The sequence below is a fragment of the Sus scrofa genome, chromosome 7, assembly GCF_000003025.6.
Source record: "Sus scrofa isolate TJ Tabasco breed Duroc chromosome 7, Sscrofa11.1, whole genome shotgun sequence".
In the NCBI taxonomy this organism is placed as follows: Eukaryota; Metazoa; Chordata; class Mammalia; order Artiodactyla; family Suidae; genus Sus; species Sus scrofa.
The window spans coordinates 20975420-21045423 of record NC_010449.5 but is presented as its reverse complement, the minus strand read 5'-3'; the positions used below and the strand labels follow the sequence as shown (position 1 = coordinate 21045423).

General features: G+C 42.5%; 4 protein-coding genes, 1 long non-coding RNA gene and 14 other non-coding genes across 19 annotated transcripts; 6 read left to right on the top strand and 13 right to left on the bottom strand.

The window, feature by feature from the left end:
* LOC100156148 (olfactory receptor 2M3-like) lies at positions 6686-7710 on the top strand. Its single transcript, XM_001928289.3, has one exon. It carries the CDS (start codon positions 6772-6774, stop codon positions 7708-7710), a length of 939 nt encoding a protein of 312 aa, XP_001928324.2. The 5' UTR covers positions 6686-6771.
* TRNAN-GUU lies at positions 13578-13651 on the top strand. The gene has a single exon. It is a non-coding gene; the product is annotated as a tRNA-Asn (tRNA).
* ABT1 (activator of basal transcription 1) lies at positions 17609-20783 on the bottom strand. The gene is made up of 3 exons (XM_001926306.7): positions 20497-20783; positions 19611-19816; positions 17609-19454 (listed from the first exon to the last, which is right to left on the bottom strand). The coding sequence occupies exons 1-3, from the start codon at positions 20726-20728 to the stop codon at positions 19074-19076; spliced, it is 819 nt and encodes a 272-aa protein (XP_001926341.2). The 5' UTR covers positions 20729-20783; the 3' UTR covers positions 17609-19073.
* On the top strand, positions 20867-23121 carry LOC102162475. Its single transcript, XR_002346131.1, has 2 exons — positions 20867-20996; positions 22320-23121. It is a non-coding gene; the product is annotated as an uncharacterized LOC102162475 (long non-coding RNA).
* On the bottom strand, positions 23374-23462 carry TRNAY-GUA. The gene is given in 2 exon segments: positions 23374-23409; positions 23426-23462. It is a non-coding gene; the product is annotated as a tRNA-Tyr (tRNA).
* On the bottom strand, positions 23838-23927 carry TRNAY-GUA. Its single transcript is given in 2 exon segments — positions 23838-23873; positions 23891-23927. It is a non-coding gene; the product is annotated as a tRNA-Tyr (tRNA).
* Positions 25867-25939, top strand: TRNAA-AGC. Its single transcript has one exon. It is a non-coding gene; the product is annotated as a tRNA-Ala (tRNA).
* TRNAY-GUA lies at positions 27891-27978 on the bottom strand. The gene is given in 2 exon segments: positions 27891-27926; positions 27942-27978. It is a non-coding gene; the product is annotated as a tRNA-Tyr (tRNA).
* Positions 30237-30309, bottom strand: TRNAK-CUU. Its single transcript has one exon. It is a non-coding gene; the product is annotated as a tRNA-Lys (tRNA).
* Positions 31514-31585, bottom strand: TRNAP-AGG. Its single transcript has one exon. It is a non-coding gene; the product is annotated as a tRNA-Pro (tRNA).
* On the bottom strand, positions 32685-32758 carry TRNAI-AAU. The gene has a single exon. It is a non-coding gene; the product is annotated as a tRNA-Ile (tRNA).
* TRNAA-CGC lies at positions 33319-33390 on the bottom strand. The gene has a single exon. It is a non-coding gene; the product is annotated as a tRNA-Ala (tRNA).
* Positions 34180-34252, top strand: TRNAK-UUU. Its single transcript has one exon. It is a non-coding gene; the product is annotated as a tRNA-Lys (tRNA).
* Positions 42286-46511, bottom strand: HMGN4 (high mobility group nucleosomal binding domain 4). The gene is made up of 2 exons (XM_001928253.7): positions 46327-46511; positions 42286-44037 (listed from the first exon to the last, which is right to left on the bottom strand). Exon 2 carries the CDS (start codon positions 43957-43959, stop codon positions 43687-43689), a length of 273 nt encoding a protein of 90 aa, XP_001928288.3. The 5' UTR covers positions 43960-44037; positions 46327-46511; the 3' UTR covers positions 42286-43686.
* Positions 46720-46792, bottom strand: TRNAV-CAC. Its single transcript has one exon. It is a non-coding gene; the product is annotated as a tRNA-Val (tRNA).
* On the bottom strand, positions 47360-47432 carry TRNAR-ACG. Its single transcript has one exon. It is a non-coding gene; the product is annotated as a tRNA-Arg (tRNA).
* On the top strand, positions 50887-50960 carry TRNAT-AGU. Its single transcript has one exon. It is a non-coding gene; the product is annotated as a tRNA-Thr (tRNA).
* TRNAL-CAG lies at positions 55860-55942 on the bottom strand. The gene has a single exon. It is a non-coding gene; the product is annotated as a tRNA-Leu (tRNA).
* BTN1A1 (butyrophilin subfamily 1 member A1) lies at positions 60124-67484 on the bottom strand. The gene is made up of 7 exons (XM_021099851.1): positions 67351-67484; positions 66759-67106; positions 64305-64586; positions 63072-63221; positions 62564-62584; positions 62435-62461; positions 60124-62028 (listed from the first exon to the last, which is right to left on the bottom strand). Exons 1-7 carry the CDS (start codon positions 67427-67429, stop codon positions 61355-61357), a joined length of 1581 nt encoding a protein of 526 aa, XP_020955510.1. The 5' UTR covers positions 67430-67484; the 3' UTR covers positions 60124-61354.

Below are 70004 nucleotides of genomic sequence, written 5' to 3'. Positions count from 1 at the left end.
CAAGAGAACCTACTGGGAAGATTTTTTTTAAATAGCAATGCATGGCCTCTTCCCAAGACATTCGGATTCACTGAGTCTCAGAATCGTCTGGTCCTAGAAAACATTTCTGAATCTCATCAAGAGATTCTAATAAGAATCTAAGTTTGAGAACCACTGGAATAGAGACATGAGAAATTATGAAGACTTTTTAAAGCCAGACATTAGCCAGGTGAGTTTTTTGAGTAACCCATGTTATTAATGATGAAAGAAACTGCCTGGTATAAAAAGAAAAAAACAAAGCTTATGCTATAAACATAAGGAACAACAACAACCTTGATGACCTTGGAAAAAATTGGAAGATGACTTCACCAAAGTAATTAAAGGCAAGGGACTTAAATCCTTGTGGACTAAGAAATTTAACTAGGAAAAAGACTCTAGGAATTTAAGCCTTTTTCTTTACTCAGTCAGTGCTATTGCATCTTCCCAGGAAAGACCAGAAGGTAAGACTGGAGAAAGACGTTTCCATTTCAAAATCGCTGGCACTGCTTGGTTGCAATGAGGCAGAAACGGATGAAAACCTACACTATTGTAGATATTTCCAAAGCAGTAGATATAGTTTCATCTTAACTAGGCCAATATTAATTCATTCCATGTATAAAACTTGAGTAACACTTGTCTTGATAGGGTCATGACTTCTTTTTTAATGGCTATTATGTGATTATAAGGCATTACTAGGATTTGATTGTTGTGTAATGCACTGTCTGTTAAAATGCATCAGAGAATTTCTTCATGGACCTAATCTATTGGTTCAAGACCAGTTGTTTTTTTTTCCCCTAGGAAGCACATATCCAACTCTGTGTAAAGCCCAGTGCTGCTCATTTCAAACGGTAATTTCTAAATGCAAGAACTTACGTTTTAGTGGCCTAAACTCTAATTCAGAGAGTAATTCATTAGGCAAATTAAGATGAAAATAAAGATGGATTTAATAGATGTTTTATAGATTGAATTCTGTCCCCCAGGAGTTATAGTTTGGGGAGTTCTCAATGTAGTGCAGTGGAAACAAATCCGACTAGTATCCAAGAAGATGCCCTTTTGATCCTGGCCTGGCTCAGTGGGTCGGGGATCCAGCATTGCCATGAGCTGTGGTATAGGTCGCAGATGCAGCTCAGATCCAAAGTTGCTATGGCTGTGGCGCAGGACAGCAGCTACAGCTCTGATTCCACCCCCACCCTGGGACCCTCCGTATGCCGCACCTGCAGATCTAAAAATAGAAGCAAAGAATAAAAAAGAGTTGCATGTTGAAGTACCATACCTCAGAATGTGACTTTATTTGCAGATGCAGTCTTTACAGAGGTGATCAAGTTAAAAAGCAGTCACTAGGGTGACTGATGATCCAAATGAGTAGTGTCTGTATCAAAAGAAGACATTTTGAGACCAAGACAAGACTGTCGTGTGAAGATGAAGGAACACATCTTCTACAAGATGAAGGGTGATCTTCTACAAACCAGCAGTTACCAAAGACTGCCAGCAACCCCCAGAAGTTAGGTGGAAGGCGTGAAGCTGAGACTTCCTTGCAGCCCTCAGAAGGAACTAGCCTTGCTGACACCTTGTTCTGACACATTTATGCTTCAGAAATGGGGGACAATAAGTTTGATTGTTTAGTTCACCAATTTTTTTGGTAGTTTGCTATGGCAGTCTAGCAACCAGTACAGTAGTATTTAATGTCAAAAGTGTGATGATAATAACAGTGATTATGATGGTTGAAGTTTGAATTTTCTCAGTTTGTATTTTGCATTAAGCTTTATTTCGAGTGATTTATAAAAGTTATCTTTTGTAATCCTGAGCGATAGATATTAGTCTCACTATAGAAAATTTTTTTCAAAAAGAGGAGGCCAGAGTTCCCCTTGCGGCTCAGTGATAATGAACCCAACTAGTATCCAGGAGGACATGACCTTGCATCCATGCAATCCCTGACCTTGCCAAGTGGGTTAAGGAGCCCGAGTTGCCATGAGCTTCAGTATAGGTTGCAGACACCACTCAGATCTCTTTACTTGGGCAGTGGCTTAGGCAGGCAGCTGCTGCTCTGATTCAACCCCAGCCTGGGAACTTCCAGATGCCACAGGTGCAGCCCTGAAAGAAGAAAAAAAGAGAGAGAGGAGACCTGATAAAAGCACTGTTGCCAGTACAGTAATGGTTCAAGCCCACATACTTCTGATCTCAGAAATCGATTTCTCTGTTCAGCACTCTGCACCGTTTTGAAGAAGAGTAGTTGAAGAGACCACATGCCTGAGTTTAGTGGATGGGGAGCATATTACTTATTGAAATGAAAGAGAGTTCAGGAGGATGTCGAATTTATTCCAGGGCTGGAATGAGGAAATGAACTGAAAATGCTGGGGTGGCTTGGAGGACGAGAACGAAGCATATTTTTCATGAAGGAAGTAAGCGGAGGCCTCACCTAAGGAAACATGGATGAAAGAGTAGAATTGTCGGGGTTTGTGCTGAAAATCATGAGGAGAAACCTCCTGACATGGTGGATGTGATTTCTGGTGCAGTATCATGAACCCAATATACATAGTTGCTATTTTCTCTTCTGACTAGTTGGAACCCGCAGAGGCTTTTGAGAAGCAGAGTTTCAAAACTCAGTGGTATTACAAGAGAGTCATTAGAGAGTGTTGCATCCAGGGGATAGGAAGTGATGGATTTACTCTACTGGAAATGTAATGCTGTTTCTGGGAAAGCAGAGGAAGTTTTCAGAAGGAGTGTGTCTTTCCAATAGATACTGGCCTTTCTCTACATGGGATACCATGAGAAGGGCCTCTTGGAAGGCAAAAAAAAAAAAAAAAAGGGTTCCATCAGCACATCTCAAGCATTACCATCATCCAAATCACCTGAAGACTTGTTGAAACATAGTCCTGGGTCCATCCAGTCCCAGAGTTTCTGATTCAGTCGGTCTGGAGTGGTGTCTGGGAATATGCCCTTCCGGCACGTTGTCAGGTGATGTTGATGCTGCTTGGTTGGGGAGCTCCCACTGTGAGAACCAGTGCACTAAATGGATCCTTGCTAAGCATCAGAGGTGATGTTGGGGTGATGTGAAAATCCACCTGTCCTGTGGCAGGCTTGCTATGTGCTCTGCAGGACGGGAGTATTACTGGGTGGTAACTAAGAGAAGGATCATTAGGAGGAACTATGGCATCCACATATGAATTGACCTCTTTGAGTCCTGATTATGTCCAGATTTGTATCTGTCCTCTCCATATGGTCGCTCCTCAATTTCTCATTCCTCTCAAATGTCTCTTTTTGCTCAAAATTTAGTTGAGTTCAGTCATCTTCCTCAGCACAGTTTTTCTTTTGTTCCTCCTTTTTCCAGTTTTCAATAATCCTTAATGTAAGTAGGTATAAATGTAAACTCAAAATGTAAATCCTGTTCAGTAGGTAATTAAATAAGTATAGCCATATAGGACTTTAGGGTGCACTGTTTGTAACAAACAATGACACTGAGGTCTTTCATTTAGGGGAGCACTCAGCTGTGAATTTTCTTTTGTTAGAAAGAAAGTAAGATACATGAGATAGAGCTAACACAATTTAAGGTTTTAGGTGTGGTATAGTATTTAGTCCTTTATATTGATTTTAGTATAACTAGAGACAGCCCAAGATGTTTTGGATATTATTAAACCACAATGTTTTTGTCAGTAATATTCTGCAAGATATAGTTTACATGGGTGATGATACTGAGGCTTTTAAATCAGTTATTTCTTTAAACTCTCTAACAAATTTAAAAGATACATTTCTGATCACAAAGTCTTATCATTGTAAGATATGAAGAAACACAGGGATATTCTCCCTCTCTGTCTCTCTTTCGCTCTCTCTCTCTCACACACTCACACGTATATTTTCTGAATTCAATCCTCCTTGGGAGAGTCTATTCAACAACACCCTTGTAGGATACTGAAAAGTGATGCCAACTGCCTTTTTGCCTTATTTCAATGTTTTCATACTGTTACTTCACATGTATTAAGAATAGTAAATATGCTGGCTTGAGCGAGGTACAAATTTCTCATGGTAAGTAGAATACATCCTTGAACACTTTGAATGTTAGGTTGAAGTTTCTGGAGTTTGTGAAGCAGAATAATGGCCACTAATATATCTGTATGTACGAGAAGGATAAGCTAGACATTTAAGGATCTTCAGAAATAAGGGTGAGGTAGTTTGTAGAATAACTATCAACATTTAAGGATTAAGATTGTGGACTTTGGATATAAGAACAGAGACATTTGTGTGAGTGAGAGTGTTAGTTTGAACAAAAAAATTGTATGATGGATTTGACTAAGTCTTTGGGGATAAAAAGGAGTGAAGAATTCAAAACTGAGGTCTGAAGTTCCCGCTGTGGCATAACAGGATCGGTGGCAACTCTGGAGTTCTGGGATGCAGTTTGGCATGGGGGTTAAGGATATGGCATTGCCACAGCTGTAGGTGGCAACTGAGGCTTAGATCTGATCCCTGCCCTGGGAACTCTGTATGCTGTGGGACGGCCAGAAAAGAAAAAATGAACAAACAAAATCAAAATTGAGGTGCATTAAGTATAAAATACTATAGTAAAACTGAAGTGTTATCTGGCTAAGTGTAAATACACCATTACATAATAATTATGGTGGCTCTGATCTAAAACCTAGTGTATTCCAGAAAAAGCAAAAGGCTAAATATGGATTTGAGCAGTGTTCTAAATCAGTCATATTTAAGTGGGCTAGACCAAAGCACTTTATAGCCCTCATACGCTCCTCCTACAAATCACACACACACACACACACACACACACACACACACACGAATGCTAATTTTGTCACAACTTTTCGATGGAAGGGCAGTCTAGAGTGGAATGCCATCTTCAGAGAGGGAAAAATGAGAGTAGGAGATAACAGGACAGACACAGTTTGCAAACAACCCATACCTACAGGGCAATGATGGGTCTCCCGCCACAGTTCCACACCAAAGCTGAAGAAGCAAACAGCCTCTGGATGACAGGATGCATAGATCTCTCTCCCAGCTGAGGGATGGGAGCGAGCTCAGTCCCAATTCTGGCTGGACTCAAAATTTCTAAAATGCTGAATGCCCTCTCTGAGAACCAAAAATGCACAATGACGAAGAAAGAACTGTGAGATCCTTGCAGTGGACTTAACCGTCAGTGAAATCCTCCTCTGGCTGGGGATGAAAAGACAGAGATGTGAGAGAAGGATGTTTAAAAATGTGCTACCTCTTTGCCAGGAAAATGTCTTGGGAGGGAGCCAAACTGTGGAAGCCATAGATAGTGAAGCCAGGACCAGTGAACCTTGACTTTAACAGCATCTGGCAGTCAGAGCAGGACACCTGTCCAGGCTTTAACCGTGGTTGGGAGGAGGCAGTGGTAGGCAGCATAGGAGAACACCCCTTCTTTAATGACAGAATCCATCATGTCATGCGGGTGGCTGGGTTCCTGACGGTTCGACAATATAAAAAGCTGTCTCTGTTTTGTTTCTGTCTGACCCTTTAGAAAGCAATTCCGTTTTCCCTAACCACAAGCTGACCTTGGCTCACACTTACCGCTGATAGAGATATACCAAGACATTTGTTTGTTTGTTGTTCACTTGTTTGAGTGTTTGTTTGTTTTGCCCCAGTTGATGATGATTTAGGGAATTTGGCAGAGTCACTTTGGGTGACCATGAAAAGAAATCTCAAGACACTGGCCTTCTCAAACTGAAACAGAAAGGTAATTTTGATTTCTACTTACTCACACTTAAACGACCTATTCATGATGTAGAAATTAGTTGCACTTATCTACCGACTATTCTGAACTGGAAGTTCATCATCTATGTGATTGTATAACCATTCATCCTGGTTGCTCTCCCAGTCGGGTGCACAGATAAAAGTATATTTACATGAGTGCTAATATCTCTTGGAAATAGCAGATGAGGAGATGTAGTTATTATATTTTACCATATAGGCAATGACATTCAACATGCTCTAGTCCTCTGTTACAGAGTTTGTTACATTCTGACACATGAGAACTGTACGGATAAGTGTATCTAGTGTAGGTTATATGGTTCTTGAGGAGCCAAATGCTCTGTCTGATGCTGTGGATTGCACTGGACATGTTGTTTCATAAGCACAACAACTCAATTTAAACGTTATTTCTGAGAAGCTTCCTGGTGGTGTAGCAGGTTAAAGATCCTGAGTTGCTGCATCTGTGGGGCAGGTTGCCGCTGTGGTGTGGGTTTTATCCCAGGCCAGGTAACTTCCACATGCCATAGGGTGTGGCCAAAAATAAAATGAAAAGCAAAGTTCCCTTTCTGGCTCAAAGGTAGTGAACCTGACCAGTATCCATGAGGGCAAGGGTTCAACCCCTGGCCCTGCTCAGTGGTTCAGGGGTCTGGCATTGCTGTGGCTGTGGTGTGGTGGAGGCTAGCAGTGTAGATCCAATTGGACCCCCAGCCCGGGAACTACCATTTGCCACTGGTGTGGCCCTACAAAACAATGAATGAATGAATGAATGAATAAGCTATTTCGGGCTTGTAAAGGAAGAAAACTGAAGCACAGAGAAGTATCTGGTCAGAGGACATGCAGGTGGGTAGAGGCAGAGCTTGAGTGTGGTTAATGCCATCTGCTTGCAGAGTCTCTGCTCATCCTGTTCCAGTCCTGACCATATCGTGAATGTTGCTTTACCAGAGTAGCACACACAGAGGAGTAGATACTGAGTAAGTGACTACACAAAGAGCTGACATTTATAACTTCTTATGGCTCTAGAGGAAGAAAATATTCATCATGGAATGGGAGAATCAGACGGCTAGCTCTGACTTCATCTTGATGGGGATTTTTAGCCACACGCCCACTCACATCTTTCTCTTCTCTCTGGTGCTGGGCATCTTCACAGTGGCTCTCTTGGCAAACACTGTCATGGTTCTCCTCATCTGCCTGGACCGCCGGCTCCACACCCCCATGTACTTCCTCCTCAGCCAACTCTCCCTCATGGACCTCATGCTCATCTGCACCACGGTGCCCAAAATGGCCTGCAACTACCTGTCTGGCAGGAAGTCCATTTCTGTAGCAGGATGTGAAGCCCAGATATTCTTCTATGTGTCCCTCCTTGGGGCTGAGTGCTTCCTATTGGCTGTCATGGCCTATGACCGCTATGCTGCCATCTGCTACCCTCTTCAGTACCCCCAGCTCATGAACTGGAACGTTTGTGGGCTCCTGGCTGCCTCTTCATGGATCCTTGGGGTCTTTGATGGGATTGTCGACATAGCTGCTACTCTGTCCTTCTCCTACTGTGGCTCCCGAGAAATACCTCAATTCTTCTGTGATCTCCCAGCACTCCTACGTCTCTCGTGCACGGATACTTCCACCTTTGAAACCCTCGTTTTTATTTGTTGTGTGGTAATGCTCCTCTTCCCTTTGTCGCTCATCATCATCTCCTACACACGGGTCATCATAACTGTCATTCGCATGAGTTCTGGGGAGGGTCGGCACAAGGCGTTCACCACCTGTAGTTCCCACCTTGTCGTCGTGGGGATGTATTATGGAGCAGCTATGTTCATATATATGAGGCCCACGTCCAATCGGTCCCCAGCCCAGGACACGATGGTGTCGACCTTCTACACCATTCTCACTCCCATGCTGAATCCCCTTATATACAGCCTCCGCAACAAGGACGTGGCCAAAGCATTCAGTAGGGTGCTGGGGAAGGAGAAATCTAGAGAATAAGTGTGATAATGGTTTACAGGGATCTTTTTCCCCCCCATAACTACTCTCTCTGGTGCACATTTATTTATGGAAAACAAAAACTCACCTGATTTAACATCGAGTACACACATATATTTTAATATGTACATATTAGTATCTATATATTATGTATATATAAAAAACAAGCAAATAGCCCTCCCATATCTTCCCTACTGAAATGTTCTCAAGTGTCTGCTGGGGTTCTTCTCACCTGCCTCAGAAAGCTAAATAAATCTAACTTTATTTAACTCTAGGTGTATTCCTGTTGGCATTTGGCAGGTGCACTTTTGCATTGGGTGTATTATCCTATTAGAAGACTTATGAAACTACTGAAAAAAATTATAATATAGAATATAGTTGGGCCTAGGTCTAGGCTGTGAGTCCGCCAACTTGAAACCAAAAGCACAGATTCATAAAAGTTAAAAAATGGTAAATTTATGCCCCTTCCTGGCAACTACTGATCTTTCTACTCTCTCTGTAGTCTTGCCTTTTCCCAAATGTTATATATATTGAATCATCGAGAAGCCTTTTAAGATTGACGTCTTACATTTAGTAGTGTGCATTTAAGATTTCTCTATGTCTTTTCATGACTTGATAGCTCCTTTCCTTTTAGCCCTGAATAATATTCCACTGATGGTTGTGCCACAGTTTGTCATTCCATTCACCTAATGAAGGACATTTTGGTTGCTTCCAAATTGTGACAGTTATGAATAAAGGTGCTACAAACATCTATGTGTGCAGGGTTTTGTGTGAACACATGTTTATAAGTCACTTGGATAAATACTAAAGGGCAAGATGACTGCATCATATGTTCACACTGTTTACCTTTATAAAAAATGAACAAATTACCTTCCAAGTGGCTGTACAATTTTGCATTCCCGTATGCAAAGAATGAAAATCCTTATCGCTTCATATTCTTGTCAGCATTTGGTATTGTCAATGTTTCAGATTTTAGTCATTCTAATAGGTATGAAGTGGTATCTCATTATCGTTTTAATTTTCAGTTTCCTAATGACAAACGAGATGGATGTCTTTCTATAAGCTAATTTTCCATCTACATATCCTCTGGTGAGGTGTCTATTTAGATCTTTGACCCTTTTAAAAATTGGGCTGTCAGAGAGTTCCCGTTGTGCTGCAGCAGAAACAAATCTGACCAGTATCCATGAGGATGTGTGTTTGATCCCTGGCATCACTCAGCGGGCAGGGATCTGGCGTTGCTGTGAGCTGTGGTATAGGTCACAAATGCATCTCAGATCCCGCGTGGCTGTGGCTGTGGCTGTGGCTGTGGTGTAGGTTGGCAGCTGTACCTCTGATTCAACCCCTAGCCTGGGAACCTCCCTATGCCTCGGGGCAGCCCTAAAAAGCAAAAAAAAAAAAAAAAAAAAAAAAATTGAGCTGTTAGGATTTTCCTTTGGTGACATCAGCATCACAGTGACATATAACATTTCTCCTCCTTTTCTGTCCCTCTTTTTTTTTTTTGAAACTACCAATGCATTGTAATATATAAGTTTTTTTAATTGCTTTTTATTTTGACATTCATGTTCATATAAAATCATCAGAAATAATACAGAGACATCTTGGTTTCTCACAGTGATAAGTAATATCTTGTAAAACTAGAGTACAATAATACAACCAGAATATTGACATTGATACAGTCAAGATATAAAGCATCTTCAAAACCACAAAGATCCCTCATGTGGCCTTTGATCAACCCACCTTACCACCTCATCTTTACCTACGGAAAACACTAAACTATTCTCTATTTATATAATTTTGTTATTTTAAGAATGCCATATATGTGGAATCATACAGTTTTCTGTAACATTTTGGGATTGGCTTTTTCCACCTAGAGTAATTATTTCAATATTTTTGATTATCAAGTGGATTATTATTTTTCTGCTTGTGTTCTTAAAATTTATTTTTCTAAAGGCAAGAAAATGTAGATGAACTTATCAACTTCCATTGTTTATTAATTGGAATAGTTATAATTTGTTTTTTAATAAATTGGTTGACAGTGTCTCATCATTGCTTGGCATTTATTCTTATGCAGTATCATTATGACTGCTGAACTTTATTTTTTTAGCCATCATTTTCTACTTTTCTTAAAAACAGATGACCCTGACTCGCAGACTTTGAAAAACTTATGGTCTCCAAAAGAGACAGTTTGGGGGGTGGGGGGTTGCGCTGGGGTTATGGGATGGAAATCCTATAAAATTGGATTGTGATAATCATTGTACAAGTACAAATGTAATAAATTCATTGAGTAATAAAAAATAAATTTAAAAATTTTTTTAAAAGAAAATAAAAAGAAAAAAACAGATGACCAAAATCTGTGGAATTTGTTGTCATTGCTGAGAAGTATCACAGGGCTTAATAAGGCAAAACTCACCCCAATGAACTTAGCATTCAAGAACAGAGGATCACTTTTTGAAAAATAACCTTGACTAAAGGAAAAAGTCATATAAAGCTTATAGAGTGAGATGAAGAGCAGAGTCAAGTTGATTATCTTTTTAATTGCTCTTATCTCAGGGTTCATTTTGAAATGTGTGCTTGACCTGTGAAGATGCCGTATCTGCTTATGATGTCTGTAGAGACAAAGCATCATATACCCACTGGTCCAGCACAAAGAACCAGGAATGTGAGAAAGAATTACATACTTAGGTGGTCCAATCCCGAAATAAAGCAAGATTTGGCAATGACATAGGATAGACACCCTTTCCTTAAGGCTGTAATTGAGATTAATAAATTAGAAGATATGAATAGATTAAATATCCAAATGAATAAAAAGGAGTAAAGGATGTGCAATGGCTTTGAATGCTGCCCAGTGAGAGCTACCAGGACTAATGGTAATGGCCTGAAGAATGCTTAAAAGACTTGTCAAACAGATGGAAAGGCCACCTGACACTCTGTGTAGTTAAGTATTTGTCTTACCTAAAATGTCACCCATGAGCGTTCTGAAGTCCAAAGCTGCTCCTTACTCAGGGATTCCTATAGTACAAAATAGTAACATATGAACCACGGATAAGTACGTTATTATAAGGCAGCTGGGTCTCTGTCTGATACGATGAAAATATGAGCATAGCTCACAAAGAGCATGGAATTCCCAAAGAGACCAAATCCACTTTGAAAGAGAACAGCATCCCCAGGATGCCACCCATTGAGCTCCTGCTGACATTTCACAGGCTGCAGAAGTTCAGGATGAACTTCTGTAACCTGTTTTTAAAAATTCCTTACTTTAGCAAACCATTTTTAAAAAACTGTTTTTAAAAATTCCTGTGATCTCAGGAGGCATTAAATTGGTAGAGAAAAGAGAGATGTCGGTATACAAAGAATAAAAGTGCTTGCATTATATGTAGATTTTATTCACTTTTTCATTCTCACTCATGAGTTCTGATACTTTCTGACATAACTGCCTCCAATGCTCAATAGTGCTTTCTATTCTTGACCACCATTCTTACTGCCTTAATTAATTTTTATTGCCTCTTTTTTCAAATCTTAAATTTTCATTTTGCTGACCCAAGAGACAAAGCTCCCACTTGCTGTGACTTTTGGCTCTGGTTTAGTTTGTATCTAACACATAAGTTACATCTATATCTTTTGAACTCCCTGAGTATGTATATTTGCTACAGTCTCCTTAGGCAACTGTCATGAGCTCAACTGGGAGATTCAGGATCCTGGATTCAGACGATCTCTCTGGAGAGTCTCTCATCCATGGAAAATAAGGATTGTACTTGTACTAGCTAACACACACTTAACAGCAGTGATCAGAATGCTGTCAAAAGACAAGGAAGTGCACCAAATGTGGCTACCTTGTTGGTTAGACTTGAGTGAGATTTTTTTCTGTTAAATTTTTGTACTTTTCAAAAACTTCATGAATCCACAATGGAGTTTGATGATGAAAACTACATGCGGTTATTGTAACATGCTCTAGGTGGTGGAAGTGGGAAACATTGTCTCTCGTTGGGAAATCTCTGGTGTAAAATTAAAATAGGAGTTAAATGCCCAATGTGTTTGCCAGGTTTCCAGGGTTTTTGGTGAAACCCAGCTTTGTATTTCTCCATCAGTTCGCAGTCTCTGTGTTTAAAAAAATGGTTTCAGTGAACTTGAGCTCTATAGAAAATTTTAGAAATTGAATTTCTCCCCAGATGATATATATGCTGTAAAGAAAAAAAAAAATACCAGAAACCAGAAGGTTAGAAACAAGAACCTGGAAAGCTGGGCTTAGACTTTGGGGGTTGGGGGAAGTGGGGCATGGTTTCCTGGCTGAGGTTAGTACCTCAGGAACTCCTAGCATATGATCTTAGGGAGCTGGGACTCAGCTGAGGAAGGGGACCCATCTCAGATGATGCCAGTACCTCTGAGGATGCAATAAACCTGGATCTGCAGGTATGTTTTAAAATCTAGAGAATGGAACAATGTGTTGTCAATGGAACAGTGCAGAGCAGAAAGCTTTTGCCATTAAAAAAAAAAAAAAAAAGTATCAGAGTACGGTCTCCTAGCGCCATCTAGTGACAGAATTTAAGGGAAACCAACCAGCAAAGAAGAAAGGTGTTTTGCAGAGTCCCAACCCAAACATGCCAAAGTGCAATACACAACTAGAATGTATGAGATAAATACACATTTTTATACTGAATTTGTGTGCTTATGTGAGTTTTCCTACTCTAAGTTACCCTGCTGCAAAGATTTTAAAGTGTTATTTCCAACCTTTATTTTATGGGCAACGTATTTTTACATATTTTTGGGAATAAAATGAATGGATGTTTTCTAACTATTCTTTTTTTCCCTTGGGCACCTATATTTGCCTCAGCTACTGAAGCACTTAGTGATTTCCTGCTCCCTCCCTCCTATAACCTTGAAACCAACAAAACTGCTTTTAGACCATGATCTTCAGTGTTTCTTCACACATAATTTATCATGCTCTTCTTTGCACATTCTATTTTCTCTATAGAGAAATGATAGAGAGATGGAGATACAGATGTGAAAGTGAGGGAGGTAGGACGAGATGAGATTTAGTATAAATGTTCTGCTTCTCTGGAGAACTCTGACTGACACAACCATTGATTTTTTTAGTCTTTTTACACAGCAGTAGCTATATGAAGAAACTATAGGGTAGAAGTTATGTCTAAAGGCCTGACTGCATCCGAGTTAAAACTTTTTGGTCAGACTGCCACTGTGGCTGATGCTGTGTGCTTCCTGTGACTTCATCAGGAAACACATAATGTTAATTTGCCCCATTATTAATGATGCTACATTTGATCCCTAGGGTAAGTAGAGATGTGGGTCTCTTTGTAAACATTTTAGTCTTTGCAATTAGCAAGTGACTCTGTGATGCTACTTTGGTAGCATAGAAATGTCCTGCTTCCTAGGAGGTACCCTTTTATCCGATAGTTAGGATCCACTGAGGAAACTTGCAACAAATTCCCTAAATGATTTCCGCCTCTTCAGTTGCTCCTGCTGGTATCCTTACCATTTAATGTATAAGGAATCCTTCCAGGCGGTTCTATATCAAGTGAATTATTAGCCAAAATCTCTCTCATTGAACAGAGAATAAATTCTGTCCAGATGGCTTTCCTTAGATTATGCTCACACTTAATAGGATAAACAGTCAACGGGTCGCGTTCCTCACCCAATCAACACTCTGATTTTCCTCTCTAAGAATCATATCTGTATTATTAAGACCTTTATTTTTAAAACACATCATTAATGTAGGAACAATAAAAATCAAGACCTGAGGGAAGTTTTTTTCAGTGGATACAGCCCACGAAATTGCATTTACAGAATGTATTACACAATTTAGACTGAAAAAGGAAAAACTAATATTGTTGGAAAACAATCATTCTAGTACTTCCGTCTCTGTGGCGCAATCGGTTAGCGCGTTCGGCTGTTAACCGAAAGGTTGGTGGTTCAAGCCCACCCAGGGACGGCTTGGGTTTTCTGGTACTTAGGAAACTCTTCAGGAGCTTCCCAGATTTGTGTCTGACAATATCAATTTCTGATAATTTTGACAAATTAAATGAAAATCTAACAGGTCTCTTCGCGTCGTCTTTGGAATGCGGTTCATCGAACAAGCCATCAGATAGGAGTGCAGTCCCTTCATTTAGGACATATCTTCTCATTTTCTTTCCAGACTCCATCTCCTTCCCCTGTGTTAATCCATCCGGTAGAGTCCACTCGCCGAGAGCAGCCGCGGACCACTTGGCCAAGGCCCTGCAAAGCTTGTTCTTCACACGGAGCTGGGGTCGCCTCTGTCAGAATCGACTGCTTGGGTCAGACCTTGGACCGCGAAGGAGGGTGGTGGAGGCTCCATGGGGATAGCTAGTTTACAGTGACTTTGGTATTTTCCTAAATCATCCAAGTTTCCTCGCGTAATAAAATGATGGCCTTAGACTTTTCATAAAAGGTATTTTGACATTCCCTACCAAAATTACTCCGCAATTCCACTTCTGGAAATGTATATACTACTGTATTTCTGCAACCAAAATGGACCCATGTCGAGGTTATTCATTGCAATATTTAAAAGAAAAATAATGACTTAGCAGAAGCTAAGGGTCCATCCATAAGGGCCTGGTTAATCATCAATGATACATCACTCAATGGAATTGGAGGCAAAGGTGAAAAACAAAAAGGGCTTTCAAGTACTAATCTGTAGCGGATGGAGTGAGAACTCGCTGGAGTGCACTGACCTGGGAAGCACTGGGCAACCACAGTCCACCTGCTACCAGAACTGCTGAAAGTGGCTGGGGGTGTGCCATGTGGCTGCAGGGGCGTCGCCAGGTTTATGTGGCCTTTCCCCTCTGTTAGCCTTCTCCCTACTGTGTTGCCTCTGGACCAAATTTACCTGCAAGCCAACTGGCAAGGGGTCCCAAAAATGCCCTGTTTACAGAAAATTGGAAAAGGAGTTGAGAGCAAACAACCATCGCAAAAGCCAAGTAAAGCACATTGTTCCTTGAAAAGGGCTCGGGGAGGCTTGTTTTCTTTCTACTTTCTATTCCTTTAGGTGAGTAAAATTCTATTTTAGGGCACTTTCACACTAAATTAATTGAAAGACATAGCTCTGGACTCCTTGTCTTATTCTTTATTCCCACGGTAAGGAGTGCTTCATTTTAAAGTTCTGCCCTGAATGTTCAAATGGTGCTGGAGTAAAATGTATGCCAAGAAACACAAGACATTTTTCATTAGGTTGTGTATTCTCTCTCTCTCCATGTATATATTAAATAATCTTGGAGTTTCTTGGTGGCTCAGTGGGTTAAAAATCCTGTGTTGTCACAGCAGTGGCTCAGGTCACTGCTGTGGCCCATCCTCCTGAGTGTCTTCAGCCTGAGAGTAGGTAGGCAGCTTAGTACAAGTCTCAGGAGTATTCAGGATGGTTTTTTTTTTTTTTTTTTTTTTTTAAATTAGAGCCTAGAAAAGCACAGTTTAACCCATTTCTTTCCACTTCATTCCTCTGGTTGAATAGTTACTCAGTGTCTCAGTTTTGTGTGGACGTGAGTGTGGTGGATTTAATTTACTAAAAAGGAATAAAATTACCACCTTTGCTGTGAATCAGTGGCAGGTCTACCCCTTAAAGGTTTGGAAATCTAATATAGATCTTCCTCTACTGAGGATATGGTTACATCCGATAAACCCATCTCAGTTGAGAACATCTGTATTTAGAAAATGCATTAAATACACCAAACTTACTGAACAGCATAGCTTAACTTAGCCTATCCTAAATGTGTTCAGAACACTTACATCAGCCTACAGTTGGGCAAAATCATCTAATAAAAAGCCTATTTCATAATAAACTGTTGACTATCTCATATAATTTATTGAATACTGTAGTGAAAGTGAAAAACACCCTTCTGGTTAAGCGGCTGCCCAGCACCAGGAAGGAGTGACACCACAGGGAAAAGATCAAAATTCAGAATTGGAACTAGTTTCCACTGAATGTACCATCCAAAAGTTGAAAAATTTTAAGTATAACAATTGTAAGTCAGGGAACAACTGCAACTGGACCTCAAGCACTCTGCTGAGACATTAACTCTCTTGGGGCAACAGGGCACATCCTTGAAGCTTACACAAAAGGTTTTCACCTTCAAGGGGACAGCAAGACAGTAGTAACAACAGCAAGACAACTTCTAGAGATATGAAGAATCATGGAAAAGCAAACCAAGGCAGAGTACTCTGTGACTTTTGGATGTTTTTAGGAATAACTCACACACTTGGACACACCCTGTTCAAGCCCTCTTACTCTTTTAAGTAGGATCCCCTTCCTCCTTTTACTGATTTACTCTATTTCTGGCAAATGTAGGGTCTCAGCTTCTCAGTGTGGAACTAAATTGACTCACAAAATTCATTGCACCAATAGATTCATAACTTAGACTAATTGTGTAGGGAATAGTTGGAGTTAAATCACCCAGTTTGTAGCTTTTGGTATTAATCTATTCATATGTGCAGTACCTCTTCACTCTGAGATTCATAAAATGAGCACTTATCATATTCACCTGGGGAAAATAACCTGGAAAGATGTTGGAAAAAATATGACGTGGCAAATTGTGTGGTATCTGGAAATGTAGGGATAATATGATTTTACATGGTTATTAAACAAGTTAAATCATATGGGAAAAAAACTGGTTCCTGTTGTGGCTCAGCAGTAATGAACCCGACCAGTATCCATGAGGACTTGGGTTCGATCCCTGGCCCTGCTCAGTGGATTAAGGATCCAGTGTTGCTGTGAGCTGTGGTGTAGGTCAGCAGCTGCAGCTCTGATTTGACCCCTAGCCTAGGAACTTCCATATGCCGCAGGTGTGGTCCTAAAAAGATACAAACACAAAGTGCTGTTCCAATGGGTACAAAATTGTAAGTATACAAAAGGCATTTTCCTGCCTTCAAAGGGCTTAGAATTGAGGGAAGCAAGATTTCAGTTCACCCATCTTCATTTCTCACCCCACCTGTGACTTACCCAGTTTACATGGCTGCAGGGATGAGCTCTTTGTGCATAACTGTTTATTTAAACTTAAGCTGGAAATGTTGATCTTGAATATACCAATAACTAATGATATCAACCAGCTTGGGAGTACAATTTCATTCATTCAAGGAATTATTAAGCCTCTTATGTGTTTTACTTTCGAAGCTGTTAGCAGCTTAAGGGGAAGAAGTTTCTTCAGCTTGGCATTCTCTTTATCTAGCAAAGATGAGAGTGGGCATTCAGAACTTTGAATAAATGAATATGACAGCTTGTCAAATTCTGAAACTGGATCTTCCTGGTTCACCTGGAAGACATCACAACAATCCACATGGAACAAACTCACAAGAAATGAACACAGAAACAAGAATATCAAATTCCTAGGATGAAGAGTTCCCTGGTGGCTCTGCAGGTTAAGGATCTAGCATTGTCACTGCTGTGGCAGAAGTTCAATCCCTGGCCTGGGAACTTCCATATGCCACGAATGCAGACCAAAAAAAAAAAAAAAAAAAAAAAAAAAAATTCCGGAGTTCCCATCGTGGCGCAGTGGTTAACGAATCCGACTAGGAACCATGAGGTTGCGGGTTCGGTCCCTGCCCTTGCTCAGTGGGTTAACGATCCGGCGTTGCCGTGAGCTGTGGTGTAGGTTGCAGACGCGGCTCGGATCCCGTGTTGCTGTGGCTCTGGCGTAGGCCGGTGGCTACGGCTCCGATTCAACCCCTAGCCTGGGAACCTCCATATGCCGCGGGAGCGGCCCAAGAAATAGCAACAACAACAACAAAAGACAAAAGACAAAAGACAAAAAAAAAAAAAAAAAAACTGTATCACAAAAAAAAAAAATTCCTAAAATGAGGGTTTAACATTACACAGATGTGTTTGTGCACTGGGTATGAAAGGCATATAGATTATGAGAAATTTACACCAAGCAAACCATAATTTTTTTAAATTGTATGGTCATCTTTATTCTCCTGAATATATTACACCTGTCAAATTGAGATCTTAACATGGCTAAGTTATTTTAGAGCCAAAGTGGATGAATCCACTTCATCCAAAGACCATACGGATAATTATATTGATGACAGTGAAGAAAAAAAAACACAGCACAAGCAAAACTCAAATTATTTATTCTCACTCTAACATTTTCTATAAACTTAAAAGCCTGAATACTGACCAGAGTTTTAATCTATTATGAGGCTGTTTGCAGACTTTTCTTAGTTGGTCATGACACCTCAGTTTTCAGTTCCTCTTAGTGGCTTACAGGGATTCTTTGTCACCTCCAGAGCTGCTCTGCATGATTGTCACCCCTCTCTTGCCTAAGCAGAGGCACCATGTACAAGCGCAACAGATGGGCATCATTTGTGCACAACTACCTCTTAGGCATTCCCTGTCTTTACAATGGTTTGAACCCAACACTCCATCTAGAGTTTTGTTTATAATGTTAAGAGTTCACTAGGCCCTTACAGACTTCTGTTCACCTTTCAGGAATGATCTGAAAAACATGGTGAAAACTGACCTATCTCAGAAGAATGATCAGAAATCAACAACACATTGAGAGCACTGTCTAACTTCCCAGAAAAAGCCAACCATTCCCTCCCATGGCCCCACTCTACCCCTTATGCACATCTACCATGGTATCTGTAGTACTTCTGTATACTTATTTCTTAAACACCTGTCTTTTTTTAGTAGAAGGGCCATGTGTTATTACCCACTGTCACTCTATATCCTCACACAGTGATTTAGTAAATGCTGAAATCAATAAGGATTAACAACATGGCCTACGAAAGTGATTATATAGAAAAGGTTGGGGAGCAGGGGAGACTCTTAGACCAGGACATGGCGTGAAGGTGAGTGACCAGTACACAGAAAGAAGGTGGAACTTATCCAATGACCATCCCCACCCCCTATAAACTACAAAGGCATATCAAATATATACTTTTTTCTTTTCTATAAATACATTTGGAAGGGGTCACCCACGCCACTCCTACCTCATTAGTCCCTGTCCCTATTAGTCTTTTCTAAATAAAAAGGATATCATTGCTACCCAGTACCTGTGGCTGGTAAACAGCTGTCTAGACCAGCCATTATCACTCTAGCTCAAAGCAAGAGCTCTTTCTGGAGCCAGAAAGTAGGATTTTTAGAGGGCTTCGATGGGCAGGAGGCAGGCAGCTAAGAATCAAACAAGACAAAACAGGCGTCTACAGTAGTTATAATCATGCTAGTAGGAACTAAGTGCCCCAGCCAGGCATGTACAGGAGTTTGGGGAGGCTGACAACACTCCTATGCCTGAGCACGCATCAGAGACTCCTGCTGAGAAACACAATAAAATGTCCACCTGGGTAGTAAATATCATGTAGACAGGATGCAGGGCTGGGCTAAGAGGTGGAAGAAGCCTCTCTGCCCCTCAAGAGTTCCTGACCAGAGAGGAGTCCTCCAAGCTCTCTGAGGGTGCAGGGGCTCCAAAGATCCTGGCAAGAAGCCCTCGATTGGAGCGGGCCTGTTCCTCAGCATTAGCCAGGCGAGCCCGTTCACGTCCTCCTGGCCGAGCTGCTTTCCGGGCTCTCAACTCCTGCTCAGTAGGACGCTGGGCGAAGGCCCAGGAGCCATTCGGGCGGGTAGAGTCCCCATCAGCAGCAAGGAAACGCTGTCCACGCTCCACACTTCGAAGATAGAAGTCAGTCTCACGTTTGGCCTGGGCAACCTCCGCCCTCAGGCGCTGCCTGCGCACCTGGCGCTCAAAGGCAAGATGCTCGCTGAGGTGGGACCAAGTAAAACGGTGCAGGTACTGTGGACAGGAAAACAAGAGAAGATCTGGGTAGGGCAGGTCAGAGATGGAGAAGAGATGGGAGGAACAGGGCCACCGAGAGGTTATAGAGGTCCAAGGGCTGGGGCTGGGAAGGCAGGAGTATGAGCTGTGGGGTAGACAAGCCAATGCCCTCACCTTGAGGTTCCACAGGTCATAACGGAAGGGACTGCGCCTGCGGGAGCCCATGGGCGTGTTGTGCAGACTGGCCGCCACACGCTTGGCTACTCGCTTGTCTCGGAACTCCACCCAGCCCTCGGTGTAGTCCTTGCTGTACTTGGAACGCTTTTTCCCTCCTGTGGTGGAGGCTGCTGCTGCCTTCTTTTTGCGCCTCACGAAGCCGTCTGCGAGCCAAAGGGAGAGCAGTGGTCAAGCAAGCCGACGCAGCACCCACTCAATTGTACCTTCCACTTGCCGAAGTCTCCAAATCTGCCCAAGGGCCAGGATCCCACCCCAAGATCTTTGCTCAGAAAAGGAGAACTGAAAGGTCCACCCTTTCTCCCTTGTCTAATTCAATCCTTTGCTCAGATGTCAACTCCTTAATCAGATCTGCCCTGAACATTCTATATAAAACCAGCATGGCCCTCTAACCCTAATTCCAATTTAGGGTTATAAGAAGTTGCAGACGGCTGACCGTACGTATACCGTCTTTTGACCTGGACCGCGATGGCAAAGGGTTATGTTCAGTTTTGTGGAAAAGCCACTGGGATTTTACTGCAGGCTATACCCATTTAACAAACTGGTAAATTCGTCTCGGGAAAGAGGGATTGGGGAAGCCGAAATTAAAATCTAAAAGTTAGCTATTCGAAAACTAAGGCTCAACTAGTCATACTGCGCTAACCACACCTCAGGCCCACCTCCTAAGGAAAGTGTGGACTACCTATTTACTAAAAAAGCCACACGCGGGGCCCCGGCTCGGTTCGTGCCTGGGATCCGCGCAGCCGAGGCAACAGGACACGCACTGTGTGCTCACCATCTGCAAGCATCACCCTCCACCCCTCATCACCACTGCCTCAGCACTTACCTTCCGGCTGGAAAAACACACGCCCGACCTCGCCGTAGGCGCTAAGAAGGTTCCGTACGTGCAAAGGCCTAAACCGGGGTGGGATGTGGCCCAGGTACACAATACCCGGCACTACCCGTTTCTTGCTGCCGCCAGCCGTTTCTTCAGATTCCTCCTCTGCTTCTGGTTTCTGGTCGTTCCCTTCCACAGGCTCCAACACAGCGGCTTCCTTATTCGACTCCTCTGCCTCCATGCTTGCCGGTAAGTAAAGCAAGACAGCCGTAAGGCGCCGCGCCTCTGACGCGCACCGTTTACGACTTCCTGCGTCGAGGGGGCGGGGTTTGTCCAGGGGTTGACAAATGAAAGAACAGGATTGTTCGGAACGGGCGGTTCCAGGCCTAACGGCGACGGCGGAAGTGGGCCCCGGGTCAGCCGGGAGATTCGAAGCAAGGGAGCAGCATCAGAGGATTAGGAGAGGCGAAATGACTTGACTCCTGAGCTGAAGAGGCAGAACTGGAGAGGTAGACCACCAAGTACAACTTACAGTACAGAACTCCTTGGTGAAATGTAAAAAGATGGGATGAGGAGGGCTCTTCCGGAAATTTTGGAGGACTCTGTGTTCTAGCAAGAACACAACATAGTATTTTACCCAAGGGGCTCAGGTGCGACTCAGGTTGGGGGATGACGCAATTTGTAAAGTTTACTTAAATTTCAGTTTTTTTAATTAATTAATTGAGTTTTGAAATTTTAATTATTTTTCAAAATTTAACTTAGGGATTTGAAGATTTCAAATTGAAGTTTGGAAATGTAACCTAACTTTGGAAATATAAGTTTTGGAAATCTGGCTACATTTTTGAAAATTTCATTTGTGAGCTATTAGTTTAAAAAAATTTATTTTAAAATATTTTTAAATTTGATTTTGTGAAGTTCCCATCGTGGCGCAGTGGTTAACGAAGCCAACTAGGAACCATGAGGTTGCGGGTTTGATCCCTTGCCTTGCTCAGTAGGTTCAGGATCCGGCGTTGTCTTGAGCTGTGGTGTAGGTTGCAGACGCGGCTCGGAGCCCGCGTTGCTGTGGCCCTGGAGTAGGCTGGCGGCGACAGCTCCGATTAGACCCCTAGCCTGGGAACCTCCACATGCCGCGGGTGCGGCCCTAGAAAAGGCAAAAAGACAAAAATAAAATTTGATTTTGTAAGATGTCTAAAAATTTTGAATGCATGACGATTATTTCTTTTAAAAAAAACTTATTTGGTGCCTGTTTTACGTTTGTATTGATACATGATTCATATTTATACTTACGTTACAAATACCTGTCGTCAAATGTGTACATGGTCCTGATTTAGGCCCCCTCCTGGATCACCGAGCTTTATTCTCTCTGGGACTTATTTTCACGGTTTGAGGGCCCAGGGTGGGCCACCCCAAAATGTGCCTGAATGGCATATTGGTTATTTTGAATTAATGTTTACTGAAGACATGGTCAATACAAGGGGAACTCTCTAACACTTCTTTCTGTTTCCCTGAAAGCAGGAAATAAATCTCTCATGTGAAATGTGCACTCCCTGCATTTGGGGGTAGAAGGACACCATTATCACCAAAGAGAGAGAATTCTTGGCTAAGGATGCATAAACCGTACTTTAATTTAGTACCCCAAGTCCAAATTCTACTTGAGCCTTCACTAATTGGGAACCAGCGTTTCTCTATCCTGTCAGTTCCTCATAAATTTATTGTTTCTTTGTCTAAAAAGTGTAAAAGCTGTCTGCTTTGGCCACTTCTTAGGTGCCGTTTCTATGAGACCTCCAGGCTCATGAATTAAAATTGTTTCTTTCTCTCCTGTTAATATCTAGTATCAATTTTATTGCGGCGTGTCCAACCACAAGATCTCGAGGAGTAGAGGGGGACATTTCCCCTCCCTGACAAAAGATTTGCCCTTAGATCACAGACTGATTTTCACTGTGCGTTGAAGCCATTCATCACAAGAACTGCCACAGCCCACGCTGTACCCAGCTGATGGCTGGGCCCTGAGAGCTGTGCCTTCACCAAACCCGAGGCCGCTTTTTACCCCCGTGACGCGCCCACTAGGGGGCGCAATCCTCATCCTTAAGGTGCGGCGGGTCCTCTGGGTCCCCTTGGGGCCTACTGCAAGGGGCCCGGCCCTGGAATGCGGAGGAGTTTGAGGATAACAGCCATTGTTGGACAGGCCTCCAAGTATATTTACAAAGTTAACGCGGCACCGCTTTCTTTGATGGAATGGTCTAAAGGTATAATAAAGTAGACTTTCGAGTTCTCACACGCCTCTTGCATTAATTTTATTGACGAGAACTATCTCTTTGCCTTCTTTTTTGGAGTGGGGAGAGGACAATGAGAGGAGCAAACTAGGTCCTGCTTTTCTTAACACCAACGTTTTCAAAACATTAAGCAATAGTCAATTAAATGAAAGTACCTCTTGGGATTGCCTCAAAGAATGGGGGTGGGGAAGGGAGTCTTGTGGGGGAGTGGATGATGTCAGTTGTGCCAGTGTGATGGCTACAATGATAATTTATGTTACCTCTTCCTTGGGCTTATTTGAAATTGTCATTGATAAAATATTCACAGACGTCTCAACAGGGAGCTCTAAAGGGCCACCGAACCTCAAAAAAAAAAAAAAAATTAAAGTGAAAATATTGTGCTAGGGGCGACCTTCTCATTACCCATAAACCCCTTCTCAACTCAGTGAAAAAAGGCAGACTTCCTAGAGACTGCATCTTTAGCTACCCCATGGACCTTCGGTGAAGCAACTTCTGTTGACAGCCTTTGCTACTCAGTCATACAAGATCATCTCTGAGTATAAAGAACGGCTCCGTGTTCAACTTTAGCTCTCTGGCTTCAGTATCAAGATGACAAACCTTTCAAAAAGGTAAGTCCTTCGAGCCGGATTCGAACCAGCGACCTAAGGATGACCATGATGAAACACCTACAGTCCTCCGCTCTACCAACTGAGCTATCGAAGGAACTGTGAGAGTTTTTCTTAAAATACCTTAAATAATCTTTAATAGTTTTAACTATAGGTCTATTTAAAAAATAGAGGCAAACATGAAGCCTGCTGGAAATATTCTAAAGCTTATATGGTTAGTAATTATGGAAGTATATTAGATAATTCATGCCTCTGAATACTAAAGGTTTGTGTTTTAATTCGTTATCCCACTCTCTAGGGCATAATGTAGATAGGACCATCACCCTTATTCTTGCTGTCCCATCCGCTCAATCAAAAGTGGTGAAACGGTTCTCGTCAGTGAATTCTACTAGACATAGACTGAGCATACGTTTGGTAAAGATCCAACTTGAATGGGTTTATCTTTTTTGATTTACGATTTTCAAAAGTCCTGTCCTTCGAGCCGGATTCGAACCAGCGACCTAAGGATAACCAACTCCATGGTACCTACAGTCCTCCGCTCTACCAACTGAGCTATCGAAGGACTGCCTTTATAGGCTTTTTTAGAATTCCTAAAATAATGTCTACAGACGGTTTCTATTCTGATAATATTAATACTTTTAAAAGTATAATCCAAAAAAAAAGTATGATGAAATTTAACGGTCTTTTTCGATATTGAATATGCTCTGTGTAATTAATCTGGGTAGTTGGTATCATAGGTTTAATAAATGGTTAAAATCCTTTGGGTTATACATTTACGACATTTAAGCCCCCCCCCCCAAAAAAAAAACTTCGTTTACCTTATTTACTTTCTTATTCCAAATACAGTCACATTTGGATTTGTGAAGAACGCAATTCAGTTCGGAGCAGTAAGTTTAGAGTTGAGTCAATAGTTTAACAACTGGTTAAACTTCCATGTGAATTCTAAGATAGTATTCTTGATTTTCATTTTACTTCCATGAAAGAAGCTAAGTGGTTGAAATTTTAATTCCTAATCCAATGCTATTGGAAACTAGAACTCGCCCCTGATAGTTGAAAGCTCCCAGTCGCGCCCAGTTCACAAGTCATTCCAAAGCTCAATCTGAGTTGTGGAATCGGGCTACTTTTTTCGCTCCAATTCTACACCTGCACTCCTAATAAAATCAAGGGGACGGGGGCGGGAGGATGAGTGGAGGCCAAATTGACTTCTGTAGCTGGATGGATTCTGTCCAAGGAGGAGTAAGGAGACAACACCCAGATGGTAGTGAGTCTCAAGACAAGTCTGACTTTGAGCCAAGTTTTGAGATAAATGATGGGTTTCTGCACACTCTTGGAACACCTGAGTTTTGAACTTTTTTGTGTAATATGGAAGGGTTTCAGAAAAGTGGAGGGTTTCTTCCTACAGAAAGTTGTCCACTTTTTCTGTCAGCCCTGATTGCAGTGAAAAAGAAGAGTATTATAAGGGTCTTGGAAAGACCTGCTCAACATGCCTGCACAGCATGTCATTTTCTTAAATAGAATGTCTCCTATTCTCCATTTCAATTTCATTTTCCATTTCCATTTCCATTTCAATTTTGATCACCTTGCCCCAATTTCATTGAGATTAGAAAATAACATTAAAAAAATGTTCCTAATGATGGAATTTCAGGCAAAGAGGCAATCGAAGATGTAGATGTTGTTGGAGGAGGGCCTGCACATGGCTTTCCTGCAAGTGATGGGACTCTGGCAATGCCCAAGAGTCCTCCTCTTCAGAACTAGCTCTGAACAGTACCAAGCACATAGCACAGTACCTGGTATCTAGCACTCCACAGACCCTGAAGAAAAAGAGGCAGCAATTATATTCGTTCTTTTGTAAGGATTCCAGATCTAAGCCTGCAGTCATGATTATAGTCTCTTCTCCTATTAATGTTTACTTAGAAAAATAATTTGTATACCCTTGATCGAAATCGAGACTTAATGAACCAGAATGGAGAAATTAACTGGGATGCACGCCCCTCGTGGTCTATGTCCACAGACGGTGGTATGGAAAAAAGAAGCCAGATAGCAAAGTTTAGTGCTCATTCGTAGTAACTCTGGAGAACCTGTTTGTAGGTCTAGCGGAGTCAGCTGATGGAAAATTCAACGGAGCGGGGATTGTCAGGAACTATTGGGGATGGCCAAAAGCCGAGTCTCATTTACTTGAGAAACTTGATTTGAATCCTCCTGAAAGCACCTGTAGTTTCTTTCTCGTCCTCAGCTTCCGTGGATATGATTCCAGGGTTACGCTCTTGCTTTCCAGATGGGTGTTACTATGCACTCCACACCCTGGTTCATTTGCACTCTGCAGTCGTCTCCTGACAGGATCCAGAAGCGTAGAACAGATTATACGTGGCACCCCAGAGACTGTTTGATCACCCGCACTTTGCCCTATTGGCTAACGCCAGCTACAAACTGAAAGGGGCACAAGTTAGAAATAACTTTCAGATATTAAAATAGGCTAGGGAGGAGGGGTTGCTTACGGAGGTGGGGAATTAGCTCAAATGGTAGAGCGCTCGCTTAGCATGCGAGAGGTAGCGGGATCGATGCCCGCATTCTCCAGCTTTATGCTCCGCTTAATCTCTTGGCCTATGATGTCTTGCTAGAATGTAACCAATAACAAGGACCCAATTCATAATGCTGATGGCCTCTCCTTCAAGATCCACGAACCCTGGGCTCCTTGGTCTTCAATGATAGGATAGGCAGTGTTGGGTTCTTCTGGATTTCTCTCGCTTTTTAAAGATTTGAATATTGGTCTATGCCAGGTGGATTTACAAAACTACATTTCAATTATTTATGCATTGTTTACTTTTTTATTCTCAGAATCTATTTCTCACATGTCTGACCTATTGAAGGCCACCTCAAGTTCTTATAACTGGAATAAACGATTTCCACTTCTTAATGAGATCGTGCAGAGCCAAAGAATACATTCACTCTTCCTCTTCTGGAGTCACCTGGTTGTATCTACGGAGGTGGAGGAGTTACGGGCACCAATACTGGAATAAGGGCAGAATAAGATACTGGAATTGAGCAGAATAAGGCCAAATTTTTGGAGGGAAATTGCAGTGCAGAACCTATCCGGATTCGAATCTGTGGTGCCTTGGTGGGAAGCTCAGTTCAGGACTATGTACTTAACTTTGCATCCAAGGCCCAAATGCTGTCTTTGAAAAGAAAATTGGACCATTTTTCTTGTTTACTCTTTCGCCCTCATATCGCTTTCAAAGAGTAAGGGAGCTTCCAGTGTAGACCAGTTTCCCAGCCCTTAATACCCATAGTTTCCAGGAGTTCCTGTGTAGCTCAGAGGGTTAAGGATCCGGCACTGTCACTGCAGCAGCTCGGGTAGCTGCTGTGGCTTGGGTCTGGGAACTTCTGCCTGCAGTTCAAAAACAAAAACAAATACACTCCTCCCCACAAAAAAACAAACAAACAACAACAACAAAAAACCCAGTAGTTTCCCATGTGTTTTAGGAGCCTGGGTTTCTGAGTCCTACGTTAACTCTCCAGATGGTTCTGATACATACCAAATATTGAGAATCATTTACTTAAAGGGTAAAAATTCTGAAGCAAGGGAAGGAACATACAAGAAGCTGCCAGGTACAAAATCCTCAGGCAACTCTTCCTTACTTTAATTTTAATATCATTATAGTTGAGGATTCTTCCATAGTTATTGGGGGTCACATTTTTCAGACAGGGGAGAAGGATGGTTAACATATTTTAGTGAGACCGAAACAAAATTAGCAAATATTTTATATTGTTAAGAGAGAGCTCTACCTCTCTTCTTCCTCTTCTTCCTCTTCTTCTTCCTCTTCCTCTTCTTCTTCAACATTTTCTTTTCTGCAGCTGTTCTCGAACCTTACAACACATTAAAATCACCTGGGAGCATTTACAACTACCATTGTCTGGGTCCCACCACCAAAGTGGCTCAAGTATAGACGCTTTGTAAAATAGTCCCAGTGATTCTGACATCCACACAATTTTCTCAGCCAGAGCTGAGAACCACCTTAACATATAAACGGAGAAGGAGGAGTAGTGCCCTTGAATTAATTTCATCCCTCCAGCAGCGGCTGTGGGCTGCTGCCAGAAGTTGAGCATCTAGGAAGGGAAAAAACCCCCAAAAACAAACAAAAAAATCTTTGGAGATACTCAGTACTCTAAACCCACCAGAGGGCGCGCATGCCCGACCAATTACTCCCCGGTGTTCACCGTGGCTCGTTCAAAGCCGCCCCTCCCTCTATCTACGATCCTAAAGGGTGTGGAGGAGACTCGCCTCTGAATCTACCGCTTAGTGGGCCCACCTCTGATCTGCCTTGTCAGGGTTCAGTGCTGCTCTGCTGCACTGGCGCTTTATGAACTATGGGGCTGGAGTTTGATCGCGTGTATTAATAATTGTTACGGAGGGTAATTTTAAAAATTAGATTCGCTGCACCATAAATCTGAAATAAATACACAGCGAAGATGTGTATAACAGACGTTTTTAATGGTTGTGAGGGCCAATGACCGGAAAAAGTTGAACTCCTTCGAGCCGGATTCGAACCAGCGACCTAAGGATGACTGGTTATTACCTCTACAGTCCTCCGCTCTACCAACTGAGCTATCGAAGGAATCACGCTTTTTCGCTTCTCCGCGGACCGTCCCATCTCTGAGCGAGGTCGGGGGACCGTGGGTGTTTGCTGTTTCAGTTACCTGCGCTGTTGATAGGCCTGAACTGGGCCTGGGATCTAACTCGCGCCTCTGCCCACTGGGCCGCAGCAAGAACTCCTAGAGATGCGTATTTTAAATCTCTCCATATCTATGTACATTTATCCTCATTTTAGAAAAAACTTAGTTATTTTATATGCACTATGGTTGATTTACAATGTTGTGTAGGAGTTAATACAGAGAAGTTACTTCAAGATTTTATTGCTACTGAAAAAAAGTCACAGTCCCTTCTGACTCAGATGTGTCCATTTGATAGCTTCACCTGTTGATGCTGAACACAGCTTGCATGCAATGAAGGGAACCAGGTGGCTTTTCTTCTGGAGAAAAGGTACGATGTTGAGAACTGTTAGGGGAATTTGAGTTGCAGAGAAATTTGGTAAATGATAATGTGAATAAAACCTTGGATGAGGTCCCTTGGTTCTCTCCAGTCCTCTTGGCTACATTACCTTTCATTCAGTTATCCAAAATAGTGTGAGGACATGATTCTGTGTTCCCAATCATAGGTACTATTGATCCAAATAGGTAAAATATAGAGTAGTTTTAGAACAGAATATAACGTCACATGGAGCCAGGGATATATTAATAACAAGGTTTAGATTCCTGGGTAAAAAAAAAAAGAAAGTTTAGATGGGGGACGATGGAGAGTGGTAATTTGTCGCATCTCCAGCGTGTTCGGAAGTAGGCATTCTTTCAGTACAATATCGATGGTTCCAGGGCTATTGGTCTCAGTGGGTGTGGACAGCATTATCGAGTTTTCAAAGTAACGGTAAGTATTGCTAACATCTAACATCTCCTGTTCTGATTATACACTAGGCAATCCTTCATATGAATTTTGCTGTCCCAAATTTCAGAGGAAAACGCAATGGATCACTAAACAGTTTAGTTTTTTAGTATAAATTTATAAAGCTGGCTTTCTGACATTGAAGTTATTTTTGATGTTCCCCGGTGGCCTAGCAGTTAAGGCCTTGGCATTTTCACTGCTGTGGCTCTAGTTTGACCCCTGCTCCTGGAATTCCACATGCCGCTGGCACAGTCAAAAAAGAGATGTTGGAAGGAACGGATTGAGAGTTTGGGATTAGCAGATGCAAACTGTTGTATATAGAATGGATAAACAATAAGGTCCTACTGTACAGCACAAGGAACTATATCCAATATCCTGTGATGAACCATAATGGAAGAGAATATGAAATAGAATGTGTTTGTGTGTGTATATATCATACATACATACATATACACATACACATTATATATCATTGATTCACTTTGCTGTACAGGAGAACTTAACACAATATTGTAAATCAACTGTACTTCAAAAAAATAATTTTTAAAATAAAAAATAAAATTATTTCTGACTATCCTTCACACTCCCATTCAAGACAGAATGGCAATAATGCAATTTGGATTTTAAAAACCAAGCTTAAATCTTTAGATTTTGTCTTGTAGGCCTTTGCAACCTGTTGTGGTTGGTTGGATCTTTTACTTGCCAAAGGAAAGGGAGAAAGGTTGGAAACAGCATTGTCTAATAAAGAGGTCCATTGTGCTGTTTAGGTGAGAGTAGTCAGACGCTGAAAGAGTGTCTCAGATAGTGGTAAGAGACAGTTTCGCTCCCATTATTACATAAGGACACTTGCTTGGGTCGGAAAGTGGAATCACCATTCTCAAAACCTCCATGGACTTTGCTGCCTCTCAGCCTCTGTCCATCAAATGGCTCCCTTTGTTTGGATTTTTTCCTTCCACCTTCACACTTTTCCAACATCCTTACATCGTAAATCTTTTTAAATTTTTTTTAAAAAATTACGGTTGATGTAAATTTTTTTGGTGGGGATGGTGCTTCAGAATCATCCCAGGAACTTGAATGTACAAAAACCATGTCCTACCAGAGGTATCTCTAGTATTAAAACAAGAGCTCTAATGGGCCAGAAAAAGGCGTTCTCACCTGGGGGCAATGATGAATCCTCAAGAGTCATAGAGCTGGCCGGAATAGTTCAATAGAGCCAGTAAACCATAGCTGGTCATGAGGATTCCGAAATTCATTAGCTAAGAGTGTGGGACTCAAAAGTTTCTCTGGTTTCGCAGTGGCGAGGGAACTTCGTCTGAAGATGATGAAGGTACAGAAATCTAATGAAATTTTCTCTTGATTAAAATTGCCGCAAAAAGAGACCGCCCAACGTGGGGCTCGAACCCACGACCCTGAGATTAAGAGTCTCATGCTCTACCGACTGAGCTAGCCGGGCGGGTGAAGATACCTACTTTTGTTTTCCTATTAATTAAGAGATGATGGAATTCTAGGCCCGACATTGATTATAGGATTCTAGGTTTTGACTGTTTCCTTCTCATATAAGTAAGATGACATGAAAAACAAAGAATGTAAGAATCATTTGAAATTATTAGTATGCATTCTATCTTCTTTCCCTCATTCTCACCAATATGTATTGATAGACCACAGACTGTTTTCAGGATCCAAGAGTAGGGGGCACCTCTGAACTCTTTAAGAGCGACCCCAACTCCGGCACTCCAAGAGCACCAGACCTGGTTGCCAATGTGGCTCCAAGTACAGTCCCAAAGGGCGCAGATCCTCGAACCCAAACACTGCACTGAACCGTCTCCTAATCCAGTGAGACATTCCTCTCCTGTTTCTATCATTTGTCCACTCTGTCCTTCTTGGCGCATAGTGGATGTGGTCCTGAAGAAATTCCCTGCGGTTTTCTCCCTCCTTTTCAGGCCCTTTAGGATTGTTCATTTGTTGTCCCTCTCCACAGTCAAGGTTTACACACGCAGAAAAGGGAGGTAGGAAGGGGTGTTGAGACTGTATTTTTATATGAAATATTTGACAATCACTGGAGTATAGGATCCAGTGATTTTTGTGCATTTTGTTTACCACAGACTAAAAAGTTCATTGCTTATAATAGATACTAAATAATTATCTGATTAAAGAGTGTACCAACAGTACGCTCCAGGAAGAGAGGAAAAAATACCGCTTCTCAAGAAGTAGAGCCCATATTCCTGAATGATGGGGCACTACGCAACCAGGAAAGCCAAAATAACTTGTACAAATGTTTCCAGCGCTTCAACTCTGTAGTTAAATATTTGGATTTTCCATTTGAACCTATTTATTTGATGTGATGAATGAATCATGCATGACATTAAATTGAGAAGTGACCACCATCTTCCTATACATTTCATATGTTCACAATAGCGAAATCAGAGCTTCTAGAATAACCAGAAACGTTTGCCTTTGCAAAGATCAATACAGAGCTGACGGAAAACCGAGTAAGAGCCAGAACTAAAAGTACTAGTCTCTCTTAATTAGAAGATGTCATTTATTGGAATCAAATGCATATACATTCTACATATTTCTACCCGAAAATATAGCACTTTAATTTAACGGCAAAAGTACCGTTTCTGTCATGAGAGTTTAAAAGTCACCGGAAAAGAACTGGGCTCGTCCGGGATTTGAACCCGGGACCTCTCGCACCCTAAGCGAGAATCATACCCCTAGACCAACGAGCCAGGCGACAAGAAGTGTTTTCTAAATATATTAAATATTTATTGAATTTCTGCCTTTTCTGCTTTGTTTTCATTTGCAGATATATAACTATAAACTATCTCTTTCTTTCCGTTTCTCTCTCCCTCCAACCTTCCTTTCATATTTTTAAAACCAGATCTACTTGTCTTAGAACTTCCTGGATTTTCCCGGAAACCAACGAAGTCTGGGTTGTACAAAGCCTTGTTTCTCAAAAAAGACCCATCCTATGTAAGAAACAAACGTTGCATTTATTAAAAATACAATAACACGTAGTCTTTCTCAAATCTACTGAGTCAAAGTCCCTGGAGGAGAAGCCCAATAAGCTGCCTTTTTGACAAGCTCCCTACTTCATCTTGGCTTGATCTCAGTATTTTCCACGGAAAATAGTGAACATTTAAAGGGCTGAAGTCATGAATAAGTAAGGAAAACTCGTTGTACAAGGAACAGGTGTATACATAATGAGGGTTCTGAAAGTTGGTTTTGGTGGAAAATGAGACCACCTCAAGAAGCGTGACATCAAGGAATGAACCAAACGGATTGCTGGCCTTGGTCAACCTGCACCAACTGGTTGGTGACAGAAGGCAAAGCAGATTCTGGGAAAGAGCTTGGTCCTTTCTTACCTGAAAAATCCAAGTAACAAGAATACTCTTTTCCCAAGGTGGGATTCCTCCCTTCATTTGAGGGAGGATCTACCCAAATAGGAATCCTCAACAATCAGAGCTAATGATAACAAGGAGCTCTACCTTCTCACATTTGTCGGAGCATCTCACTATATATTCAGACTGTTTCGAGGGCAGTGTTTGGCCACTAAACAAATTTGGTGACAGGTTTTCCTTCTACCGAATTAGTAACTCCTAAGTGCCGAGCTGCTTTTCTGCTTCTCCAGGGCCATTTTTGAGCACTCTGACTTGCTCAAATACGGGATTCCTTACGGTGGTGTGGACTTGTGGCAAAATACTCTTTGTAGAGTTATACCACGACGTTTTATGGGGCAGTCCTACGACAATTTATTCTCGCTGAAAAAGTATTTGATACTTAAATAGATAAGTGACACAAGGATTAATTTACAAAAGGTGACGTGTCTGGCCCGTACGGGGATCGAACCCGCGACCTTGGCGTTATTAGCACCACGCTCTAACCAACTGAGCTAACCGGCCAGATACCCAAAAAGCTATTTGAAAGCTTTAAGAAGAATAATATTTTCCTATTTACTCGTTACTAGATGTAATATGGCTTAAAAAAATAAAAAATTTAAAAAATAAATAGTAGTATGGTACACTTGAGTAGCTAGATTCACCTACACCGTGCAAGGCTTCGTTCTTATTCCATTTGTCCTACTTTTCAGTACCATGACTCAGCAGCAATAACCCCTCCTCCCCTTTCTGTGTTTTCAGGCCAGACACCTCAGCTCCAAACATTGAATGGGTCCTAGGCAAATTTCTAGAGTGCTCCTCTTCCGCCATCTGTTCGCTGGGTGTGTTTTTAATTACACTCATTTCAGATAAGGGCATCCCCAAATACCTCAAAGTTATCCTGTTTCTCTCTATATACAGTTCTATACGTAGTGGCTAAAAGAGAACTACAGAAAATTTCTTTACCGAAAGGTACAAAGCATGCATACTATGTTTTGTGGAAAATTCCTTCACAGAAGGATACGAAGCATGCGTACCGTGTTTTTACAGTTTTACACTTTCCTCATACTTTAGGTAAAAGAACCTGGAGATGCCGGGGATCGAACCCGGGGCCTCATACATGCGAAGCATGCGCTCTACCACTGAGCTACATCCCCGTTCTGCGCCACACCGTCTTGTAGCTCTCCCCAATTCTTTGACGCCGATTTCCACCCCGCCCCTCCACCCCCACCCCTAAGATTTTTGATTGCTTAAAATAAAACTTCCTTTATTTATTCAGCAAAATGGGGCAACATTCAATGGTATTCCGAGTGGAGAAAGCCTTCCAGTCATTGGACCCTTGACAGCACTTAACTTAGAGACCGAAGTAACTACCCGGAACTCTGACGAGAAAAAAGAGAATGGGGCTTTCCTTTAAAAGCTTCTTTCTTTCCTTTTTTCTTTTTTTCCTTCTTCAAAGACAGCTGAGTCCAGCACGAAATCAAATCGCTCCCTCGGTCTCTCGATATTAGGGTATCCAAAGTGCGGCCGAAATGGTGATGCAGTTATTCCTTAGAAGCTTCAGCATTGGATTGGCTTCCTTTTGAAAGTGTTTTGTTTGGGCCTAGATGTAGAATATTTGACATATTTCTCCAGGAAGCCTAGGAACTGAAAGCCAACATTCTGTAGTATTTTGCATATATCTTTATATACTAGGGATATGATGTTTATACATAGAGCGTACATCTACATTACATAGAGAAAGATAGGATTTAGGGGAAAGTATAGTTAATGTAATATGGTTATATCTAGGTCTTAAAGAAGACTTTTATTGTAGTTGAGTTTCTATGCTAAGCTTTCCTGAATAACCGGCTCCAAACTGGAATTACAGGAAAAACATAGAAAATCGTTTTTAAATGTATAGGTAAATTGATATAATTGATATTTTAAGCGCCTTTTACAAGCGAGCCCGGATAGCTCAGTCGGTAGAGCATCAGACTTTTAATCTGAGGGTCCAGGGTTCAAGTCCCTGTTCGGGCGTCTCTTCTTTTTTTAAATGCAGGAAAAAATCACTAACAGAAAGGAAACAAACTAATTTCCCTATAAAATAAGAAAGACTCCTGAGCACAGCATAAATAATCATAATTTAGGACTTCGTCGGAAAATACAAGGGCCCTTTTAGCTTTGTGATGGGTAACAATGGTCACAAGTTATCGAAGATCAAACTCTTTCTAGAAAAGCAAGCAAAATGCAGAACTTCTCTCTCTTCCCTACATTGGTGTGCTCCTCTCTGAAGTCAGCTCTAGGGATGCCCAGGTAAACTGTACAGAGGAGCTGGTAGCACACCCAGAATTCATGGCTTAGGGGCAGTGCTTTCTAAACTCTTTATGGCCGTGACCAGTTTGTGGTTTAGTTTACATCTGGACACACACACACCCATAACAGGAACAAAAGTTGCCTGAATAACCACTTACCATAGGCATTGCATACTATTTCAGATTCCATGATATTCTTAAAAATGCTGGGTGATTGATACCTACTATTAACTTTATTTTATATCTCCCTTATTGGGAAACACTGGGCTGTAGGGTGATCATAAAGATGAGATGTAACATATAGTGCAGGGCAATGTGTACTGTGCTTGTTACAGAGTCAAGGCTTGTACTGCTTACACAATGATGGGCCATTTAATCAGGAGCCAAGTTGTTGGGGCAAGGAATAGCAACTTCATTCAGAAAACCAGCAGACCATAAAGATGGTAGACTAGTGTGACCCCCCCAAGACATCTCTGAGTTAGAATAAGGGTTCCTTTTATACTAAAAGGGGAAGGAGTAAAGTCAGGGTTCCAGGATGTGTAAATTTCTTCCTTCATTCAGCCATTCATAGGTAGGCCTGGTGGGAAGGTTTCCTGTGAGCTAAACAAAGTAGTTTGGCTTAATGCTCATTAACAGGGGAGACAGGGTTCCCAGGGATGGGCCTTTATGTATAATTACCCTCATAGGCAACATTCCTTTAGTGATTAACTTATAGAAAAGCAATAAAATATGAAAATTGAAGTCATTTATTCTTCCCTATCACTTGCTGAGTAACTGCCTGCTCTGCTTCCTCTAAATCAGAGTCCCCTGTTCTAGAGGACCCAAAACCTCAAATCATCTGAGCACAGGGACACTAGCACCACCTCCTGGGAACCACTAAAGAAACAGAATTTGGCAGCCCTCCATTGAGACTTCATTTGGTAATTCTCCAAGGCAGAAATTTCACCCTAATGGATCCAGAGGATAACAAATAAGACTTTAGCTTGCTATTAAAAATCTTCAAATAAGTTAAAAAACTTCTAGAAAAAAAAAAGAACACTTCCTGTCAGTTGCCTAGTTGGCACAGTAGGCAGCAGATCAGCCTCAGAGTGTGAGAGTCTTAAGGTCAATCATCAGAGAAAAAGTAGCATTTTGCCCTAAGAAAAGTACTGCTAAAGAAGTAACCTACTGTGATTATCATTATTACTGCTATTAGAGTCACACGAGAAAGCTCTTCTTTAAGGGCTTGCCACTTCATAATTTTGATGCGGCCACACAACTATAGATGAAAGCTTTTCCTGTCTGTAAAGAAGCCCACTTGGGTTCTGACCCCACAGTTTTGTTTTTACAATGCGAAGAGCTTTTTCAATAAAAAAGGAAACTTCCACTAACTTTAATTAAAAACAACAGGGCAACTGTGTCTCTCAACCTTTTAAAAATAAGCGGGGGGGAGGAGGAGGGTGGTCACAAAATCGAAAATTTCAAAATGATCCTAACATGGTCTCAGAAAATGAAGGACTTACCGATACACCAATATGTATAGTTATATGAGAGTTCAAAGAGTTCCTCTCGACTCACAGCCTTTGGGGGAAGTTTGAGACAGAAAGGAGACAACCACTTGAAATTTTACACTTTGCAGTTTGGATCTTAGTGGGCTGAAATGCCAGCCCTCCTGAGCCGATTGTTGTCTGTGCTCCAACAACAAGGGTCTACCTGGATGCAGTTGGTTGATTGACAGATTTGCCAAGAATGCTAATCCAGTTCCAGGAGGCAAGGAAATTATATATTAGATAGCTATAAGATGGCACTGGATTAACAAACAAATCATATCTCCAAACCTGTCCTCATTAGCCCAGATATCTTCAACTCTTAAAATCAGCTAGTTCCTGGTAGAGGATTAAGAGGTGCAAACTCCTATATAAAATAGACAAGGATATATTGTACAGCACAGGGAATATAGTCAATTTTTTACCATAACTATAAATGGAGTATAATCCTTAAAAAATTGTGAATCAGTTGTGTACACCTGCAATTTACATAATATTGTAAATCAACTACTCCTCAATTTAAAAACAAATTAAAAAAAAAACTCAACTATTTATAATCATTTGCTTTCCCAGTAAAAACCTAGCATCCTCCATTCAAAGACACCCAGGTACCTTGAGTCTGGTGCATAGAGGAAAAAACTACTAAAAGTTTCCATGGGTTACTCACCTGTTTTTTAGGGAGACTGGGTGGTGACTTTAGATAAACCTTCAGATTCCCCAACTACACTATCAATCACACTTCTTTTCTACCGCTTATTAAAATATAAAGCAGAGAGAAAAAGCACACAAGCAATAAATGTAGATGTTGTTTACTTTTGAAATTTCATGTGGCCTCTATCCAATTCATCTACTCCCTGAAGACTTTGTTAAAAACAACAAACAAACAAAAAACCTCAAATAGTGAAAACAACTCACTGTGAGGAGATAATCCATGAATCTCTCACACTTCTGCCTGTATTGCTAGTGAGACACTGACGGCCCTTTGTTCTGGGTTATCTTTTCAAGGATGTTTATATAGCAAACACTGTTGGAAGACAGAGATAATATTTCTCTCTAGAGCAACAAACAGGCATGCTCCCTGCTCGTTATAAAAAAAAAAAATTGGATCCCCAGGTCTTTAGGGTTTCTGTCCTGAAATACAATCCACTGAATGTATATATGTCACGTGTTGCCCTCAGGAAACTGGAGTTGAGGAATCAGAGAAAAATGCAGATAATCTGGTTACTGCCATTGCTGGAATAATAAACCTGCCCACCTTCTCTGACCCTGGAGTCTTATGAATTGTACCAGCATCCCTGAAACTATGTGGCAGGCTAAATTAAGTTTAGCTTGCAAGTTGGGTAAGATTTGAGGTCTTTCATGTTTCTTAACATTCATCAGCTTCTCCTCTGTCCTCTTTCTTCTCCTGTATTCTTTACCTTGATTTCGTTATACAAGCATCCACATAAATGCCAAAACTAGGAATTGGAGTCCCTTCTCTGAATTCTTTCCTTCACTCACCCTACTCTTCCATATCCAATCCATCACCAAGTCTATCTGCTATTTTTGTATTTATTTGTTTATTTTTTGGCCACACCAGAGGCATCCAGGGACAGGGATTAAACCTGCGCCACAGCAGTAACCTGAGCACCAGCAGTGACAACACAGGATCCTTAACCTGCTGAGCTAGCAGGTTAAGTATTTAAAAGATTATATTTTAAATACTACCTTTTTAAATATTTAAGCGGGAGCATGCAGGGAATTCTGTGAAAATCTTTGTTTCTGCTCCCAGCCTACTACCCAAATTCAGGTTCTTGCCATCTTTTGTGAAGACTATGGCGATTGTCTTATACTTATTTTTCTTTTTTTAAGCAAAGAAGACATGTGTTCTGCTCCACCCTTTTGAAAGCCCCTTTTTTAGATCCGAATAAAGCAGGAAAACTCCACTTTCAATATCCTCCTTCAAATTCAGCCATACAAGGTCAACCAACACAGAGGTTTTTGTAAAATGCCAATCTGTTCAGGCTTTTCCCCAGAGCTAAAACTTTCAAGATAGACAGGAAAAAGTCTGAAATCTTTTGCAGAGAAAGACCCTTTTGAACCGCTTGGCTTCTGATGCATTTCTCCTCTCAACCTGCTTCTTTGTTCTTATGATTCATCTAACTTTAACTTACCTTGTGGCTGCAGGGCTGCGGAAAGATAAGGGCACTTTCTAGTTCTTCTCCTCCAAGGTCATGCCTGGAGCTAAATCCTTTGTGCAAAGCAGGCTTTGAGTCTTTCCTTGCAAGGATGGATGGTTCAGAAATGATGGAGTCAAATTTTGGAGTTTTTCACTTTGGCTTGTTTCTACTCCTCCCTCAAATTGGAGAGATTTTCTCTCTCTGGGAGCTGAATGCCATTGCTCTCCAGCGAGGGCAAAGGCCCTTGCGCCTGCCTTGTAGCCTGGCCACATGATGGAAGCTCTAAAATCTTTTGCTGGATAAATCAAGGAATTCATCCTTAAAAGCATGTCATCTTCCTTTTCTCTTCACCTTGCCAACCCCACTCCCTATAATCCTCAAATTCAAGTTTCCCTTCCTCCGCACCATGGCTGGAGTTTGCAGAGCACACTCTTTTAGCACTCATATCTAAATGACTGAATATATATATATATATATATATATATATAATATGTCATAAATTTAGTAATATATGTTAACTAAAATTAATGTCATTAATAATACTGTATAATATATTTGAAAGGTGCTAAGAAAGTAAATCTTAAAAGACGTCTTTAGAAAGAATTTTTTGTAACTATGTAAGGTGATGGATGTTAACTAGACATTTCACAATGTATACAAATATCAAATCATTATGTTGTACATCTGAGACTAAAATAATTTGTCAGTTATACCTCAATAAAAATAAATGAATTAATGGGTCGAACCCTTGATTTATCTTTGTGCTCCCTCAAGATCTCATGTGATCAACTTCCTCATGGTCACCCAAAAGAAATTTAAACAGGTGCAAGGAAGTAATAGTAAAGTTACTAATAGCTACATGTAGGAAGGGATTTTCAATGTGCCACTGTGTTGAGCACTTTCAGCGGATTTCTTAACTTGGGGACAGGTGAACTTGGGTAGGACAAAAATGTTTTCAGCTTCAAAATCTTTAACCGCTAATTGAAATTTAGCATATCCTTCATCTATGAATGCAGGCAACAAATTACAGTCAGAAGTACCTGTGGCTTTGTCACTAAGAGAAAACTGACATGTTCATATCCCATACTCTACAAGTGAAGTACCGTTGCAAATATTTCATACTTAACTATTTAGAAGTTACCGCAGTTGTAAGATGGGTCTCAATGTTTAATGTACTAGTGAACACGTGGTTAACATAGTTAACCATGTTACTATGTTCACAATATTACTATGTTGGCACATACTACTATGTGGACAATTATTTTGTCTTTGGATGATCACTGGTTTCCTTTGTTATCCTGCAGTTTGTCTTATGTTAGGGGGGTTATTTTTTTTATTTTTTATTTGGGGGGGTTGGTTTATTTTTGGCCGCAGAAGTTTCAGGGCCAGGGACCGGACCAGAGCCACAGCGGTGACAATGCCAGATCCCTAACCGCTGGACCACAGAGAATTCTTTATGCTATGCATTTTTTTAATTGCTCTTTATAGAATTTGAGAAGGCCTCCATAGGCTTCATCACGAGGCCACTGGGATCGCAGGCAGCTAAAAGGTTAAGAAGCCCCGCATCCCCGGCGACCTCCCTGTGCTGGCAACGCCTTGGGCTGGGACATCACTCAAGGGGACTTGGCGTGGGCGCCTGGGACCGGAGGCCCGAGCAAGGTCTGCGACGGGTCTGAGGAACTACACCAGGAAGGAACTTCACGGCCAGTCCTCCCCCTCCCGCTGGGGAATCAGGACACATTCCAGCCGTGCGGGCGCGAGGCGACACCCAGCAGAGCGACCTCGGGGGCCCGAAGGGCGTCGGCAGGCCGGGCGTCCGCAGGGGAGTGGCGTCAGGGTGCAGGTCTGGCCACGTCCGCGGGGAGTTCCAGTACCACGTTTGTAGGTCATTTTTATGACCCTGGATTGAAGCCCTTGCGGGGTTTTGGAGATAAATGGCGTACATTTTACCAGGAGCCCTGTGACCGCTGTTGAGAACAGAATGAAGAGGGCACACGGGCAGATGCAAAAAATAAACGTTCCTCCTTCTCCTTTCCAACTCTTCCAGGACCAATGCCTCAAGGTTGACCGTCAGAAAGTTGATGATTGGAAACTCTGGGTTACTCAGGCTGCTTCATATCAGACACCCACATTCTCAAAGTCCTAATAAGCCAGGATTTTAATTTACGAATTTACAGATGGGAATGTAAATGCCAAATGGCTCACAAGAGTGAGCCAGAGACGTTTAAAAGAGTCTTAATCTAGATTTTACCCTCACTGTATGACTTCGGGGCAAATTGTTTAATTTCTGTTTCCTTCGGTTTCACTAAAAATAAAAATGGGGATAGTAATATTCAACTCATAGGGTCATGTAAATAAAATGATGCACATAAATCCCTGAGCAGAACAGAGTTTGGCAAATGATAAGCACTTAATGAGAAATATTATTATTTGCTTTTGGGGAGGCCACGCCTGCAGGTATATGGACGTTCCCAAGGTACGGCCGAATTGGAGCTGCAGCTGCCAGCCTTTGCCACAGTCACAGCAACACCAGATGGAGCCGCATCTGCGACCCGCACCAGTGAGCCGCAGCAGAAACTCCTGAGAAGTGTCTTATTACTGTAAACAGTCTGGTATAATTTACTTTGTTATGCATTTACTTTTTTTCTATTTTGCTTTGCCGGGGTGGGGGGCGGGGGCATGTGGAGGTTCCCAGGCCAGGGACTGAATCCCAGCCACAGCTGGGACAACGCCAGATCCTTAACCCCCTGCACCACAGTAGGAACTCCTAAATATTTTTTGATTCAACAAATACTTTATGGAACATCTACTATACACAATATTCTTTTAACATCTTTGCAAATGTTATTATGTTCACTAGAATCCTTTTACCCACTCCTCGCTTGACCAACTTCTGTGTTTTCATTTTGCTGCTAAGGAATCAAAGTGCCTCAGAAAATGCTTCCTAATAATACCCTTTCATGTTCTGACATCAGGGTCAGGGTCTCCTGCAGTATTATCACAATACTAAGCACACAGTGGTGACTTTGAGGTATTTGACTCTGGATTCTTGACAACAGGGAATGTTTATCTTTGATCCTGTCCTGTTTTTTTTTTTTTTTTTTTTTTTTTTGGCAAGAAGGCAAAGATAATGTTTACCAAACAAAATGGGGTGGGAGTAATTGAGCAGAGGAAGGATGGTGATACAGCATGATAAAGTGGAATTTCCCATAATTCATTTGGGATGGTCATCTGTTTGTTTTTCCTCCTTTAAGTCTTCCCCCTTACAGCCTATTGCCCATGCATCAACCCCCCCCCACCACAACACACACACACACACACATCAACTTAGATTGTATGGTTCCTCTATTCAAAACTCTCGTTGGCATCCCCTCATTTTCAGAGGCAAAATGGTAACCTGGAGGAGTCTTCCATGTTCTGGCCCTGGGTAATCTCTGCAATCATATCCACTATCCCCCTTATCTACCCTCCAATTCAGCCGCTTCTGCCCCCCTTGCTTTTCCTCAGCATGCCAAACACATTTGCACTGCATCTCTGCGTTTGCTGTTCTCTCTTCTGGAATCTTTCCTCTCCTAGTCACATCTTTTATTCCTTTACTTCTTTAAGAGCTCTGCTCAAATGTCATCTCATGAGAGAAGACTTCTTTAACTAAATAGTACCCACTTACCCTTATTTATTTAAAGAAGCTTGTCACCTAACTTGTGCCTTTTCTATATCCTCCTCCACTAGAATATAAGCTTGGTGAAAGTGGAGATTTTTGTTCTGTTCGCCTCCGTACCCCACACACTTGGACAATGCCTAGAACTAGAAAAAGGAGAAGATACAATGACTGTAAAGAAACAAGATTGTTCACATATATAGCATATGTTGCTGTCTAGGTAGAAAGCCCGAAATAATATACAGACATGTTGTAAGAATTAATGTAAATTCAGCTAAATTGCAAATTCAGCCTAAGCTGCTGAATAAAAATCAACTTTGGCTGAAATCAGAAAATGTAGCAACTAAAAAGTTACCATATAAAGCTGCATCCGAAAGCACACAGTCCCTAAGACATATTAACAAAAGAAAACATGTATGGAGAAAATTATAAAACTTTATTGAAAGACATTTTAAAAAGCCTAGATAAATGGTGAATTATATCATGCTCATGGATTAGAAGACTCAATATTGTAACTGATCTATAAAGTCAATGCCAATCCAATAAAAAGTCCAACTTTGTTTGTTTGCTTGATTTGGAACTTGTCAATCTAATTCTAGAACTTGTATGGAAAAGCAATTGGCTAAGCATAGTCAAGATACTCTGAGGATGAAAAGTTTGATGCTGTTGAAGGTGGAAGTGGGATTTGTCCTGAGATATCAAGACCATTTTCTAAAGTTGTAGTACTCAGAATTACATAGTGCCACCACAAGGTTAGACAAATTGACCAGTGAGTCAGAATTGAAACTGTCAACAGACACCTCCCCCCTGCCATACACACAGAAACTTGATTTATGAAAGAGCCAGTGTTACAGATCAGTGGGGGAAAGGGTGACCTTTTCAGAAAATGGTGCTGGGACAACAACTTACCACATAAAAGAAATAGTTGATATTGAATCACTAGCTCATATTTTTGCAAGAATCAGTTCAGGGAAGACTAAAAACAAATGTGAAAAGCAAAACTAGAAATTTTTTACAAGGCAGCAGAGAATATCTTTATGACTTTGGGTTGGAAATGATGCCTCCCCTACCACGAAGCCAACTATATCCAGCTTTATAAGATACTTTTCATAAATAGTTACTTCCAACAGGACATGGGTGACAATGCTTAACATTTTACAACTTTCAACCTTGCCTCCTCCTAAAGTAAAAGAAGTCTACTGCTGCAGTGAACAGGAAACATTTTTTCAGAAAGAGTGACTATTTCACATGAGGCATATAAGAACTTTTCACAGGTCAATTCTGACATGGAGGAAAGGAAGGAAACACTCCAGAAATATTAATGAGATGATCCACCAAATGCAAACAGGAATCCTGGCTTTTTTGAGCAAGACCATCTTGCTGGCATCACCAGAAAGCCAGATTATTTTTGTTTGACACAGCTGATTCTAGCAGTGCCAAGGCTGTGTCATGACTCTTGGTTTCAGGAAGTCAAAGACACCTGATGGCATCAGGAGATGAGATGAAATGAAGTTTTGCTTCCCCACGCTATGAGGCCTCTGACCCATAGTGGCTGCCATGTATGAATGTCAGGGTATCTGGAACCAAGAAATCTTCAAATACAAGGAGAGAAAATCCTATTTTCACCCATTTCAATCCAGTTTCTGAGACATTCTACTAGTGGTTATTTGCCCTTTCCATAAAAGACCACAACAAAGTGTCTTGTGTGCTAATAACATAACTTAAAAAAACTCTACCTTTTAATAAAATTTGATGTAAAAAATAGTATTTCAAACAGTAGAGTCACTGGAAGTACAGAGCCATTGAAAAGTACGCTTCACTTGGCATCCCCAGCGCTTTCTGCTTTCTGTGACTGGTCTGTGGAGGCATCTCGGTTTTTGGCTGGGTTGTTCCCATCCTTGCCACCTTCGGCTTTCCCCTTTCTCCCTTTCGCTAGCTTCTCTGCCTTCTTTGCAAGGGCTTTTTTCGGCCTGGGCTCTGGTTTTGGAGGGGCAGGTTTAGCAGACAACCGTGCCGATCTTCTCTGTGGCTCATCTTTCGCCTTCGCTTTGTCACCTTTAGCATCTCCTTTGGCCTTTCTCTTAGGCATGGTGGCAGCAGTGCTTGGCAGATGGCTTTGCCAGCCCAAGGAGTTCTTCTGTCTTCCTCACTGCTCCTAGAAAGATTTCTTTAACAAGACATGAACAATGTAAACCATAAAAAGACGGACAAATTTAACTACATTAAAATTCGAATTGGGACTTCTTATTGTTCAGCAAGTATCTGTGAGGATGAGGGTTCGATTCCCGGCCTTGCTCAGTGGGGTAGGCATTGCCTCAAGCAGCAGTGTAACTTCCATATGCCGCTCAGATCTGGTGTTGCTGTGGCTGTGGCATAGGCCGGCCAGGGACCTTCCATATTCCGCAGGGGTGTGGCCCTAAAAATAAAATAAATAAAATAATGTAAAAAAATTTCAAGTTTGACTATATTAAAATTAGTAATTTGTATATGACAAAAAGATGCATAAAAAAGTAAAAAAAAAAATGTTACAAGCTGGAGAAAGGCATTCATAGTATATATAACTGACAGGATTAGCATCCATAATACTGAAAGAATTCTTACAGATCTGTGAGTAAAGGACAAAATGAAAATTTAAAAACAATGGGCCAAAGGGGTTAATAACTACTTCTTAGAAAAAGCATGAATGGTGAAAAAGCAAAAAAAAGAGTAAACTTCATTGGTAATATGGGACATGAATACAAAACCCACAAGATATAACATTTCACATCCATCAGATTGGAGACAACTAAGTTGCCTGACAATATCAAGGGCCCAGCAGATGTGGAACAAATAAACACAGAAAGTGATTTTGAATTTGAATAATTAGGACCCAGGCTTATAGCTGGCATTCACAAACACGGTGGGACTTTTTTATTTTTATTTTTTATTTTTTTAATGGCTGCACCTGCAGCATATGGAAGTTACCTGGCCAGGGACTGAATTCCAGTCACAACTGTGACCTACACCACGGCTGTGGTCCTTACCCACTGTGCCACAGCGGGAACTCTCAAAATCTTTTTCCCATGGTTTTTTTCTCTTTCATCTTGAGTCTGCTTGTCTCCTGAGCGGGAGCAGGGAGAGTAAGGGCTGATGGGTGGGGCCTTACTTCAGCCCCCTCCTGGGGGAATGCCTCTCAGGCCTAGGGCACTGACATGTGCAGAGAGGGAGAGGTAACGGTGGGGTGCTCTTTGTACAAAAGAGAAACATGGTTTTGCACAGAAATAAACAGCCTTGGGTAAGGGGAAAAAAAAAAAAAGTATTCCTGTGGTTTGGCCTCAGAGAAAGATGGAGAGGACAAAACCCAACACCTCCAGGACCCTGAGACCCTTGCTCCTGGAAGGCACCATATGAACTCACATGTATTTCTGAGTGGTATAGAGGGGTTTTTAAATGGAAATGTCTTAGACAAATTTGCATCGAGCACCTGTCCAACTTATTGCCTTGTTAAGAAGGGAAACAACAAGATGACAAAAGCATGTGTCTTTCAGAGAAAGTATGAAAATGAGGGAGTGACAGGGCTGGGGAAGGGATGCTTATACAAGTTGCCTGTTTAAAAAAGAAAGAAAGAAAGAAAAAAAAAACCAGGAAAACAGTTCATTACGTAAGTATTGCTCTTACTTGTCTTATGGTTATAAAAACATCACATTCATATCAGTCATTTGAGGGAATCTGGAACATTGCCATCTGAGAGACTAGGCTTGGTTACCCTTAGAAACAGTAACAACAACAGTAATAATAATACACCTAAGAAGAAAATCTAGAGGCTATGTTGAAGCTGTATGGTGTTACATACATATAATTTTATACAAATTGTATAATGTTTTTCTTCCATTAACACTGAAGCAGGCCATGTCAGAAACAGAGGTACGAGGCCAAACACCAGGGCCCAAGTCCTGATTTAAAACAGGTATTGCCAGGGACTTTTCTCAAGACTCAAGGCAATATGCAACAGTTGGTCTATTTCTTAACTTTGGGATGCTTTTTTCTTTTTGACAGGGAGAGCAGAAGGCCCAAGTGGTGGAAAGCTCAGCCCTTCGGTGGCCACTGAGGAGGGGATTCTCAGAGGTGAGGCCGCCTAAGATGGAGAGGAGAGGGGAGAAAGAGCCCAGGCCAGTGGCAGACCTATTCAGGGCCACAGCCCTGCGGGCCCTATGCTTTCAAATCCTCTTCTTGCTTCTCCTTTTTCTGCCCTAGAGCTTCCCTGGAGACTTCTCACTCCAGCAGGGCCTGTAATGACCCTCCCCTCCCGAATTCCGCTATTCTTGAGAATGGGAGGCAAGGCGGAGGTGGGGGGGACCCTAGGTGACCTCATCACTACGAGGGCCGGATTGCAGGAGGGTCCCGAATCTAGGCAGGGCGGCCGCACTCCCCCCATTTTCCGGAGACGCTCGCAAAGGCCTCCTTCCGAGGTGCTTACCCGAGTCTCGCGGCCGTCCGAGCGGCGCGGGGCTCCCGACTGCCGGCCTGCTGCGCAGGTGCCCTCGGCTGGGGCAGGGCCGGCGTGAACCCTGCGATCGTGGAGAGACGCCCGGAGCCCGGCACAGCCGGGAACAGGAAGGCAAGGCAAGGCGGGGATGCGCTTCCGGGGCTGCGGGCGTCGGGCCACCTCGCGTCGCAGTCGGGGACAGCCCGGTTCTCCCCTCGTGATACTAGTGTCCGCCTCCGGGGGCCGCAGACTCCGGACCTACTTTGAATAGTGTCGCCACAGCACCACAGGCCGGGACAAGTGAGATAAGAAAAGGAGGGAAACGTATTTATGATTTTTTCAAATAAATGGTTTAAAGGAAATGTATGGTGGTAGAAAAACGTTTGTTTCCGCCCGGTTTCGAACCGGGGACCTTTCGCGTGTGAGGCGAACGTGATAACCACTACACTACGGAAACCTTGCGGTGATGGTTTTCCCCGACTGGTAGTTCATTCTACGGAACTCCCCACCCCCATGCCTCCGCTGCCCATTTGCTCCGTTCCTGTAAATCTCCGTCGTTAACGTGCACTTGGCGTCTGTGTACCATTCTCCTAAATCAGAGAAGCCAATTAAATGCGAAAGCCAAGCCCGTAGGGCGCATAGATCTGGAGCCGAGTTCTTAATAATTTATTCCGGAAATGGCTGGATAGGGGAGAACGAATGCGACTTTAACCCCTTCACTACCATTTCTCAGTCTGAACTAGATTTTAATTTCTTTCCCTTTGTTTACTATGTTACCTTTAGTTAGAATGGACTGGCGAAGCTGGGCGTGACACCCGGCCCGCGCGCATTTCTCCCGCTGGCGCCACCTCATGGCCGTACGCGGAATTGCTCTGCTAAGGAGTGACGTCTCCCGTTGCGGTTAAAACTGGCGCTTTCTCGCTCCCGAGACTTCCAGGCACACCTCACTTTATAAGGATTTCCTAACTTGATCGAACGTCTCAGCGGTAGGCAGAGGAGGTAAGTAAAAAGTAACCACGCACATCGAGCCAGCCAGGAGTCGAACCTGGAATCTTCTGATCCGTAGTCAGACGCGTTATCCATTGCGCCACTGGCCCGGCGTGTGTACACTTTTCAGGCGGGCATGCCTTCATCAGAAACAAGGCGGCGGCGCTGCTTCACGCGGTGCGGTCTGCGCCTGGGCCTGCAAGTTGCGTTGTCCTAGCTAGTTCAGACTTGCAGCGCGTGGACTCCCAGGCAGCCACTTTGCTTGCACGCGCGTCCCCCAGTGTCTGTAGTCCTGTCTCAGTGTGTCTGAACCAACCGAAAAATGGCGGTAGGAGGCAAGCCTGGCACTCTCTCGGCCTCAGTATCACCCCCATTCAATAATTCATTCATTCAACCGATATTACCATTCAAGGTACCGGAAATACAACTGTCAAGAAAATAGATTTGGGTAGGGGGATGCTGGAGGTTTGGGATGGAAATGCATTATACAACTACAAATGTAATAAATTCATTGAGTAATATAAATAAAATAAAATTTTTTTTTCACAAAAGAAAGAAAATAGATGTCATCCTTGCCCTGAAGAAGACTGTATGGAAGTAGCGAAGACGGTAATAAAGCACTAAATAAATAAAATAATAGTGATAAGCACTTAGAGGGAAGAATAAAACAAACGGGAAAAGGAATAGGAAAACCCAGCAGGGAAGGTGATGAAAGATAAATGTGGGTATTGGGGAAAGAGCGACCTGGAACAGGGGGAATCTCCAGGGCAAAGGCCTGGAGGTGGGAGCGCGCTTGGGGATTTCAGCAATGTGGCGGAGGCCAGTGCTGAGCGCAGAGCGCTAGGAGACCTCGAGGAAATGATCCTTGGCCTTGTACGCCCTTGTAAAAACTTTGGCTGTTACTCTGTAGGAAATTGGAAGCCACTGTACGGTGGCAATATATCTCTCTTGTATCTTCTTGCATGGTTGAAAAAACTTTATTCCCCAAATTTACTTAAGCAAATTCGTCATGACACGGATCCCAGTTCCCGGGACTGAATCTAGGCTGCAGCCTTGAAAGCACAGAATCCTAATCACTAGACCACGGAACTGACCTTCCCTCTTAATCTTAGAGCCTAATCAGTAAATGCCTACTTACTGCCCCAGCTCCAACTAGTATTTGTTCTAATCTTTAGATGAGAACTTCACCAAGATAGCTTATCAAAGGGGTGGTGAAGGGTGTGATCCTCTGCTGGTTTTCCTGGTAATTGACCTGTCAACCTGAGGTCAGTTCTCCCTATAGTTGGTAATCTCCCTCTTCCCCTGGGAGCTAAGACTACTGCCGTGTGCTGCACATGGTGGGGTGTCCTCTGGGGCCTTGCCTCAGACCCCTGAGTTCCCCCATCCATTAAACCGCTGATGTCTCTGTTACTGACTCTGGGCCTTTTCTTCTGTCTTGAAGCTGAGCAAGTATAGGGCTTGCAAGCCTGCTGGGTGCAGCACAAGGGAAGCAAACTGGGTACCTCTTGGTTCTATTGTTATCCTCATCACATAGCCAGGATGAGAAGGCCAGATTCTAGGGAGTTCCTGGAAGTCACAGGTCCCATCTTGCACCTCTAAAATGGCCTTCGACTCAGCCAGCTGGGAGGCCGTGCTCACATTTGCTGTCTTCAGTGTCTGTAAAGACCTCCCTTTGACAGGTTTTGAAAGCTTTTCGTGGCTGCCTTAAATTTCTCTACTCAAGTTCTGACATGAGCTGACATTCGCTTTCACTTCCTTCTTAGAGATCTTTCTCCTGGGTCTTTTTCTCTGAGAGTTCCAGTTTCCAGCTTCCAGTCTTTTTTTCAGTGGTTGTTTCAGCCAGAAAAAGAGAAACTGAACTGACAAAAAACAGAACAGCACATATATTTCTAGGAGTCGTCTTACATGATTGTAGGGACTGACAAATCTGAAATCTGTAGTGCAGGCTAGGAGTTTAGAAAATTCCAGGCAGGAGCTGATACTACTACAGTCTTGTGACAGAATTTCTTCTTCCTTAGGAAGAGCTTCACTTTGCTCTTAAAGTCTTTCACCTTGTTGGCTAAGGCCCACCCACATTACTGAGGATAAACTCTTTTACTTATAGTCAGCTAATCAGATGTTAACCACATTTACAAAATGCCTTCACAGCAACATCTAGGTTAGTGTTTAACTGAATAACTGGGCTTTTACTAGCCAAGTTGCTTGCAAGTCAACTGCTTTGAATTACTAGAATGTCTCTGCAAATTTTGACAGCAGCCAATCAGAGGAAAAACTCAAACCAAATACTGTTGGCTCTGCTGTCTTTCTAAATGTCCACTGCAGTTTGGTCAAAGACATGTTAGGTGTGACTGTGATGTTCCATGATTATCTCAGCTCCAAGTGCATTAATAATGCTATGGTTAATCTTATCCTATTAAAGAAATTGGGGCTTACTTCATAGAGTCAATCAGACTGTGTGTTGAGTTCATAGACTTTCGATCATTTTATGAAAATGAAAAACCTAGCAGAGTCAAGAGATTTTTAACCTCTGCCCCACATCATGTTTGTAGGCGGAGACTAGTGCCATGGCTGCTGAAATGAGAGAGAAATCTTGAAATATTGATACAGTTTAGAAATACTGAAACGTTGATTTCAGCATTTTCACCATGACAACAGATTTCAAGCAAGCAGCCAGTCATAACTATAGATTTCATTTGGGAAGTTACTTTCACAGCGATGGCAACAATTTGTAAGCTCTTCTGAGTTCCACTAAAGTCCTTTGGTCAAATTAAATTCCCAAGGACAGATTTGTTTTACAGAGAGTGGGATAAATCGAATAAATTTGGAACAGTTACAAATACACAAGCCTCCATTTAAACATAGAAATTCTTGTGAATGCTCTCAATTTGATAGCTTATCAAGCAGATCTTTTGGACAAGTTTTCAGATAAGAAAGAAAGATTTTCTTCCTCTAGCTGCAGAAGAGAGGGGACTGCTCCTTTTATCTCTTTCCAAAACTAGGTTTTAATGATGAAGTCTTGAATTTTTTTAAGACGCGACTCTGGAATTCCATTAGTTAACATTATAAGCAAGAAGCAGGCAGATGGAACACAATTTTACGGAAAGAAATGGCTAAAGTAGGGCCCATGTTTTAATTAAAATTCGTGAACTAAAGAACATAGAGCTTTCTTCCTTCAGGGACTAGTTTTTGGTGCTGGAAGTGTTCTGGTGTAAATGTGTTACACGACCGATGGAGTGTTCTCGTGTAAACGTGGCCGGTTTCATCTCCTTCGTGAGCCCCAGGTCACACTTCACCCAAGGAAGCAGACGCTGTTTGCCCTTCCTGGCGGTTTTTCCCACTGAGCAGCCCGAGGGTTCAGGCTCACGCCGGTCTGGAGGGGTCTCAGTATTCCTAAGGCTTCGTGCTCTCTTAGGTCTTTGGGAGCAAAGCGGAGGTACGTCTTTAGGGTCTGGAAAACCATCTGGGCTACTCCTGAGCCTCAATAAAAAGAAAATGAACATATGCAGAGAACAAAAGCAAATGTCATTCCTTTTCCATGTCGATTTGAAAGCTGGCAGGCGTGCTGGCTCCGTGGCTTAGCTGGTTAAAGCGCCTGTCTAGTAAACAGGAGATCCTGGGTTCGAATCCCAGCGGGGCCTACTGGGGTTTTTCCTGCCCTAGATAAAGTTGTCTTCCGTTAAATTTTCCCTAAGGGGTTTCACAAAATTTATATGGGTCTAAGAGTGAGAACAATCTTACTGTTTACAGAAAAAGAGACAAAGATGAATTTGTTTTTCTTTCAGAAGTATTTCTACCTTCGTGTCCTTACATTTTTACGACATACGATATTTTTTCAGCAAGTGTAAAAGGAACTAGGAAAAGCACGAGGAAAAGTCACCAGATTTAAACTACAAGCAGCATCACAATCTCTGGTCATTCTATTCATTTTCCTGGGGGGAATCCCAGATGGATAGGCTTTCATAATCTGCAGGCAATATTTTTTAGCAAGTTCAACCTCTGGAATAATTGATAAATGTTGTTGAGAAGGCTGCAGTATCTCAATTTACAGCAACCTCTAAAATCCAACCATAGAACACAAGCTATAAATACTTATTTTAAGAGGTGGACTTGTGCTCAGAGTTTTTTGAAAAGGAAAATCAAAGAGAAAAATATCTGTCACTGCGATTTCAGAAAAGAAGCTGTCAGGGAGGGGTATCCTTTGCACTGTATGGATAGCCCACTGGAACAGGCAGATTTGAAGCTGTCAGCATCCAGGCCGACTTGAAGAAACAGTTCAGGAAGGGCTGAGGTCCTTTCTTCCAAATTCTCCAAGAGAGTGGGAAAGAACTCTGGAGTTTTACTCATAGCTGGACCCCTATGCATAGAAACTCAAGACCAGGGAAATGAAATTCACTGTAACTCTTACTCATCTCCCAGGACCAAGTCCCCTGCCCCCCCCCCAACCTGGCGCAGAAAGTTCCACCAACCTAGCATTTACCTTCAGAACAAGCTCATTATTTTATATAGATGGTCAAGGGTACAACTATGATCTCCTCCTGTTCTATCTGCAGAAACAAAATGTCCTAACACTTTGAGGAATAGTTCAGGAAACAACTTTACTTTTGCAAAGATTTTCTTCACTCATTCTACAGTTTAACCGCCCACTTTTCTTTATAGAAATCACACAGCAGTGGAACGTGTCAACGAAAATTCAGTTAACAGTCAAGAAGCAAAAAGGGAATTTTATTTGAGCTAAACTGAGGATTTTAACACAGGAGATAGACTCTCAGGAAGCCCTGAAAACTCTCCACCTGTGGCAAGTTGAAGGCACAGTCACATACATTTTCAGGACAGAGGATAATACATCAAAATGACATACTGATATTTTACATAAAGTTCACCAAGAATACATAGCCTGTGAAAGCACATATGAAGTGAGCAGCAGATCACTGTGACCCATCCTGAATTGCGAAAGAATGCTCTTCTTTTAAGAAGTTATATTGCTAGTGTCAGAAGTAAGGGGGAAAATGATCTTTAGAATGGAGCAGTCACGTGATCCCATCTTTGAGGTGCTCTGGTTAATGTGTACTGCTGACACATACTGCACCTTAGGGACGGAGGGGGACGTCCAAACAAACCCATAGAGAGAATTTTAAGTTTAAATTTTCTTATCCTGCCTTAAAATATGACTTTTATTTCATCAAAAGACAGACCCTCTTTTTCACATCCTTCTATCTTCTCCTCTAGAAAGCCTTTTTATCCCCCAGGCCCAGAGTACAGACCTCCCTCAAATGGTGTGGCCAGCTGGTGTCAATGTCAACACCAGACCACTCCTTCATCCTGCTACTAAGCCTGCCTTAACCTTAGCCTTCCGCTTTATCAGGTTCCAGGAACACCTTTGCAGGGATGTTTCCAGTCAAGTGGCCTTCAATGGATTTCCTGATCTGTACCACTGAAGTAACAGTCCTGGCTACCGAAGCTATAGAATATTCCAGGTAAGGAATCTAACCTTCTCTCCCCAAAGCCTAAAAATCTTCTTAACTCTCCATATATCAATTATGAAAGTGAGTTATGTGTACAAGTGGAAATAGTTTGCAATCAAATTCTTATTTATCCAGGTAGAGCTTATCATGTGGCAGACACCATGCTAATCACCCATGGGTCATGAGTTCTGTCCTAAAGACATTGGCGGGAGCGGGAGGCAACAATTCAATGGCGATTACAGTAGAGTGGGGTTTCATACCATTGGGAGGGGAGGGTACTGTAGGCCACACTTTGATACTTAATTCAAACTGGGTAGAGACAGAAGGAGGTGGGGGAAGACTTCATGGAAGAAGTAACACCCAAGTTGAGCATGAAGGAGATGTAGACAAAATCCAGGCAAGAGAGAGGAGTGGAAGAGGTGCTCCAGGCAAAGGGAATACTGTGTGCCTGGAGGTGAGAAAGTATGTTCAGTTCAGGTAAGTGGCAGCAATTGGAGGCTGGTGTGTGCAAATCTCTTCTTTATCTGGAGATGACTGGCTCTTTAGGCATCCATCCTTTTCATTCATGGCGCCATGAAAAGCGCAGGAGAATTGATTTGTCCGTGATGTGCTGAAGTTCCAGGCCAGGGATCTGAACCTGTCATAGCAGTGACCCCAGCGCCCAGCAATGACAACATCAGATCCTTAAAACGCCGCGCCCCGAAGGAACTCCTCATGCTTTCTTTTTGAAAGACACTGAATTACCGAATGAACTTATTTACAAAACAGAAATAGACTCACTGACATAGAAAACAAACTCATGGCTACCAAAGGGGATGGGCAGGGGGCGTGGTGTGGAGAGAAATTAGGAGTTTGGGATTAGCATATACACACTACTAGATATAAAATAGATAAATAGCAAGGACCTACTGTATAGCATAGGGGACTATATTCGATGTCTTGTAATAATCCATAATAATCTATAATAGAAAAGAATATATATATATATATAGGAATCGCTTTGCTGTACACCTGAAACTAACACAAGATTGTAAATTAACTATATTTCAATAGAAAAAATGGTTTAAAAAAGAATAAGAAAAAATAAGAATTTCATCTTCAAAAAACAAAAACCAAAATCATGTGTTACCAAAGCAGTGTGGATAGGACTTGAATTTACCAGTTGTGGATTAAATGAGACCTCTAGCTGGGCGCTGAGGTCCTCCCATGGGGGTGTGGAGCTAAAAAGGGGACTGTATTTCCCATTTCTTCCCAGGTAACAACACTCAGCTACCTGCTTCATACCTGTTTTTGCTGCTAGCATGTCTACTACTCAGGGTAGGAGCTGTATCAGTTCTGTTCACTGCTGGATCTTGAGTCCAGCACAGGCCTTGGCAAACAGTAGGTGTTCAACTGCCAAAATAATAATAATAATAATATTTATCAGATTTATTAGGCATTTAGGCCAGCCATTTATCAGGCCTTTATTATTTGCCAAGCACTTTGTATATACCAAGTCATGCAATTTCACAGCATACTTATGAGGTAAGGTTCAATTATTTCCTCCCTTTTAGGGAGGAAGGCACCAAAGCAAGGGGTACAAAGTAACTTGTCTGGTAGCTCATACAGCTCAGAAGTGGCAGAGCCCAAGTAGCCTGAGTAGCATTGGACCCAACCATTGATCCTCCATGCACCTCTGAGTGCTCTCCTATTACTCTAGGGGCTGTGCCTATTTGCCATTTCTTCCTTTCTCATATGTTGCCAGGGCCTAAGTAGGAACTCAAAATGGGCAAAAATGGACAGTACATGGCCACCTGGGTGACAAAGGGAAACTTCATTTCTTTATTCTTTTCTAGCCTTGTTGATGATAATCTTCCAAGATGTATTAGTTCACTTTTTTTTCAGTGTATATATGAACTTTCCTGTGAGTTTTGAGGAATTTGGAGGAGAGAGAGGGCAAGACATTTCTGAATATTATAAGAGATTATAAGAGAGTCACCCCATTTTCTGTCTTTGCAACCTGGCATTAGCTTGAATTTCTTTTTTAAAAAGGAATGAAGAGGAGAAAATTCCAGTCACCAGACGTTTTTGATTAAATGGGACTGTACAATAATGTAAGAATAATATTTACCATCCAAGTTTAAAGTTCAAAATATTAACATTGTATGTTAATATTTGTAACTATGCTATTAATGCTCCCGGTAGGAAGGCTGGACATCAGAAAATTTGAATTTGAGGGATATTTCTGTAGCTGTCACTAACTCTGAACTTCTGTGTGTCTAGATCTTCCTCCCTGTATCTTGGGTCCTGTTCTGAACTGCAAAATTTGTAAACTGTCAGACTCATGACATGCAGTTCCACTTGGCTTCGTAATAGAATGTATAGGAAGATGTCCATTGATGGCACCCTTATTTGTGGTGGCAAAGCATTTGATTTAATCTGGGAGTCATCCCTAGGTGAGGACACACACCGCAGATCTCGATGCAGTAATTAAAACTAACTGAGCTAGGTGTGGTCTAGATGTCTGCACAGCAACACAGATTAAAAAACCCAAAAAAACTGTGGGTCAAAGGGAACAAAGCAAAAACAGAATGAGATATATGACCTAGAGGCATTGTGGCATTTATGTAAATTTAAAATGCATATATTGAAACAAAAAATACATGCTCTTCAAAAACATATAGAAAGAAAGAAAAGGATGATTTTTTTCAGTGATTTCTTATGGGGGTGGAGGATGAGAAATGAAATTGAAGAAAGGCAATTAAAAAGGAATCTATAAATAAATTAAACAAAAAAGGGCCCCGGTGGACATCAGTGATAACTGAGTAATGTTGATTCAGCTCCTTGAGGGATAGACAACTGGAGACAGTGAAAAGAGATGAGACTGAAATGACTAGTTCTTGAATTGTCTTCTGGGTAGAGTGGTTTCATTCTAAAGCCTGAGTAATTTCTTTTTTAAGAAAATGTATTTTCCATAGTTTTTTTTAAAAAAACAATTGATTACCCCGTAGTGGGAACATGGGTGTTATATGGTTCGCACCTGCCACCACAAGGTGGGTGGTAGATAGGATCACTGTTGTTCAAGAAAAAGCGTGTTGTCAGGAGTGGGATTCGAACCCACGCCTCCAGGGGAGACTGCGACCTGAACGCAGCGCCTTAGACCGCTCGGCCATCCTGACTTGTGGATGTTCCTCTACTTAGATTGTATATCCGTGTCTACATGAACATAAGTCAAAAAATATGTATATATAGCTTCTGCTTCTCTTCCTGATGATGTGAAAATTTTTCGCCTAAAAAGTGAAACGGTCAGTTAACGGACCGCTCAGGACGCTGACTCGGTGGAACTCGCGGGTTGCCAGGATCGCCCGGGAGCGTCTTCTGAATTCATTCGGATTCGATTCCAGGCTGTCCCGGGCAGGGCGGCACAGTCTGCGTACCCGAGAGTAGGGACGCTTTCTCTCCACACTCCTCAGAATTCTTGTTTAATATATGGCACATACGCGACTGGAATAGCCTTGCTTAAATTGACACCAGCTCCCAGGAGATTTTAGGCTGCCGGCAGCCCTCGGGTGCTCGCTAACTCCTTCCTCCTGTACTGTACTTTCTGTTGTGAGTCTTCCCGCTGGGGTTCCCCTCGTGGTCGTGTGGTTCTGAGTTTACTGAGCTGCACGCTTAGGATCTGTGGACTTTTCTGTATGGATGTTATACTGCCCGCAAAAGGAGACATCAAGGAGTTCCCTGGTGGCACAGCGAATTAAGGATCCGGGACTGTCGTTACTATGACTTGGTCACTGCTGGACGTGGGCTTGATTCCTGGCCCGGGAAATTTCGCACGCCGCCAGAGAGGCCAAAAAAAGAAAACACAGTTCTGCCTTTTACTTTCTGCAGGTCTATCGCTCTATCTTCCATTAATTCATCAGGTTTTCCTAAATCTCTGTATGAAACACTCATCAAGGAGTATTTAGCTTAAGTCCTTTGAACTAAATAATACAAATACGGATTCTTTTTTTAAGGCGAGGATAAACCCAAACGTTGGCATCGGTTATATTTGAGTGATGAGATTTTGGATCATTGCTACTTTTTAAATAATCTTTCATATTTTTGCAGGTAAAAAAGACTATTTCCATTTTACTTTTTTTTTTTTTTTTTAATGCGATGCAAGAGTAAATGTGCATGTGGTTGGGAGTGAACTCAGAGGTTTCGAGAGGGATATTTGAGGAGACATGAATGCTGTCTGGAGGCAGAAGGAACAAATGAATTAGGATATGCCGAGAGATGTGTAGAAGAGCTATGGTTGGTTAGGGATGGTAGAAGTTGTACAGTTACTTTCCTCTTAATCTGAATGTCTGAGCTCAACTATCTCACAGAATCTCTGTTAAACAGAGGCAGGCACTTTCAAACATGTGATGACTAGAGTTGGCAGTTAGTGTGTGAAATGAAGACCACGATTATTATTTCAGTAACGTTTGCATTTTTAGGCTGATCTTTAGCTGTGGGGTGAAGGTTTTTGACTCTGGTTTAAAAAGAAAATCAAGCTTGGAAATACTCTAGTTAATTATTTGCGGGGGTGGAAGAGAGGCCTTTCTGGTGCTTCTAAAAATCACAGTATCACAGATTCTGTTTTCAGGTGTTTCAGATAGGTTTGGGCAAAGAATCAGCATGGCAACCTTTCTTCTCCTTTGGAATACTTGAAAATTAAGCCAGGACTACCAAGGCTGTTAATTCCTGCCAGGCACTGGTAGCTGGTGCCAGATGGAGAGGGAGCCAGAAGGCTCCTCGGATAAGTTCTCCCTCTGGGTGTCTCATGCAAAGAGGCTAGTGCGCAGGCGCGGGGGTGGGTGGGGAAATGTTTCCTAAGAATCGACTACCAGCTCAGTATTGTGCTTGGTAAACATATTCCTTGAAGATCATGAGAAAATAGGAAGGGGAGAGAAATTTCAGAGCGAATTAAAACCTATGGGTATTTCTCCCGGGGATGGGGGTGGGGAGGGCTCCTGTGGCAGCCCCATCTGTCATGGGTGAGATTTCACATATACATTTCAGGATACACATTGTACATTAAACTAGCCAAACAAATGCTTGAGGCGCTCAAGTATTTTTTTAATTTTAATTTTTTCATTTTTTGCTCTTTAGGTCCACACCCATGGTATATGGAAGTCCCCAGGCTAGGGATCTAATTGGAGCTGCAGCTGCCGCCTGCCCCACAACCACAGCAACGCCAGATCCTTAACCCACGGAGCGAGGCTAAGGCTTGAACCCAAGTCCTCATGGATGCTAGTCGGGTTCACGACTGCTGAGCTACAACAGGAATTCCTGAGGTTCTCACGTATTTTTCAAAGAAGTTTGGACTTTAGTCTTTGGTCTTTTTTACTTTCTGAAAGTACAATTTGAACACAAATGAATACTTTTAATACAACAGTTGTTATTCTCTCAGGAGTACAGCGTAAGGTGGGCAGCGTGGGGTGAGTAGCGTCTGAGGAAGGGGCCGGGGTGGGGGGGGCAAGGAAAGGAAGACGTTGGATGCTGGGGGTCCATGAAATGATGGAGGAAGGAGTCCTTTCTGTCTGGTTCTCCAGATGCATGCCTTTGGTCCAAGTACCCCATGGCATGTTGCGTCGCTTTTCTCTTCTCCTGACCCTCTTTATGCCTGAGATGATAAGTCCCACCTTGATTAATTTCTCTAAACAATTTTCTGAAGCTCCACTCCCCAGATGAACTTAATCAATCCCCCTATTCAACTCTGGTTTGCTAAGCAGAAGATGTCTTGGATAGATAGCAAGGACCCCTGCTTTCAGGTCCTGATTGGGCACATATTATGTACCTTTAATCAAATCACTCCATTTCTCTCGGCTTCAGTTTCCTCATCTGTGAAAGGAGGCAGTCAGAATAAATGTCAACAGTCGCTTCTCATCTATTACTTCTTCTAGACCCCTTCCCAAAGTAAAGCCCTCTGTAGTCTCCTGATTCTTAAGCCTGGATATAGATTTGTTTAAAAGCAATCTGATGGAAGTTTCCATTGTGGCTGTGGTAATGAGACCAACTAGTATCCATGAGGATGTGGGTTCCATCCCTGGCCTTGCTCAGCGGGTTAGGGATCCCTCGTTGCTGTCAACTGTGGTGTAGGTCGCAGTTGTGGCTCAGATCTCATGTTGCAGTGGCTGCAGTGTAGGCTGGCAGCTGCAGCTCTGATTTGACCCTTAGCCTGGGAACTTACATATAATAATAAATAATAATCATAATCATCATCATCAAAATAATAATCATCATCAAAAATCATCATCATCATCATCATCATCATCTAACAATACATCCACGAACATGATTATCCAGATATTGCTATGTGTGTGTCTCAAGTCAGTAGGAAAACACCAACACCAAAATCTAAGTGGAGGTAGAGCCTGAGAGCTGACAATGACAAAAAGTGAGTGGTGGAATATTTCTATGCTTGTCATTTTTCACTTAAAGTATAGTGAATGTGATGATAATAGACTTGTCTGGTGTTCAGAATTTCCACACAAGAGAGAATGTTTGGTTTTAATTTGTCATGATCATCCATGAAGAGAGCAGGTAGATGAAAACTTACGAAAGCTGGTTTTTGGCTTAATCATGAGAAATATAATGGGTGCAATAATGGAAATAATATGTTAGCATGAACGTAATTTGGAATTTGGATTTCTTGTTGTTCGATGAGTAGAGCTCTGATTCTGATAATTTCTCAGCAGGAGACATACATAGTAGGTGATTTCCCACCACTTGGTATAATTTTAGAGACTCACATTCTGTCCCTTTGGGCTGCAGAGCTGGCTGAATTGCATCAAGTTCAGACCTTCTGTGAAGGGGACTCTTCCTGACCCTTGCTTGGGGCAACACAGGGGAAAGTGGGCATCTCACTGAACTATGAGGGCCTTCAAGAAGGAATCTAAAGGGTCTTTCCTCTGGAATAGTGGCTTAAAGATCACCCAAGTTGGTTTGTTTTTCCAGTTATGAGGCATTGTCATTAAAATTTCCCAAACATTTTCTCTTCCTGGAAAAGTACTATAAGCATTTGAAGAGGTTACCTTGTTAGTTGTAGAAATGGAGTCACCACTCAGACAGATGCTGAGGGTAGATAGCCATTGGCTCTGTGGCCTTTTTGTAAGTAGCTGGACCCTCCTAGGACAATAGCCCCCTGTGCTGGCTGCCCTGGTGAGCCCATGGCCATCAGGTTTGGGGATGGGTTTAGGATGAATAGAACCACACTGCTTTGGCCCACAGCATTCCCACATAGGTTTCTTTCCTCTGTTTTTTGTGTTTTTGGTTTTTTGTTTGTTTCTTTTTCAATTTCACTTGTTGGGATGAAGAAAGGAAGGTACAGATGCTGTTTTCAGCAGTTAGAAGACATATTTATTAGGTTAAGAGCAGAGGTGACATCTATCCTGGAAACTGGAAAACCCAATGGAAATGGAAGGTGGGAGCCTGGATAAATTTGCAGGCTGTTGGCAACAAGACAAGACACAGGTATACAAGAAAATGCAAATACAAACAAGTGCGATCAATCTAGCTGTGCTGAACACAATGACGTGGGCTTCAGGGGACCCTGAGGAGAAGCAGCATGTAGGAAAGCTGGGTGATGGGAGAGTGATTGCCGGTGGCATATGGAAGTGGATGGAGGTTGAAGTTAATTGAAGCTGTGGTTGAGGGGGTTTAAACCTAATGTTGGATTGAAGATGAGACAATGGCTGATAAGGTGGTGATATCACTGAAAGATGATTCCTGGAATTGCCTCTGAAATGGAGAGATTCTAGATCAAAGGGAAGAAGAGAACTGGAAACTTGTGGAGTCAAGGAAGCAAGAAGAGAATGAGCCCCAGGCAAGGGAGAAGGGGCGGGGCGGAAAGGGGGGATGTGCAGAGAGGGGAACGAATGGGGCCTGAGGCATGGCTGCGCACTCAACATTTGACCTTGTCTAAAATTCTCTCCTCTGGCACATGTTCTACCCGACCCCCACTCCCAGCCCTACTCATTTCATCTATTCTTTACTCTCCTTGTCAATTACTCAGATCCATTCTGTAGGACACGACTTAGAAAATTTGAGATAAAGGCCCTAAAAGTCCAGGGGCAGGCCAGAGGTCCATCACTGGGCTAGGTTCACCTCACTTCCCTCTATCCTGATGTCCCCTCCAAGTTCCTTTATGGGATTTCAGCCTCAAATCTTCCCTTCCCAGGACTTTTGGGGTTTCAGCTGGCCTAAAACCTGTTCCTCTACATAGTCCTATTCTAGACACCAAGATATTTCTGTCATAACCCCGTGCCTATCCAGCCCCATCTTGATCCCTGAACTTCAAGTCCCTCTCTATAGGGTTTGGCCTTAAGGTACAGGAGAATGTGAGAGGCAGTTTGAGTCACCTCCCTGCCCCTTGAATATGGTGCAGAAACAGATTAGGAAGGTCCTACACCCCACACTCTCTATCAGCAGCAACACAATGTTCCCCAGACTAATTAATCTCTACCAAACAGGAAGAAACAGGGGCTAAGTAAAGCTGGCAGATAAAGCCTGAGAGGTGATGCAAGAGAGGGTAAGAGCAAAGGGAGATAGTTCAACTGGGATATTCCTCAAGGCACCCCTTGGCTGGGCTGGGTAGGGATTAGTTTAGAATGGAGGGTGTCTGTATCCCCAGAGGCAGATTCTCCCCCCATGGGGGACAGTGGGATCTCCTTAGAAAGGTCCTTGGCATCAGCAACTACTGTGACTCCCTCAAGCCCATCGGTGATCGGACAGATGGTCAGGGGCTTTTTACCACAGGACCACAGGCAGAAGAAGGGCCGGAGGGGGCCAGAGAAAGAAGCACTGGGGAAACTGTAGATATGGGATCCATCAGTCATGTTGTAGAAGGAGATGTCACCTGATTCATAGTCCAGGAAGATCCCCACCCGACGTGGGGGTCCAGCCAATGGGAGAGGGGTCCGGAGGGGGGTGAGAGCCCAGTACCCATTTCCATACAACTCCACAGCCCAGAACCCATTCTCAGGAGTCATGGGGTCAAATCCTTTCTTCATCACGTTCTCCCTACACACCCCGATTGCCCAATCAGTCCTGTCTCCCACCTCCACCTCCCAGTAATGTCTCCCCGAGGTGAAGGTCTCACGACCCAACACACAAGGCCAGGAGTCAAATCTCTCAGGTTTCTCAGGCAGTTTCTGACGTGAATCTTCCAGTCGGACAGATTTGGAATCCTCATACAGGAAGAGGTGGGGGTGGGCAGTATCTGGATCCAAAGTCACATCAACTAGAGATGGAGAGAAGGTGATTCTGAACATCAGTAAATGTTAGAGGTTGAAAGAACTATTCTTTCTTCTCCAAAGAAGTAGAGCACTGTTCTAGTAGTTGACAGGTCTCCTCAGGAAGAGAGCAGCTTGGCCTGCTCAGCTGTCTCTGTTTCCCTCTCCCATCAGCAGCCACAGGGTGAGGTATGAACTGATGGTCCCTAGTGCCTAATGGGACCTGGTCAGAGGGCACTTGCCTTCTAGCCTTCTTCCAAGGGCCGTCTATGTGCCTCAAGGAAAATGTGGAGGCCATTTGCCACCCTCTCACCCCTTCACATTCTCCTCACTCTCATTTAATTCCAAGTATTATAGGGTTGTGAATCCCTGTGGGGTGGAGTCTCCCAGCCCTTATGATATTGAGTCACTGACCTGCATGCAATGTAGCCTTTTTCCATTCTGCAGTAAAAGAGAGAAAGAGGGAAGGAGTGTTATTGACATACTTTATAATAAGAGGAGAAAACCTTGTGGATAAAATAAGGACAAGAAGGTAGAACTTACTGAGCTCTTCCAGGAGTTTCTCTGGAAAACAAATGGAAATAGCTTAATGACCTTCTATAGTGGCCAGGAGGGAGGGACAAAACAGGTGCGAAAAACAAAGTGCTAACTGTTTAATTCATGACTACCTGATTATTGAAATACTATCAATAAATGAAGAACAAGGATGACGTTTTGTTTTCTAAGAAATATGTAGGAAGTTCCTACTGGCTTGGGATCAGATCTTTAGTCATTACTGGGAAACCCATTTAGAAGTAAGGATGGGTCTGAAGGTGAGCAGTGAATAAACATCAAGTCTATTATCTCAACTAGAATTGGTTTTGACTTGTCTTGTGCCCTAAACCTCTGGTCTTCTTCATGTTGGATACCACTCATTTCAGGAGCTTTATAATCCCCTCTGACTTTCAGAATTCTAGGATCAATTATCTTCCCATTGGCAGTCACCCTAAAGGACCAGATCCAACTCTACTTGGAAGCACTGCTGACCAGTAGACTGGGATCTAGGACTTACGTTTAGTGCTGATTTCACCCCTCCTCTGTCTGGATCTTTCTTTGTATAGTCTCCAGGTGAAAAATATGGACCCAATTGTGAGAAGTCCTACGACCACCAAGACGACAGCCACAACCACCATCCAGGGAATCAGCTTTGGGAAGAAGGGAGCTAAAACAAAATTCCCAAGAAGGACATTTGTTGAGAAACTCTGAGCAAGTCCAGTTCTTCTCCTGATTCCAAAGGGGGCTGGAAGAGAAGATGACCTGGAACTCTCCCATTCCTCCCGTGGCAAAATGCCACTCTAAGTCTTTCAGATAAATTTTGATTTTAGGTAAGAGAGAGCAGAGAGAGAGGAATGAAGATGAACAAGAGTCATTTGGGGACAGAATGAAATACAGAATATAATGGACCAATTCATGTTGTCAAGGAAATTTCTCCTTAGCTATCAGTGCAGGATGGGAGCCAAGGGGATGAGGGAAGGAAATAAGGAAGGGGAAATATCACCTCTGTGTGCAGCAGAATGGGAATCAGTGAGTGAAGAATACGGAAAAGTTTCTGCCTGAACCCCAGAGGTGTTATGTGGGGAATAACAAGATTTGCTTCCCTTAGGATGCTGAAAACTTTTTTAAAAAGTTTTTAATTGTTTTTACTATAGTTGATTTACAATGTTTTGTCAATTTCTGCTGCACAGCAAAGTGACCAGCTGTATATATGTATTTCTCACATTATTCTCCATCATGTTCCATCACAAGTGACTAGATATAGTTCCCTGTGCTTATACAGCAGGATCTCATTGCTTATCCATTCCAAATGCAATAGTTTGCATCTACTAACCCCAAACTCCTTGTCTATCCCACTCCCTACTCCTCCCCCTGAGGACCCTGAAAACTTAGACAAAGCTCTAGCGTGGGATGGGAAGAGGAGGAGGCAAAGGTGGAAACAGGAGAACTAATTTAGATTCAGAAGGCTCTGGATCAGGAAGATTCCCCAGAGAGAAAGCTTCTCTACCTAAGATATCTCTCCTAGGATGGAAAATCTGGAATTTCTATGAGATCTAGGTAAAATTGAGGTCTTCAGAGTCTCTACTCTTCCAGGGAAGTTGGTGGGGCTCAGTGGGCAGGAGCTTAGGTGGGAAAAGCTTAAGGTAAGGAAAGCAGACAAGCCTGCTGTGAGGTTACACCTGGGCAGGTGTCCCATGTGATGAGGCCCCGAAGCTGTGTCAAAAAGGAACCCAGTACTGGTTTCACTGACCTGGGATGGAAATCTCTACTTCCTTCTCCTGGCCGAGGAGAAGGTTCCGGACATAGCAGGACACATTCTTCACAGAGGGGTCTCTGATGATCACTGAAGCTGCCACAGTGAACAGGCCTTCCTCATTAGGACTCTTGGACTCTGACATGGATGGAAACTCCTCTCCCTTGGGAGTTCTCCATTGCACCCAGGGCTCTGGGTACCATCCCATTGAGGTACACTCCAGCTGGATCTCACCACTCTCTTGAACTTCCATATGGATTTGAGGATCTGAGCCCAGAGCTATGGAGAAAGAAGCACCCTTACTCCTTTAGTGGACACTCTTTGGGAGCCTTGTAACCTAGGGCTACCCAGTTTGAGAAAGACAAGTCCAAGGGAACTGGAATGAGAAGGACTCATCTCCATATTTTATTACACCAGGAAACTGAGGTAGCAATAAAAGGAATTTCATAATCTTGTCAAAGAGGTATGCCATGTTGGGATTTAGCATTTGAAATGTGGGCAGGAGTTTGATGGGCAGACATGGGGTGCTTGTCCAGTCAGCAAGAACAGCAAGACCAAAGGCTCAGAGATAGATTAGTAAGTCTAGGCTGGGAGCTCCAGATGTATAAGAGAGCTCATATCTCTGGAAATATTACAAAAAGGATTTGACTAGGAAAAGAACTAGGATTGAGAGAGTTCCCTTGTGGCTCAGTGGGTTAAGGATTCAGTATTGTCACGCTGTGGCCCTGTAACGTACATGCGGGAACCTCTTGCACACTGTGGGCACATCCAAGAAAAGAAAAAGGAGCTAGATTGAGTATTTAAAGACAAACAGAGAAGTGTCCTTGAAGAGAAGGGGATTTGGAAGTCCTTTGCACTGAGATGGTAGCTCACAATTTAAGTTTCCTTTACCTATGATACTGAATCAGGAATTTTCTTAAATGGTTGCAAACCTCATCTTCTCCCCCCAACACACACAATTTACATTCTAACATAAATCAACAGGAAGCTGTTTTTCTTTTATGTTCAGTCTAATTATTTTCTTACAAGTCCACTAAGTACAGAAAAACACCAAGCTCCAGAAGAGAGTGCTTAAACACATGCCCATATCTATTAGTTTAAGTCTATATTCCAAGTTGTGTGTATATATGAGAATGTGTATTCTTTTCATTAAAAGGGCCACCACACTCAACAGACTCTCATAGGTGTCTATCACTCATAAAAGATAACGGTGGCATTTTTAGGCTATCAAATCTTTAGGGCTTTATAACCGAACTTTAAGATACTTCCCTAGAATTCCCATTATGGTTCAGCAGGTTAAGAACCCCAAGTATCCATGAGATTGAGGGTTTGATCCCCAGCCCCGCTCTGTGGGTTAAGGATCCAGCATTGCCATGAGCTGTGGTGTAGGTTGCAGAGGCGGCTCAGATCTGGCATTGCTTTGGCTGAGGCTTAGAATAGCTCAGATTTGACCCCTAGCTGGGAACTTCCGTATGCCCCAGGTATGGACCTAAAAAAGGATGAGCAAAAAAAAAGATATTTCCCTAAAAAGGACATATGAGTTATACATGATGTTGCCATGTGGGGCATCCCGTTATGAGGCAAGGACCCAGATTTCACCCAGCTCTTTTCTTTATTTGAATATATACATGAAAAGTAGTTGTATCTTATACATTGCAGGGCAGTCTGAGGCGCAGTAGTGGCATCTTACAAGCTTTGAATTGACAAAGCCATTTCTCATATATTGTCTCATTTTATTTCATTCTTGCAAAATCTTGTTGGATAGGTGCTTCCCCAGTTTTGCAGTAGGAAATATAGCTCAGCGGGAGATTTGCTTAATGCCAAGTGGGAAAGCCAGACCTCAAGGCATACTTTCCTCCTGAGTGCTTACCATTTTTCTTATTGTTTCACTCTGAATTGTGGCTTGAAGCGAAAGGAAACAAAAACGAACACTTTTCTAGGTGGATCAATATCCTTAACAAGCTGCCATGCTTTAGGAGCTTAGGAAATTTGTCTTCGAGTACTAATTCATAAAAGCAGCATCGAAGTATGCATTGAGGTTGGTCACCACAGCCTCACTGTAATGGTGAAAAATAGACGCAACATAAATGCTCGATTCTGGGCTTTGATCAAGCAAAGTATGGTGTTACCCATAGAAAAGATTGTAATACCACCATTACATCCTACACTCCTTGAGTTAATAACATGAGGAAATTCTTATCCTATAATAGAGAGGAAAAGGCAGGACATCATTGAAATAAAGCTCTTCTCAGAGAGCTAAATCGCTGCTCTCTCTCTCTCCACTGTCAACTCAAACCCCTTCCTCCTCCTTTCCTACTCTAGGCCTAGCCAGCCTCTTCCAACCTAAAAGGGATTTGGGAAAGGCATCTGATGGTTTCCAAAGTAACAGATCCATAGGAAAATAGACCCCACCTGGCGACAGCCGAGAAAACTCAAAACTGCTCTACTCACCAGCTACCTTCAGATGCACGATGGCCTCTTCATAGTTTTCGTCCTGCCTGAAAAAGCAGCGGTACTCCCCATCATCAGAAGCCTTGACCCCCTGGATCCTCACAGCGACGTGCCCCGCGGCGATGTCGTCTTCCACCAGCGTCACTCTCCCCCGGTACTCTGGCATCTGCTCTCCCGCCTGCTCTCGCCCTTCTCGGCGCACGAACACCGCGGGAGAGACCTTCTTCCGGAACCACCGCAGCTCCATGCGCTCGGCGCTCACGTTGGGGGACAGGCGACAGGGCAGCTCGGCATCTTCACCCACCACCGCTAGGATGGGCTCCGGGGGTCCGATCACGTCAAAGTGAGCTGCCAAAAACCAGGAGGGTCAGACAGAATAGGGGTGAAGGGTGAGGCGGGTGGGCTGGTTGGCTGGTACAGACCAGGATCCCGCCTAAGGGTAGAGACTCTTCCACTAATTCTCTTATTCCTACGACAGCCCGACGGAGTCCATCTGGACCCTTGGGGAAGCCGCTAAGGTGAACCAAAGGGGATTGTTTACACTTACTGAGAAATTTCAATCCTGCAGGCCGGAGAGTCAGGGGAGATGTACCTGCATCCAGCTCGGGCAGCTGGAGGAGAATGAAGATGAGCAAACACGAAAGGAGGCAGGAGCTTCTGAAGACTGTCATCTCCAGCCTTTCTGGGCAGCAAGATGCTTGAGTTGGGCAGCAACTTCAGCCTAGGAGAGAAATGAAGAGATAGGAGATAATTTCTTTGTTGGAAAGAGTCATTTGCTCCTGAAGCTTCCTCCTAGGCACCCCCACCCCAACACACACAGTGCAGACTCTCAGCTCGTGCCCACCCACCCACCCAAAGTTTGGTCAAGCTTGTCTGTATAAAACAACAGAATGGGCCCGAAACCCCCAAGAGACTTAGCAGAAGGGAATTGTGAGGCATAGCACCCATAAAGGGGTTTCATATCAATGGACAATCTTGGAACCACGGCCCTAAAAACCCTCTTCTTTCAAATACAGTGTTTTGGTACTTGCTTTTAGCCATGATAATAAAGATGCTATGATGGAGGCAGAGGTGGAGACCAGGGAGCAGGCTGGAGTAGCAAAGAAGAAAGGTTGGGAGGAGATGGAACAAGGAGCTGAAGAGAGCTAAAGGGCTTGAAGGGAAGAGAGCCTAAGACTAGGGAGGAAGGAGCCAAGGGGAGAGAAAGTGCCCCCTGGCTGAGAGGAATCCCAGATACTGACCTCTGGCGTTGGAGGAAAAGACTCCAATAAGTCTCTGCTACCAAATGAGAAAGCTGGTTGTGGCCCCAGGAGCAAAAGTTAAAGGCCAGAAGGAGAAGGAAGGGGGAAGTGCTCTCAGGAAAGCCTGCCCCCAGGTCCCTGATGTGTATACTTGGGGGGGGGGGGCAGTTTCTGGAGAGAAGAAAGCTCTGTGGATTTGCGCTCTTCAGCTGAGATATCAGGACCTGGGTTAAACAGAAGGGGACAGAGCAAAAAAGAAAGGATGCAAGAAAACAATGAAATTACGTTGCAAGGCTTTGGGCCATTAATTCACCTCTTCTCTTCCCTCAGTTCTTCTGTCTCTAAAAAGGGAATGTTGTTAATAATATCTTCTTTGGAGCAGTGATGGGAGGATTAAAGGAGATTAAGCATGTTAAGTGCTTAGTATGTGATAGAGACTTGGAAGAGTGGAAATTCTTATTCTGTTATTGTTTATGTGGGTCAAAAAAAAAATCAAAGATAGTCTGGGAATGCCTATGAGTGATTCAGTTTTCTGGGTCCCAAAGCTGCCTCTCTGCCAAAAGTACCTCCCTAAAAGCAATTCACGAGGCCTGAGATTCCTTGTTGTGGGCTAAGCCTCTTATTGTTATGGAAAACTTTTTTTAAAAGGGGAAAATATTTTTTTAAAAGTAGAAATCACTCCTAATATCACCAGATGATGATAGCCTGTGGCAGAATTGATGATAGCTTTTGTATCATTTGAAACACTGTTAATAGCTACATAATATCATGTTGAAGTTTCCTCTAATTCCCAAGATTGTGAGACACCTTGGGTTTTTTGCCTGCTATAAATAGTGCACTTTATCCTCAAGTCTTTGTCCACATCTTTGATAACTTCCTGATAAATTCCCAGAAAGACATCATTAGGTCAAAGGGTATGAACATATTGCCAGAGTTTCTGCCTGAAATGTTAAACCTATCACACCATCAGTGGAAAAGTCCTTCTCATCTAATTTCTGCCAGAATTGAGGGTTATCCTTCCTCATTGCCACTAAATGGATGGATGAAATGGACCAAATTATTATTATTATTACTATGCATTTATTTGATAGTGACACTGGTCATTTTTCAGTATTTATATATTTTAATATAGTCTGGATATGAATTTTTCAACCTAATTACCCTTTTGTTTCCTAGACAGATTCTGGTGCGGTTTCTTATCAATCTATACGGATTTTTTTTTTTTTTATAAATTAAAGACATCAACCCTGTATAATATTTGTGGCTAAAACCCTTCACCACCCCAGTCTGTCCTTTGCCTTTTAATTGGGGCTGTGATCAAGACCAATGAAAGATAATTCACCTGAATGCTAGGAGAATGAATTTTCAAAAAGCAAATCTGATCTTGCCACTTTTTGCTTAAAAATCGCTATATGTCTCCTTAATGACCCCAGCACCGTGTTCAGGCACCTTACTCTGGTCAAGAAAATGCTGTAAGATCTAGTCATCTCTCTGCTTTCTTCCTTTAAGTCTCTTCTCCCTCCCCACCCCCTCAATGGTCTATCCACCCATTGACAGAATTTGGAAGGAGATAAGTTTCCCTCAACGCACAATATACTTTCAGGCCGCCAGATAATAATGCTTATCTCTCTTCTTCCTCCCTGCTTCCTCTGATCTTCATGACAAGCTTCTACTCTTCCCTTACAAGCTCATTTGAGAGCAACTTATTCCAGAAGCAAGCAGATGTAACTTCACTTCTAGGGCTTCTTCATTCAGTTGTAACAACGCATCATCATCCCATCCAAGTATCTAACCAGAGGGAGGGCCTTTAGGAAGGAGCTTCTGAGCACCAACCCAACTCACACGAGAAACACTTTTGAAGTCTTTGGTCTTTTCTATATATATTTAAAGTAAATTAAAACATTTTACTTCATTATATATGAAATTTAAAAAAATATGACTCTGGATAGACTTTGCCCCCTCCAAGTGAAATAGGCTCTCCAGGAAGATGGGCTAGGTTTATCCT

Coding starts and splice junctions, on each gene's coding strand:
- LOC100156148 (XM_001928289.3), top strand. CDS start 6,772: ATGGAATGGGAGAATCAGACGGCTAGCTCTGACTTCATCTTGATGGGG.
- ABT1 (XM_001926306.7), bottom strand. CDS start 20,728: ATGGAGGCAGAGGAGTCGAATAAGGAAGCCGCTGTGTTGGAGCCTGTG. Junction 19,817..20,496: donor TGTGTTTTTCCAGCCGGAAG/GTAAGTGCTGAG, acceptor TTTGGCTCGCAG/ACGGCTTCGTGAGGCGCAAA. Junction 19,455..19,610: donor ATGACCTGTGGAACCTCAAG/GTGAGGGCATTG, acceptor TCCTGTCCACAG/TACCTGCACCGTTTTACTTG.
- HMGN4 (XM_001928253.7), bottom strand. CDS start 43,959: ATGCCTAAGAGAAAGGCCAAAGGAGATGCTAAAGGTGACAAAGCGAAG.
- BTN1A1 (XM_021099851.1), bottom strand. CDS start 67,429: ATGACAGTCTTCAGAAGCTCCTGCCTCCTTTCGTGTTTGCTCATCTTC. Junction 67,107..67,350: donor GCTGCCCGAGCTGGATGCAG/GTACATCTCCCC, acceptor GGTTTTTGGCAG/CTCACTTTGACGTGATCGGA. Junction 62,462..62,563: donor GAAACTCCTGGAAGAGCTCA/GTAAGTTCTACC, acceptor CTTTTACTGCAG/AATGGAAAAAGGCTACATTG.